This window comes from Syzygium oleosum, unplaced genomic scaffold (assembly GCF_021117445.2).
Source record: "Syzygium oleosum isolate NSW1041296 unplaced genomic scaffold, Sole_v2.1 Sole_v2.35, whole genome shotgun sequence".
NCBI classification, from domain to species: Eukaryota; Viridiplantae; Streptophyta; class Magnoliopsida; order Myrtales; family Myrtaceae; genus Syzygium; species Syzygium oleosum.
The window spans coordinates 1,136,850-1,208,938 of record NW_026607519.1 but is presented as its reverse complement, the minus strand read 5'-3'; the positions used below and the strand labels follow the sequence as shown (position 1 = coordinate 1,208,938).

The window sequence follows — 72,089 nt, the reverse complement described above, 5'->3', positions numbered from 1 at the left end:
TAAAATTTGATTGAATCGACTTGTGAATTGGCTAGAGTGAGCTCGCCATACACACTGCAACATGTGATTGGATCTGCACCAAGTAAATGTTTCATTTTACATGTTTTTAAGAGCCTATCCAAAACGATCTTCCTTATCTGTATACAAAATTCCGTTTCTTCTGTCAGCACACCATAAAATCATACCGTACACCAGAAACAGTTCCGACGTCTTCAAAATAGCCAGACCAACTTGATTGCTCTACAAATTGATATTGCTCGTACCTAGCTCTACAATCTTGGAGTTGGACTTGGCCTTCAACTCTCAAGGGACAGCCTTAATATACTTGTGACGTGGCGGCAATCCCGCACTGAGCGCATTCCGTCATATTGATGGCTTCATCGCAAGCCCCTGTGACCATAGTAAACTGGATTCTGGACTCCAAGTGATAATCGTAACCCCCGTGTGCTGTCCCTTGCCATAAGTTGTTGAGGATGTATTTCAAATTCGTGTCAAACGGATCTGGACTTCAGTAGGTGCCATCACTGCAGATTTTGCACACCAACTTCATATTTGAATCACCTCTTGCTAGATTGAGAATGCAAAAGTTTCCAACTAGGATGATTGCAAATCCAGGAAAAGCATCCATACTATCCTCTTTATACTCACCAGAATTCTTCCATTTGTTGTTTAGAAACTTTCTTTGAGTTCAGGTTGATGTATAGAGATTAGAGAGTGAGATGTTGTTCTTGTAGATGTCTCTTCAACTTTCACAGCCGGATTAAACTATTCTTTTATGTGGAATAATTTCTCTAGCGAAGTCGAAGTTATTTGCTATTTGTTTGTGTTCTTTTCTACTGATTATCACAAGTTATGTAGTGGATGACGCAAGCACTCTCCAATCAATTGTCCACATCCTATATCTTGAGCTCATTCTTGTGTCCTATTAAGGGAAAAGCACAAAAAAAAGTCATAAACCTATTATATTTATGCTAATTCAGTCCTAAACTTTTCAATTGTACAAATTTAGTCCTACATTTTTTGACAATTTGCCAATATGGTTCATCTGACAAATTTTGGTCAGAAATTACTAACATGGTCACTAGTCGTCCTATGTGGCACTGCTGACGCTAACATTAACAATTTTTGCAATTTTAATATTTTTTTTCTTTGTTGCGGCCGAGCACCCTCGCCAGATCTGGATGAGGCCGACCTCTCCTGTGGCCCGCGAGAGTGGCCCTTGCCCAAGCAAGGCCGTCCCTCGCCTTTGGCTGGTGAGGGCAGCCCTCGCCAGATCAAGCAAGGGCGACCCTCTCCCGGCCCTTGCTGGCCATCGCCCGTGGTCGGTTTCTGGCCATTGCTTGAGACTGACCACTGGCATAAAGGAAAGCAAAAAACAAAAAAGGAAAAAATTCAGAAAAATTTTAAAAAATTGTCTACGTCAACTTCGGCCATGCCATAGAGGGCAGTCGGCACTGATTGGATCGCTATATCAGTGATTTTCAGTCAAAATTGACTGGATGGACTACATTGGTAAATCATCAAAATGTTTACGACTCAATTGGTATAATTGAAAATTTTAAGACTGTATTGACATAAGTGCAATAAGTTTAAAACTTTTTTGGTGCTTTCTTGTCCTTATCAATCTCTTGCCGTTTTAGTAAATTTGTCTATCTGCCGTCTCTCCAAAGTGTATCGATCTTCATGCTTACAAAAATGTAAAGGAGAGTGTCCTCTTGCTTATTTATAAAACTTTGGAAGATTAAGCAAACAATTTTATTTGTCCATGATACGACACTCATGAGATATGTAATTAAAAATAAACATGAAAATCGAGATGTATAAAACTATTTATGATTTTCTCTTTCATTACAAGACACCCTATATAAGGTCTGGGGCATACCATACTATGAATGCACTTGCGATTTAATGTTTGATGTTGGATGTGTTAGTAATTGTGTTATTGTTTGTTTGCTAAAAAATTATGGAAAAAAATGCATGGGATAGTTAAAGGGCACCCTCAAACCTGCGTAACTCAAATTTTAGAATTTGATTACACTTTTAAATGGATAGGTTTAACGATGCCACGTAAGCAAAAGTGACACATCGACAATTTTTTGAAACTATTATTAAAATGGCTAAATTTTACTTTTTAAAAAAAGGGTTACAAAGGTTTAGAACTTAAATGTATTTTTCCCCGTACGTACGTGCATGCACGATTTGTCGCGAATCTAAAAAACAACATTTGAAAGTAATGAGTACGTACCAAAATTACTTCATTTAAAATTTTGGAAGAAGAAACCAATATTATAGGATTGCATATGAATAAAAAAATTGTAAAGGATGAGAACTAGCTAAGAGAAGTGCATTCCAACATTTGCAATTGCAACAAAAGCATAAGCAATTAATCAATTCAAATTGTATAAGTTGGAAGGACGATATGTATATTAGGTTTCGTTTGTTTCACAGAAAATGAATGATTTAGAAAATATTTTCCTAAAAATGATCCTTTATATCGCAAATCAAAATGAATGAACGAAAAATATTTTCATCTTCCGCGAAAATGTTTAGATTTAAAATTGTCGTCGATAATGAAAATATTTTTCATTGACTTACTTAATTCAAACGATTATTTTAATTTTTTTTTAAATTATACATCTTCCGTCAAATAAACGGAGCTCTAATATTAGATACTTTGTTTGAATTTTAAATTATTGTTACTTCCTGTTTGTGCTCATTTATACTTATGTCATTGATATTGTGCAGTTTGTTAGTAGAACATTACAATCATCAACTATGGTCAAGAGTGGAATAAAGACAGATACTAGTGCTCTTGCCAATAAAGCCCCAAAAATAAAAAAAATAAAAAAAAAAGTGCTCTTGCCTGTACTTCCCAATGTTCGCATGGTCGGCTTTTATGTGAGTCGATTGCTTTGTAGACGTTGGGATATTACGCACTAGAAATCTCAAAACTTTTCGAGTGAGTGTAATTGAGTCTTAAAATTTATAAAAAATATAATTAAATTCTAAAATTTGTCAAATTTATGCAATCGAGTCCTTCTGTCAGCTTCGTCCAACTTGGCTAACCAAAAATGCTGATGTGTTTTTTTTTAAATATTTTTTTTCTTTTTTATGTGGCGATAACGTGGATAAAATACGAAACATAAGACTAAAACAATATCGTTTTGGTCCAAATATGATTTCAATACAATTTTTATTTAAATTAAATAAAAAATAAGCTATTTTTTTTTAAAAGGAAGAACCAAAGCCCTTGTCGCTTGCCCCACCATCGCTGGTGGCGGCGGCGGCAAGGGTGATTCTTCCTTTTTCTTAGTTTATTTTTTTAAATTTAATTTAAATAAAATTTATATTAAAAATCATATTTGGGCCAAAACGACGTTATTTTAGCTATGTCAACGTCACATAGAAGAGATAATATATTAAAAAGAAACACGTCAGCATTTTCCATTAGCCAAGTTGGACGGAGTTAACACAAGGACTCGTTGCACAAATTTGATAAATTTTAAGACTTGACTGTACTTTTTCCAAGTTTGAGTACTCAATTGCACTTTCGTGATAAGTTTTAGGACTTTTAGTGAACATATCCCTAGTTATTATATCACAATAGCAACTTTGGACACTTCACAAAAAAAGGACTAAGCCATATAATTAAGCACTTTAATATGTGAACCCAAATTGGTGGTGTGGGGATGATTTATTCAGCGGACACTAACGAAACTGAGTTAATGTTCAAAAGTTTTTCTTTTGAATAGTATGGACTTGCGAGATGATTTTTGGGCTGATACATCGCGGACATCATGGAAATTTTACCGAGTATTTAAAAGTCTTGATATAATATATTATAGATTTATCTTCGTGTTTTTTATTTGTTCAAAGGGCGAGGCTATTTCCACCTTCAATATGATGGTAAGCACGCCGATTATATTGTATCGATCAAATTATCCTAAGTCATGCTTTTAAATCGGTGTGCGTGACCATCAATATCATATAGAAAAATACATAGTGGGCCTCATCTTTCTTTAAAGTGCCAACACCTCGTTGGTTAATCAAAAGTTAGTTGATTCTTAATCAATAAGGATCCCAAATAAATAATTGCACTGACTTTATAATGACATGGAATTGACTTTACCTTTTTGATTGAGAACTTACACTGAATTGGCCTCACACCAAATAGAAAGCGGAAATTTATTGTAAACCTTGCATATTAGAAACGTTTTTGTAAAGTATTTTTTTTTGGGTGACATTTTTCGAAAGTATTTTTCTTCTCTAACTTAATTGCAAAATCATATTTCCCTAAAATATCCACGAATAAAGAAAAATGATGTAGACCGACTTTCGAGATTCTCAGCGCGATGGCTATCGACATTCAAACACAATAATTAGCCAAAAAAAATTACAAATTCCGATTTATTATGGCAAACCTCATCTTCTAAATTTTATTTTTAACTGGATTCAAAATCTATTTTTGTGGATGAGCTTTCAAAAAGAAAAAAAAAATTCCCTTTTTTTTTATTTTTTACCTTTTCCTTTTTGGACTTCATATAAAACGGAGAGCTACGGCGGTCTTTTTCCTCACGGGGGGGTGGGGAGGAAGAGGACCTGGTTTCCGTTGCGTGACAACCATGGAAACACCCCACGACAAAGCTATAAAGTCACGCCAGCTCTCCGCCCTGATGGCCGAATCCCCCGACCCGCCGCCGCCGCGATCCCGACGGCCGCAGTCGCCGGAGCTTACGGGGCAGCCGCGGAAGCCGGCCGACGACGCTGAGGAGATGGTGTTGGCGAGGCGGCCCCTCAGAGATTCGCCCCCCGCTCCGTCTTGGTTCACGCCGAAACGGTACGCGATTCGGCTCCCTTTTCTCTCGTGGTCGGATTGTGGGTCGCGTGCTCTTCGCGACACGGATTGATGCGTGAGGAGCAGAGTTGTTCTGCTGTAGATGTAGTCTTGCCTCTCGGGACATTGAAGCTCTGTTCGCGTCGTGTTTCTCTCGCTATTTTTTTGTGAATTGTGGTGTGGCGCTGTGCGCGATGCAGTGATGAGGGATGTTATGTGCTGGCTAATAGCTGCTAGGCAATTGCAGCATTGTGGACTGTGGAGTTCAGTTGGTTTTGAGTGGTAAATTTGATGATTGGGAATTTAACTGTTTATGATCGTCTATCCCCAAATAACATGTTGGGGTTTCGGCCAATTGACTAGTGATTACTCATGTATGAGATGCCCGTTTGTTTGTAGTTTCTGTGAGGTTTCGTCCATTGGGATTAGCTTTGTTAGTTATTGTTTTGGCCGCTGAAGTTCTTCTCTGGCTTTGGCATTAAGTGCGAGTTAGAGTTAGACTCACTCTGACTATGGCAATTCAATGACTTGTCATGTATTCTTTTGTCATTGGAGAGTGATCTTGTTACGTGCACCTGCGACTGACGGCGCCCTGTCGTACAATGTATTTTGTATGAAGGAGATTACGTCCAAAGTAGAATGTGGGTCGGGTGACTGTTTGTTCAAATTTACCGGGAAGTCAATGAAGTCATAAGTGTTTCCTCATGAGTATGAATGAGGCTGGGCATGACCTTCAAGCATGTTATCTGAAATTTTCAGAATGTGTCGTCTAATCTTAAGCAGAGATGACTTGTGCTATATAGTCGTGTAATTGTAGTTACTCTCACACGATGCTTATCTAGATAATAGAAGTTACTGGATTGTATAGGAATTGAAGAGAATATATTTGAAGAAAGGGGTAGACTAAATATTGGAGTTGTTTAGGGCAATAACCAGAAGGTTTACTTTTCTGTATGCAGGTTGCTTATCATCTTTTGTGTGATTAACATGTTAAATTACGTGGATCGAGGAGTGATAGCCAGTAATGGTGTGAATGGTAGTCGGAGGACTTGCACAAAGGATGGAAAATGCACTTCAGGCAGAGGAATCCAGTAAGTTAAAGAATCTTGTTTTGTCTTATCATGCAGTCAAGTCTATTGTTTCAGTATCATGGGACCTTTATATTGGACATTTTAAAACATGGTTCTGGTTGTTGTCGCCGATCTAAAGCAGATTGAATGTGAAATTGAAGTTAATCTTTTTTCTGAACAAGAACCAGAATTTGTATTCCTGTACTGCCATTCTCATCTTTTTCCCTTTTTGCTGAAAATATCATGATGATTGACATGTCTAGTGTTATATTGGAGGCTTATGATTTTCTTCTTATTGGGGTTCCTTTTTATGTTTTCAGACTATACAGTTTTGAAGGTCCAACAAAATTCTATTAATACAAGTTTGTTGTTTAATGTTAACGAAATGAAAATCTCCGTTGCATTGCACCGGTCTCGGTTTCTGCCAACTTCCTAAGTTGAAGCCGAAATTCCATCCTATTCTTCTTTAATATTTTCTGGGCTTCTTTTGCCATCATTATTGTAATCATAGCTAGTTTTTCAAGCATGCAGGAATTTATAGTATAGTGTTAATGTCTTATGACCTTATCATAGCACTTTGGTTGCAGGGGGGACTTTGACTTGAATAATTTTCAGGATGGTATCTTGTCATCTGCATTTATGGTTGGACTTCTCGTTGCTTCCCCTATATTTGCTTCATTAGCAAAGAGGTAAAGCCTACCTCCTGTACAGTTTGTATACCCTATGGGCTTTTTCCAATGTTAATAATTCTGTATGAAGGACTTGTGATTCATGCAATGGGGAGAGAAAGGGTTGTGGGATTTCAGGGTTTTAGTCACTTCTAGTTTGAACAGAGCAAGGTTATTAGTCCTGAACATTTTTAGTTCAGGTCATGATGGAAACCTTAGTCTTTTGATTGGTGTCATTCTTTGTTGTGTGGGCTTGGAAGATAACGTTAGTTACAGATCTCATGCTGTTACAAGATAATCTTGAATATTTTTCCACATTAAGTACTTAAGGTGGCTTGGCTTAGATTGTCATAATATCCTGAAGAGGTTTCAAATCAATGTAGCTGCTGTGAATTTAACATTGACATAACCATTGTGAGTATATGATATAGCTTATCGCTTTCATTCTGAGTGAATTGTATCTGCTTCTCGTCAGCATGATATGTTTTACAACCTTAGTTGGTGTTAATTATTTAGTATGATAGCTATATACTCTTGCATTTAAGCAATTTTATCATATGTTTTGGTTAATTTCTCCTACTCTACACTAAAATATGTTCTGGCTTCTTTTTTCTAGTTCTAAGTAGGTACTGATGTACATTACTTTAAAAATTTGCTCATAATTTCATTGTCACATACTTAGACAGCAGGTATACAATGAACAATTTGGAGGGGCCAAGTGTAAGATTTAGCTAATAGAGGATGACTCTATTCTACATTTACATTTATCAAGTTTTTCAAATATTAGGAACCTGTAAAATAAGATATGTTAAATGTAAATGAATATGGAGTTTATATGCTCAATATACTCACTTGTGTCATATATTACCAACAAATATTAAATGATAATCAGCCCGATGCTATCTTATGACCCCAAAGAAAGCCCAGAACGATAAGGCTAGTAGTCCATAATTTCATTATTTTTGGTAAGATACAACCACAAATGAAAAACTAAAATAGCATTTGAGAGTTGAGAAACCAATTTGACTTGTAAAAATGCTGTAGTATGCCTTCGCTGAGCTCACTCGCTCACTCTTAGTGGCTCATTTTTAGCCTTTATGAATCTTCCAATCTTTGACTTAAACAAGAGGGATTCACCTCCAATTTCTCTAATTGCCCTCCTTGTTTCTATTGTTGATGTGTTTATCTGTTGTAATTTAAGCTAATGTGCAATTTGGTTGTTGACTATGTTGATATGAAAGTTTTGTCGGTGAAACAAAGATGATTAAAAAAACAGTAGAAACTTTGTGACAATGAATCTGTTGAAATTTGGAATTTTGTGTTCAGAAGATTGGTTCTAGCGTAAGTATCCCGTGACTATGTTCCTATGCACCTCTGATACTCAGTGCATAATTGTTCTCTTTCAGTTCTCACAATCTCCGATCACTTTTTACATGGTAACCTTCAGTATTCGCTCTTGTAGGAATTGTTTAAAATCTCACTTTCTCTCTTATTGATGGAAAATATACAGTCATCATCATTAGAAGTTATCTGTTGTCTGTATATGCCTGTTGTTAATTGCTTCAGTGTCAAACATTCTCCATTTATAATAAAAAAGAATTGGCTGCATCGTTCTTGATTGCTGCAGTTACAGGTTAAAATGTGCACAGCTTATCTTTCTCTTCATTTTGTTATATAGATTCTTACATAATTTTTTTGCTTTGCAGTATCAATCCGTTTAGGCTCATCGGGGTTGGACTATCTGTTTGGACACTGGCTGCAGCTGGGTGTGCTAGTTCATTTAGCTTCTGGTTTATTGCGATATGCCGGATGTGAGTATGGCAACTTTGTGGCTATTACGTACTAAATTGTAATTTTTGGTACCTTTAACTTTTAAATTGTGATAAGGGCTTACAATTTCGGGTATACTTCTTAAAGGCTGGTTGGAGTTGGGGAGGCTTCTTTCATAAGTCTTGCAGCGCCTTTTATAGATGACAATGCTCCCGTTGCTCAGGTGTGCGACACCTATTGCTGTTAGAATAAGCACAATTCTCGTGGATAAGTAATTGTTAGATTAGCTGTAAATTATTTTCTTATTCCTGGGAACAATATTAGCTAAGATTTTGTTATTTCTGGCAGAAAACAGCATGGCTTGCAATGTTTTACATGTGTATACCGACTGGAGTAGCTTTGGGCTACGTCTACGGAGGATTCGTAAGTTGTTTCTTCCCTCACATTCCCTCATTTTTTTTGCTGATTATGTCTGGGCTACGAGTACAACTAGCTTTCAATCTGCACTCTTTGAACATGCCAAGTCTAAGAAGATCAATATAGAGGCAGTAGTATCATTGTCAACTGCCTCATGGAAATTTGTTCTCTTTGGTCATGACTGCCTGTGGAATTTGCTAGCTATATTCATTTGCTGTTTGCTGAAGTTGTTTGATAAATTGACCTCTTCTTTCCCTTTTGTTTAGGTCGGAGATCATTTCAATTGGCGGTATGCATTTTGGGGCGAGGCTGTGTTGATGTTTCCATTTGCTGTTTTGGGATTTGTAATGAAGCCTCTGCAGCTAAGAGGTGCATTTCCATTTACAGTGCGGCAAGATTCTATCTGGTTTTTGCCTATAAAGAAGAAGAAGCTATCTGTTTTCTAGACCTACAAATTAGCTTGTCACCGCAGGTTTTGCTCCTGTTGAGTCAAAAAAGTCAATGGCATCCATTGAAACAGTTGCGATTGCGAGTGAAGGTAATTATTCTTCTAATATTGTATGCTAGAATTTCTGGATAACTTTCCACTTTCTTTTGTCTCATCTTGAAAAAATTATTTATTTGTATTTTCGTGTGCACTCTGGCAAAACCTTTCTGTAAGACCTTTTTCTTATCATAGTCCATAAGAAGCAACCAAAGCCATTGATGCAACGGTACAATCCTTGCTCACAAGCTTCCTAGGAATGGAAGAGAAAAAGGGTGTTCAATTCGCATTTTATTAGGGTCACCAAAATGTTGCAGTTGAACTTTTCGTACTACTTACAAAACTGCACATTTTTTTTTTGGCTTTTGCTTGGATTGGAGTTCTTTTGGCAAGTGGATGTAAAAGAGCACAAAAAACCCTTTACCAAAAAAAAAAAAAGAGCACAAAAAAGAAAGTAGGCCAACTCAGTGACCCCATCCATTGAATCTTTGTGATTGGTTAACAATACTTGAATAGTCTGGAAGCTTTTCTGGTAGGATATGCAAACAAAGGATAAATTCATCATTCTGGTGGATTGATGTCTTATTGTGATCACCTTGCTCTATTTCATGATGCAACTATTGTTCCTAGAGTTTACTTGACCTGTCTAACCATCAATATTAGCATGGTTGACATTTTTAAATCTGCAATTGACGACTGGATAATCTTTGATTTTTCTCCTTTTTCGGAGGGCTATAATTGGAAAAATTCATTGGTTTAGTTAATAAATATAAGGGTGTCATAACCTCTCATCTCATCCGAGTCTGCAGCATGATTTGTTGGAATCTGCTGAAAGAAAGGAATCCTAATTACTACTTCTAACGTAGGGAACCACTTCCTTGGCAGGAGTTTGTGTAATATCTACTTCTTTTAGTTTTTAAATGTTTCCTATTTTCTCAAGCAGATGCATCAAGTATTATTAATCCCTCTAAACTGGTTGGAGATGAAGATACTGGCAGTGAACCTTATCCTGAGCCAGCCAAGTAAGTGGTTCTCAGATGGAGAGATAAAGTATTAAATTAGCTACATACTTGTGAATGTATGTGTATAAAATATGTTAATCATCAATGAAATGGCATCTCTAGCAGCAAATATTTTGAAGCATAAGGCCGGAAAACTGAAAGCATTTCGTATAAGCTGATCAGTTGGGTATATAATATGCTCAAGAAAAAGGAGTTAACAGTGGATAGGGCAGACCATTATGAACTCATGTTTACTTCATGAACTGGAAAAGTTGTGAATTGAGAAAGGAACCAGGATAAATATAATTGAAGCTTTGACTATAGAATTATAGCAATTCAGGGTTCTCAATAATCAAAGATGGAAATTGTAAATAAGTAGATGTACGATAAGTTGGGACTCTCGAGCTAGGATCATTGATGGTGTCAATAATGTTATGCTTTTACAGTAACTTGATTGAGGAGACGGATAGAAAGCCTCTATTATATGTGATGGTAAATATGATTGTACCGTTGTTAGAAAAATGCATTCAGCTGATAGTCTAGAGGTTAGCACCTGAAAGAGCCAGTGTTATAAAACGTCTTTGCCATTATTAATTAGTAAAAAAGCTGGGCAGCTGTAACGATGTTCCTTTTTCTTTGAGGCTTGCTACAATTATTTACACAAGACAATGCCTGGCAGAAAAAGTGAATCCAAAGTCCAAAATGTACTTAGATAAATTATTCTTCCAGAAGGACAAAAGTTTTAACAGAATGGAACCTTTGAATTGCACCTAATGCAGTCTCCTCTTACTGTTTTGGGTAAAATCTTTGCTTTCTAAGACATGCAAAAACTGGATCCAAATGGAGCATAATTGGCCATGCTATTAGCGGAGGCATTGAAATGACAAGGGCCCATGAGAGAACTGTTACTGAAATATTTTTAGAACGGTGACCAAGGTTGAAACAGCAAAAGTGTCTAATCTTGGGCAATTCCAGTACTTAAAATTCAAAAGCCTGTGACTTGATTCACTTATTCAAGTTTTTGCGACTAGAGCCTCATATCTTTTGGTATGTTCTATTCACTGGCAGAAGATTGATGCATATGTGCATGAATGTGTGGAGACAAATAGAAAGAGAGAGAAGGGAAGAGGGTGGAGGAGGGGAAGGAATTATATTTATATCTCACTGCCTTCTTTTTATTGGCTGATTTATTTCTTTGCAGGGGCTGTTTGTCCACAGTCTGGAATGAAGTAGCAAGATTTTCAAAAGATATGAAAGCACTTCTGGTTGATCAAGTTTTTGTTGTGAATGTTTTGGGTAATTAATTTTTCCTAGTTTTCTTTGCTCATAGGCTGCTAGGTGTGAAGTTGTAACAATTATGAATCTGATATCACAGATTTTACCAACATTTTATCTGTTTATTCATTTCTGACATTAGTAGAATCAGATATTACTGTGCTAGTTTTGTGTTTACAATTTGCTACTGTTCTTACACAGCAAATCTTTTAACATCTATAACTTGTTAATTGATAGGTTATATTGCCTACAACTTCGTCATTGGAGCATACTCATATTGGGGACCGAAGGCTGGTTATAACATCTATCATATGGTATCACTATTTGCTGAATTTAGCTTATCATGGCTACTTTCATTTAGCGTCATTGTAGTGTTTTCTTTAATTTAGTGCAAGTTCTCTTAAAAAGGTATAAGGAGTTTTTTGCCATGTATTAAGTATTGATTTCTGGTTAACAGAGTAGTGCAGATATGATGTTTGGTGGAATTACCATCATCTGTGGGATTTTTGGAACATTAGCTGGCGGATTTATCCTTGATCGCATGAACGCGACCATCCATAATGCTTTTAAGGTAAGTTCTGGCATTATTTATGATCCAATTAACCATCCATTTATGTTTTAGGTTTATTCTATTTGGGTCCCTGAGCCTGTTTCTACTTGAACAAAGATAAATAGATGTTTGGAAACTGTAATATGTGATCTGCAGTACTGTTCTTTAAGATAATCTTCAAAACTCTCTCGCACAGTCTCATCTTCCAGGAAATAAAGATTTTTTTTTATTGGACCCTTTTTTTTGTCCCTGGTCCATATCTTTCTATGTCCACACAGTGGCAACTCATCTTACCTCTTAAGTACTAATTATGTCATACATTTGGAGAAATTTTCTATCCTGTCAGCGAATCTGGAGCAAATGTTTTGTTTCTGTGTGTTGTCATTCAAGCTCGATATGCGGGGTCGTTACGACCCTTTTGATTGGAAAAAACCTATTTGATCAGCTAAAAATCATGTTTTGTTCTGCCATTTAGTTTGCATTGACTGTTTTGTTTTTCCCTCTGACCCTGGTAACTTCTCTGTTATTTTGATACAGCTTCTTTGTGGAGCAACCTTTCTAGGTGCTGTTTTCTGCTTCACTGCCTTCTGTCTGAGGAGCTTGTATGGTTTCATAGCTCTTTTTGCACTAGGAGAGCTACTTGTTTTTGCTACACAGGTAATCTTTCAAGTGAAATATTCCAAATTTGGTTCTCCGAAGACAGACACTCCATCTTCACTTAGTTGGGTAGTCTGACACTTTGATGTAGGTTAATGCAGAGTACTAGTAGTGGAAAGTTTTGCCTCATATTTTCACTTCTAGTTGAGAACATGACACTAAGTTAATCAATTAAGTTACCAGAAGCAGAAAATTCTTAGTAAGTTGTCTCTGTTCACGATTATCTAGATTGTGAAGATTCTATTGCTTGTGAACTGAGCCTAGAGAATCAAGTGCACCATTTAAAGTAGTTTGCAATGAGTGCCAATTACCATTAGTTGTAGTCTTCGAACTATGCTATTAAACAGTGCAATTTCTTACTAAACTCTGTCTATGCAGCTTTGTTGGTAATTGAAAATTTATGTGAGTTGCATTTCCTATGGTTCATGTGATTTCTGCCATTATTTTTAAAACTGTACTGGTTAGAAACCAGAAGCTGGCTGTTCGCTATTCAACCAGTTCCATGGTCAAATTGTCTGAACAGTTTGGTTTAGTTACATTTAGTAAAACAAGTGATAGAAATAGAATAACGGAACCTTTGACACATGTTTTGGTTAGATTGTGTCTGCCCGCTTTTAGTTCATAAAGGTCATGGACATTGGATTCTAGACTGTCACATGGAGGAATATTTTTTCCCTGAAGAGGTTAAGACCTTTTTTAAATAAATTATGTGTCACAATACTGACAAATTAAGTTGCCTGCCTAGCTGGATAAGAACTGGGCACTCGTCAATGTTAGGGCACAGGCTCCAAACCCCACCTCACCACATGTTTAATGACTTAAATTTGTGAATATGGGAGGAGTAGTGGTTTCCATAGCACTCTGACAGCGTCTATTTTCTTTGATTGATGATATTGTCATATAATATTTCATTCTATTGTAAGCTTTGCTGAGCGTATCTATTATATTAATTCCATTACTCCTTTCTTTTGTCATGTAGATGTTATCAACCGCTTAGACATTGTATCAGGCCTTTTCTTTCAAGGGGACACATCTTGCATGTGCAAATGACATATCAGTGATTATTCTTTTTGTGACTTTTGTTGACAGCTTGGGGACCTATCATTCTATTATTCAATTTCATGCATGCCATGCATTTTAGCGTTCAAATTCTTTTGCTTAAATGACTGGCATTTTTCTTGAATGATATATCTTGACTTATTATAATATTCTTCCTCGATTCTTCTTTCACAGGCTCCGGTTAATTATGTCTGTCTCCATTGTGTCACGCCAAGTCTAAGACCATTATCAATGGCTATTTCAACTGTCGCTATTCACATCTTTGGTGATGTGCCATCGTCACCACTTGTTGGGGTTTTCCAGGTGTGCTTTCAAACTACGTTTTTTTTTTTGGCTAATTTCAGACTTCTATGATTATTCATCAAGCTAGTATACCAACTAGAAAGTGGTTTTCACAAACTTGATTTTGAGAGTGAGATTAGCCTGCTGAGCATGATGCTCGAATCATCATACCCTGGTCTTTCTTTTTAGTTTATGTTTTTTGTTACTGCTCCTGTGTTATTCTTCAAAGAAGCAAATTGTTTGACCTGCAAGAAAGGTCCGTTGGTTGCTCACAGTTTGTTCAAGTGCGGACAATTACAAATCACTAATCCTGCTTTTTATGCTTTCTTTCCTTTTGAGAATTCTCTTTTCTGACTATTTTGGCATTTTTAGTTATTTTTCCTGCACTATAATTATATTCATGTCATTGGATTAGTCAAAATTTCAATTGCTTGTGTCCAAAAAACGTAAGTGGAAAATAGCAGTTCTTGTGTAATTTTTTTGTCATTATCATACATCCACTTTTTGATGGTATTGTGTTCATCCTCTTGATTCACAGGATCATGTCAATAATTGGAGGGAGACAGCACTAGTTCTGACATCGATTTTGTTTCTTGCTGCTGGAATTTGGTTTATAGGTGGGTAATCTGGATCCTCGTTTCAGTAAACCTGTGTAAATAATGCCAAAAGGAGCCTGATCCTGTTGTGATGCAAACATAATTTCGTTTGTTTCTTTTTCTCACGGATGTTTGCTTTGAGGTGGATTGGGTTATTGACATAAGTCATTTCATGCTCGTTGTCAGGGATCTTTCTTAAAAGTGTGGATCGGTTTAACGAGGATAGTGTAACTCAAGCACCCACAACTGAGAAAGCCAACTTGAAACCATTGCTTGACGGGAACAGAAATGCTGTTCCAGAGAGCGTAAATGAAGTATGACGCATCGACCAAAACACTCTGGCATGTGCTCGTGTCTTTTCCCTTGTAAGACTTCGTACTCTTCTTTTGCATGTGAAAACTTATAATACTCCTCGGCAGAATTATCTCCTGATTATTGTTAGTTTGCTGGAGATTCCCATTGCTTTTAGCTGCCTGCTAATTTCCTTTTCTTTATGGAACAGCGTGACCTACGTGCAGCAAGGCATGCTAGGATCTCGTATTCATTGGGAGACTCTGTGATTAGATTGTACATATAAGGGCTTTGGGGGGCGGTTCATGCTAGAGCTTGATGCACAACACACGGTCGTCGACATTGAAGATGATGTAGATAAAAGATTTGTCTGCAATGGTGAAGCCATGCTAAGGTCTAAATTTTATGGATTTGAGTCTTTTGATTTGTTTTGCAAGTTCTTGGACAGGTTTTGTTCATTAAATAAAACGACAGAAGAAATCTCAAGCTTTTTTGGAGTACATATTTTCTGATATGTTGCTTTCCTTTCCAAGGGATTTGTAAATAATCTAATGCTTCAGCTTGTAATATTCTTTGAAATTCGTTTGGGCCGTGCATTGTGTCCTATCTGCAAATCTAATCTGTTGCTCATGCGATGAAGCATGTGAACCACTCATACGTACATTTATAAGTCCCACCCTACACATATAAATGCTTGCTATCTGAAACTGTACCACGTTTATGAACTGGATTTCATTCGATTCGTGGTTGTCCCCATGCAACCTGCGAACGGGTGTCCAGGTCTTTGGAAGGTCTTCCGATGTTGTAGGGGAAAATTACCCAAAAAGTCCTAAACCTTTTACATTTGTGCCAATTCAGTCATAAATATTTTTTTTTGCCAATTCAGTCCTAAACATTTTTTTTTTGCCAATTCAGTCCTAAATCTTATGTAATTGTGTTAATTTAGTCCATCTGGCCACTTTTAGCTAGCCGGCGTTGATGTGGACATCGGCCGGCTGACGTGGCAATATTTTAATAATTTTTTTATTTTTCTTTTTTTAAATTTTATTTTTTCTTTTTTTTTTCTCCTATTTTCTTCCCCGGTCGCCTGTCCGGCGACCAGCGAGTTCCACCTCGTCGGCCATGGGCGAGGCTCGCCCTTGCCGTCGTCGGGCGAGGTCGAGCCTCGCCATGGCCGAGCGACCTCGCCATGACCAGGTGAGGCCTCACCTAGATCTGGCGAGGTTGACCTTGCCATGGCGTAGGCCGCCCAGATCTAGCGAGACCTCGCCGTCGCTAAGCGAGGTCGAGCCTCGCTATGGCTGGGCGAGCTCGACCTTGCCCTGGCCATGGCTAGGTTGACCTCGCCTGGCGATGGCGAGGCTTGCACTCGCTAGTGCTGGCGAGGGCTAGCCTCGCCCATGGCCGGCTAGGTGGAACTTGTTGGCCTCATCCTTTCGCCAGTCACCGATCGCCGGACCGGTGACCGAGGAAGAAGATAGGGGGAAAAAAGAGAAAGAGAAAAAAAAGTCAAAAAAATAAATTTTTTTTTGAAAAAATATTAAAAAATTATTAAAATATTGCCACGTCAGCCGGTTGACGCCAGAGGGCATTCACGTCAGCGTCGGCCGACCAAAAGTGGCCGGATGGACTGAATTGACATAATTGCAAAAGGTTTAGGACTTTTTTGGTAATTTTCTCGATGTTGTAGTTGATTCAATTCTAGGAGTAGCTAATGACGGTGGCTCCATAAGGTCGAACGATATTTGGTGCATAAGATCTCCATTTAAGAACAATCTCGGGTGTATCAGATCTCCATTTAATGCTTCCAAGGTTACTCTAATTAGGAGACGATAAGATTCGAACATGAAATTCGCAATCACATCTCAATCCCTTATTGACTGAGTTGCCCAATTCACGACTTGACTCGAGATCTAAGGCCTTAGACCCAAGTCCAAAGCTCCTAGACTTGAGAAGTGGCCGATCTCAAGATTGTTTATTAGTGTCAAAAAAAGATATATGGAGTATAAAAATGGAGAATCAGTTCTCTTTACAAAGAAAAATAAATCTTGAAGATTGTGTAATGCTTACTCTTTCAAATCTGTATTTTTACACAGAAGTGATATTTTTTGTCTCTCCTTTCATCTTCAGATTTCAATCTAATGATCTAAGACGCAGGTCCCATTTGGTTCAGCTTTCTCAAGAGGCTTTGAGCCCCTTAGGAAAAATGTGAGGTGTTTGGCAAGCATTTTTGGTACCCCATTGGCCAAATGCTAGCATTAGGAATGCTATTGTAGGGGTTTAATGACTTTTTTTTTTCCAATATTGTCCTCACTGATAATTATGTGTTCCACTTTTGCCCTAAAGCTCGTTGGTTCATCGTTAAGGTCCTCGTCCAAGTCTACGTTGCCCATCATCGAGGTTGAGGGTCGCGAGTGCCGTCGAGCCACTGTCTTCACCGGAGCCGCTGTCTTTGCTGGAGCTACTGTGGGCCGAGGTCAAGATCGAGGGTCGAGCAAGCCAGATTTGGCCGACGCGAGGGCGACCCAGATCTGGCCGACCATGGTCGTGTGACCTCGCGTCGCACATCCTCGGCGTCATGCATCCTCGGCGTCACGCATCGTCAGCGACCACCGCCTGGGTTGCAAACAGTTAAAGAGCCCGGATGCTCCGTGAGATGGTCGCCGGTGAAGCTTCGACGTTGCAAATCCCTAAAACAGAAAACCCTAAAATCGACTTGCAAATCGCCGATGAAGTCTCTTCACCTTGTCGAGGTCGCGTGCGACCCCAGGGGTCGCCTCGTTTGGGTTTGCGAGACATCGGTCGACGGTCGCCTCTAGTCGCCGTCGATGCTCGCTTGTGGTCGACGTCCACGAAGTTCGCTCAATCCCTGCCTCTGCCAATGCTCGCCCATATCTGTTTTTCTTTTTCTTTTTTCTTTTTCTTTTCACTTCAAAGTTGCTTTGCAAAATATACACCAAAATGAGTTATCCAAACACTATTGCTTTCACTAAGTGCCTCTTCATTCAAAGATACTTGGGGAAATGCAAAGCCATTTCCTCAAAGTTGAACCAAATAGGGCCGCAGTGCTGTGCGTGAAGGAACTTTGTGCAAAGTTTCCTCCCATGATATTGCTATATCAAAACTGTTGGTCATGATAAAACGACACCCAAGATCACCATAGCTAAAATCTAGATTACATTCATAGAGTGAAAGAGATTTGCGCACCTGATTTGGATTACATCATTCTTGATGCGGAATAGTGACGATCCTCTGCGCAAGTCTTCTTCTCTATTGCCCTTTGTATCACTGGCTCAATGAGATTGCCTTTCACAGATAGCGATTGCTCCTTATGTGAGATATGTGTGCGTTAGGGTTAGAGGAGAGATTTGAGCTATATTTATAGAGTTTTAAGCCAGATCCTCTCATCACGAGCCATGCCTTACTCGGCCCACACTAGCCAGTCCCATATTAGACTAATTAAGAAACTTTATAGCTGACCTTATCAGATTAACCCCGTAAAACGGTAAATTACAATATCAATTAATGTAACCCACATTAGAAAAACTCTTACATTCTCCCACTTGAGCTATATTAATTGAAACTGTACTGCATGTGCGCACCTTTATCTTGATCTAGTGATAATTCTTAATGATTAATCCAATCCGATAAAGTCTCAAACACCAAATCATGGCGGTAACTACATGTATACACACAGAGCCTTCTATGGTCACAAATGTTTTCAACTCTACTGATATGGATTCAACATGGTAGTGTGGCAATTGGATAACACCTTAAAAAGAGTAATACCCTATGTGTCATCCTCTTTATCAGTTCATATTCTCTCTCCTTAAGTGTCACAAAACCAGATGTGACACTAGAAAATATCCTTATGGTTAAGATGAAAGTCTTATCCTTATAGTTAACGTTATTTTATGTGTAACAAGACATATCCTTAAGGCTAATGATTGGATGCCCCTAGCATTTATTCAAGATTTATACAATACCTTGAAATTTTCACCGGATATATGTATTCAACATAATAACAATGCATTCATAAATACCTTATTGAATGTAAATAAGTTGATACATATCAAAATATCACTAAATGTAACAAAAAAATACAGATGTAAACTTCACTAGAGCAAAAATAAAATAACTCCCACTAAACAACAGTATTCCATGATACTTCTAAGCCCATGTTAATTATATGTCGCTCAAACACACAAGGGCGAAAGCCTTTAGTTAGTGGATCTGTAACCATATCATCTGTGAGAATATGCTTTATTGTAATGTCATCATTTTGAATTGTTTCCTTTATGGTCAAAAACTTGACCGCCATATGCTTAGACCCCTTGAGACCTCTGTTGTTGTTGATAACAACACTGCAGAGTTATTATCATAATACAACTATAAGGGTCTATCACAAAATCAAATACGATCAACACCTTAATAAGGTTCCGAAGCCAAATTGTATGAGTAGCTATAGAAAAGCGTGCTATAAACTCCGCTTGTATGGTAGAGGATGGCATAGTTTTCTGTTTCTTGCTTTTCCATGATACTGCATCTCCTGCTAACATAAAGATATGTACTGTTGTCGACTTCAATTCATCTTGACAACCAGTAAAATCTGCATCCGAATACCCTACTAGCTGCATGTCTTGAACCTTCTTGGTAGCAATCCAGTGATCGTGTTCTGAGTTTGACTGATTTATACCTATAGGTCCTGTTGTAAAAGTAATATCTGGTCTGGTGCAAACTTGAGCATACATAATACTACCAAGTACACTAGCATAAGGTAAATCCTTCATTGGGCTTTCTCAATATTTGAATCTGGACATTGTAATAAACTCAGTTTATCACTCTTATTGACAGAAACAATTCCTGGCTTGCAATCTTGCATACCGAATCTTTCTAAAGTACGATTAACATATGCCCTTTGAGATAAACCCAATCAACAGCAAGAACGATGCTTATGGATCTCAATGCCAAGTACAAAAGACGCCTCGCCAAGATCCTTAATGTCAAAAGTATTTGACAATATTCTCTTTGTCTCATGTAATAATCCAAGATCACTATTCGCAAGCAAGATATCGTCTACATAGAGTATGAGAAAAAAATTTCCTCCACTGACCTTGCAGTATATACACTAATCTAGTTTTTTTTTTTTTTGGTAACCGAGGTGTCCAGGCCAGCTTGCGCGCACCTCGACTATTCCTCGAGGGAGACTAGCACAGTAACCCACCGCCATGGCTCCCCACTTAAATCACAAGTGCTCAGCTGGGGAATCGAACCTGGGACCAGTGCGCCTAACCACACAATCCCAAGTACGCCCTAACCAACTGAGCTACCCATGGGTGGGTTACACTAATCTAGTTTGTTCTCAACAAAATCAAAAGAAGTGACAATACTATGAAACTTGAAGTACCATTGTCTAGAAGCTTGCTTGAGGCCCTAAATTGACTTTTTCAGTCTACACATAAGCTTTCCTAAATCATCTGCCGTAAAACTTTTGGGTTGGTCCATATAAACCTTCTCATCAAGATCTTCATTCAGAAAAGTAGTTTTAACATCTATTTGGTGTAGCTCCATATCGAAATGAGCTACTGAAGTCATAATTACCCTGAAAGAATCTTTAGAAGAGACTGGAGAAAAGGTTGCTTTATAGTCTATTTCTTCTCTCTAAGTGAAACCCTTAGCTACCGGTCTAGCTTTGAACTTCTCGATTTCTCCTTTGGAGTCCTTTTTAGTTTTGTACACCCATTTGCAACTGATGGATTTATGACCTTGAGGCAATTCAACGAGCTCCCAGAACCATTATGTTTCATAGACCGCATCTTTTTTTTCATTGCATCTAACCACATATCTGACTGAGCACAAGAAACAACATTTGCATTAGTCACTGGGTCAATTACACAATCGATATCGTAGTCATGCTCTCTCAGATAAACTATATATTCTAGTGGTATAGCTGATCGTCTCTGCCTAATGGATCTCATAAATGGAGCTTGAGCTTCTTCGACCTCATCCTGCACCTGAGGGGCTTGAGGAAATTCATCAGGAACTACATCAACAATAAGATCCTGGACCATAACAGGTTCAGTCTTTGGTGTAGGATGATCTGCATTTGTCTGTATAGGTAGAGAAAAAGACACATTATTCCCTACCATGCTATTATCCTCAATCGTTTGTGAGCAACTACCCTCTTCAACCACATCAAACTCCAAAAACTTCACTGTCTGTGGGGTTATAAAACCGATAGCCCTTCGAATGATTTGGATAAAATACAAAGTAACACCGGGTGGTTCTGGAATCCAACTTACTTAACGTTGGATTATATAATTTCACTTCTGCAGAATATCTCCAAACTTTAAAATGATTTAAGCTAGGCTTTAGTCCAGTTCATAACTCAAAAGGAGTCAATGGAACAGCTTTAGTATGAACACGATTTAATATGTAGAGAGTTGTTTGTAAAGCTTCACTCCACAGAAAATCAGGTAAGTTGGTCCTACTAATCATACTTCTCATCATATCCATAAAAGTGCGATTGCGCCTTTCGGCTACTCCATTTTGTTCAGGACTCCTAGGCATAGTAAATTGAGCTACTATTCTAGAATTCTCCAAGTATTTCGCAAACGATCCTTTAAGCTGTCCAACATCACCATGCCTATCATAATACTCACCACCACAATCAGATCTGACAACCTTTTATGACTTTTCCCAACTGTTTCTCGACTTCGATCCAAAAAATCTTAAACTTGTTAAGAGACTCAAACTTTTCCTTAATCAAGTACAGATAACCATATTGGGAGTAGTCAATAAAAGTGATGAAATAAAAATTTCTACACAAGGTTCCCGTATATGGTTCATTAATATTAGTATGAATGACCTCAAATAGGTTAGAACTGTTGGCTGGAGTTTTTTTATTTATCTTAGTCATCTTACCTCTGCAACAGTCCATGCAAGTCTCTAGGTCACTTTTAAGAGCACGTAAAATGTCGGCCTTTATTAGCCGTTCCATTCTTTCTTTAGAAATGTGATCAAGACGTTTATGCCACAACGCATAAGACTGTTCCTTAGGCAGAGGTCTTTTGGAAATAACTTTTTCAGCCGTATAAGTGACGTGCATATCATTAGAAATAAACAATCTGTACAATCCATTGGACATATTGTAGCATCCAACCTTATTTGAATTAAAAAACATAGCAATAACATTACTCTTTATTTCAAAAGAGTATTCACATATGTCTAAACATGATACGGAAATTAAGTTCCGTCTAAAGGGAGGTACGTAAAATGTGTTCCTTAACATCAAACTAAAACTAGAATCTAGAATTAAAATGACATCTCCCACGAACTCGACGTCAACTTTATTGTTGTTTCCTACGATGAGTTTTGATTCATCCTGATTTGGCTTCCTTCTAATTATGAACCCTGTATGGTAAACACAACATAATTAGTTGCTTTGCTATCTAGCCACCAAGAATTGGACGGGGCTTCTGATAGGTTGGATTCACAAACAAATGCCAAAGAATCATTACCTGCATGCTTACGCTTGGATAACCAAGTCTTATATTTGTTGCAGTCTTTCTTTATGTGTCCATTCTTCCCACAGAAGTAACAACCATCATCATCCTTCTTCAAGAATGTTTTTTTAGGACCTAGACTGTTGGAATGACTGGCGGCTGTTCCTTTAGGAATATGAGCTTTGAACCTCTTATGCTTCTTATTGTTGGAACTGGAAACATACAGAGCAATGCACCCTTTCTCTTTCTTTAGTTGCTCTTCTTCTGCCATCACCCTTACTATCAGGTCATTAATCAACCATGTCTCATCTTGGGAATTGTAATTAGTCTTGATAATCGCAAAATTAGGTGGAAGAGTATTTAAAGCTTGATGCACAATGCAAGCATCATGAATAGTAACATTAAGAGCCCGAAGCTTTGTCTGGGGATTCACTATCCTTAGAACATAATCCCTAACTCCAATAGAACCATCATGTTTCAGCCCGAAGCTGTGTGTTCCAATTTCAGCATTAGATGAGACTCGGTTTCTAGTCTCCAAAGCCTCCATCATTTATTTAGTAGTGCAGTCAGCTGGCAAATCACTTTTCAAGTGTTCCTGAACTGACTGCTTCATTAACAGTAAGCAAATTCTATCGCTCTTTTCCTATGTAGCAAATTGTACTTTTTGGGCTTTCGTACTGGTGTCAGTTAGATTCACTGGCTTATTCTCAGTAAGAGTAATATGTTAATTTGCCAACTCATCCCAAACGTAAAATCCTCTTTCCATTTCTTAAAGTTTGAACCCGTAAGAACCTCAATCGCAATGAAGTTTCCGTTTAAAGAGAATATGATTGATTTGAAACAAAAAATGTTTCTAATTAGTATCATGTGAGAACTGTGTAACTTGAAAACCTTATAAGTACACATCCTGAAAGTTACATACATCATCATATAACACCTTAGGGCAGAATACATGACATACAGTTATATACTTTCCACATTATAACTGTAACAGCCCGAATTTCGACGTAATTCCGGGATCAATAAAATTGACAATATTTCGCATTTCATTTTAGTAAGTCTCGCCCAGAGCTGATCACTCTCGGGATACTAACCAATGGGGTATGGCTAACTAGGAAACAGTACGTGGACCAGGGACTCGACAGGAACGGGACACCGATCTCGAGATACGATGAGTGAATATTTTGGGCCAACGTGGGCCGATCTTAGGAAAGGTGATGGATTTGGTTTGGCCAAGGCCAGCGATGTACAATCGAATCGCAGGTGATTCTGCAAGACCGAAAGTGCACGTGGCCAACCAGTCCTGAACCTGAACCGAACGATCGTGATCCTTGGAACTAATGATAATTTCTCATTCTCTCAATGATCGGGACCGTCGTAATTCGAATAACCCTAGGTCGATACGCGTATGTCCTAAACAGCCGCCCGTTAGTGAGAGACCCTGAAATTGGAAATTGAGCGAGTTTTGATCACGAAATTGGGCCTGGATTTCGATGTTGATTTTCGAAGGCTTAAGAGACTATTTTTGGGAATCTGACGTCATATTACGCTGGCCACACACGTTTGGAGTTAGTACGAGCAAAAAGTGGAATTTCGGTCCGGAGGTGAAAAATTACCGTTTTGCCCCTGTGGGCACCGAGGCTGGATTCGGAGGCCGTTTGAGGTTATTTTTCGCGGCCAAGGTCATTTTGGGGTGGCCATGCACATTTAGAGTGGTTTTGGCCAAAAATTGGAATTTCGACAAAAATTGGAAAAATAATATTATTTTATTCCCGAAACTTCGCATCGATTTTCGAGGGCTTAGAAAGTGAATTTCGCGAATCCGACGCCATATTATGTTGGCCACGCACATATGGAACACGTATGTGCGAAAATTGGAATTTCGCCCGGGACCGGAAAAATGACGGCTTTGCCCCCGGGCCGCTTTCGGGTCCGAATTTTTGGGAAATTTTTGGGATAAGTAACTGTGGTTATCAGCTGCATTATTGGCACCAAAGACCCAATTGCCCCTCAATTATTTAAGCCTATCTCTTTAGAACCGTTAGATTAGGGCGTTTTGGTCATTTTTCACGGATCGGCGACACGTGGCACTTTGGGCTGCTTTATTTGACCAAGTTGGACTGTTTTCTCTCTCCTCAGCCCTCCCTCTCGGCAGATCAGCCCAGCCACAGCAGCTTCTCCCTCTCTTTCTCTCATTTTTCTCTCTTGATTTTGGCTCGCGGAGCTTGCCGCCGGCCACCGGAGTGCCGCCGCCGACCGCCGTGTCCCGCCGTCGACCACATAGTCCCCAGCTTCAGCCTCGCCCTGTCCAGCCCTTTTCTCTCTCCCTTTCTCTCTCTTTCTCCCTCTTTTTCTCTTTCTCCCTCTTTTTCTCTTTCCCGTCCGGCAAAAGGTCATGGAGCTTCGCGGAGCTCGGATCGTTGTTCGTCACCACCCGGCCGTCCGGCCTCGCCGTGCGTCGCCATCCAGCCCTGTCCGTACGGTGTCCCGCAGGTACTGTTCATCGCGTCCGTACGGATTACTGTTCATATCGACCGTACGCCGTCGCGGCCGTCACCGGCACTTCGCCGGCCACCGTTTTCCGCCCCCATCCGTACAAGTCCTTACCGCGAACAGTCGCGTGAACGTGCCACTGTGAACAAGTGCCGAGTGAACAGTGCAGGCGTGAATGTATGCGCCCCGGGAATTCCGCCGCCGGTTTTCTTGTTCATCGTGATCGGCCGCCGTTCCCCGTCGCCGTGGTCCGAAATTAATTGAGTAAAATTCCTAAACCCGATTAGGATTTGTTAGTGCGTTTTTCCGGACGGGTTAGGTATTATCGGTACAATTTAGACTGGCTTAGATGGTATCAGTGTGTATTTCAGACTGGGTTGAGGACGGATTGGTAGAAATTATCATTTGGAAATTTAGTGGACTAATGAGAATTATTTGGGGAGATTAATTGGATTAAATGACCAATTTAGGAGCCCATTGGAAAATTACCGGGTATGTCCGGGTTGACTGATTGTACGTCAATTGTGCTTAATTGTGATTGATTTTGTACTGCTATGTCGTATGTGGTATGGCTGATTTTATGGAGTGCGATTGGCCGTTGTTTGGTTTACAATGATTTACTGATTTGTGAATCACACGTTAGGCCACACGGTATTAATTGGGCCAATTAAGCACGTGTTGTGACATTGGGTGTCTGAATTATAGTGGTGCTCGTGGTGCATTGCATTGCATAACATGGACACGCATTGCGTATGCCAAGAGTGAGGCATGTGATGAAATTGTGCGAGAATGCGTGTCCTGCCATGAGCATGTGATCACCTAAAATACCACGGCGTTATACGCGGGTTCGGATAATAATGAGTTGTGTGATCACCTAAGGACCTTTGGGTCATGACCTTCGGGTCGATACCGTCCTCATGCACTTTGAAGCGGGACGATGCCCGGTACGTCCGGAAGGCGACCATCCTCATGCACTTTGAAGCGTGGCTGCGTTCGCAAGGAGAAACAGTGTTGCGCCTCATGCACTTTGAAGCGAGCTAGAGACACCGGGCCGAGATCGGTTTGCGCCTCATGCACTTTGAAGCGAGGCTAGACGCACCGGGCCGTGAATGTTGTTGACTCGAGTCGTAATAAATAATAAATTGGGCGATTGCCAGTGTGTCAGTGTGGGCCAGTGGGCCGGGAAATACACGTGACATGTCGACGACATTTGTATGCATGAACATGCATGGACCGGCATGCGAGTGTGTGAGCCTCGGTGCATGAGCATGTGATTGGCGTACGTGTGATAATATGTGCCACATACGTGCCGTGATTATTATATATTGAACTGCCTAACCCTGCAGGGGTCGGAGGATTATTTGATTGTTGTTGCACTATGGTTTCACATATTTATTTTCCGGTCGGAGATTGCATGCTAGCCTAGCCTAGGTTTAGGGGTTGAACTCACGAGATTCGTCTCACGGTTGTGTAAACCGAAACATTTCGACCCCCCCGTAGGATGCCGAGGAGAGCGCCTCTTTTGGTATACCGCAATTCATCCAAGCGGTCATCTAGTGTGCACCCTTGTGGGACGGACTGCAGCCATGGTCGAGGAAGCCGAGGAGCCGAAGTGTTTTTCATTGATCCCTTTTGACCGGGTGGCCGATTGTGTGTTTCCTCTCGCTGTTGTCTAAATGATTTGTGTAAAAAGTTTCCTATGGTAATACTAGTATACATATTTTCAGAGGTGCTGTTTACTTAATGTACTACCTTGGTCTCATGTGTTTTATTGTCAGGGTGTATATATATATTTATATACGTGCTTCTGCATGTGTTTGATCTCTGATTGGGCGTTGGGTCGGCGATGCTTCCTGGGAGCGTCGCACTGCAATCGACTAAGGTAGGGATGTTAGCGCTTCGTAGGGTACGGGGCGTGACAATAACGACCAAGAGAATTTATTCCAAACTTCGTAAATTCACCATCTTTGGGTGTATGAACCACTAGGTTCAGTTACTCCTCAAGCATATACTGTACATGTGTCCCTTCATAAACTAATACACGATCACCTCCTTTGGGATTATGACCACGCATTAGAATATGATATATCCCACCACAATATGGGGATAAGGACACTAGGAGTGCCATAACTTTTTTTTTCGCTCACTTTAGTGCCACATTGGAGCAAAATAGATCATTCGAGTGTCACTTCCAGCGAAAATAGATCACTTGAGTGCCATTTTCGGCAAATGAGCTGACGTGGATTTTTTAATTAATTTTTTATTTGATGTGGATTTTTTTTCGGGAAAATTTCAAATCAGTACCCAAAGTGGGTTCATTTTCTCAAAAAAGGGTTCAAAGTGGACATAGTGTCAAATAAGGGTCTGAAATGCCCAATCAGTCTCAAATAGGGGCCCGGAGTGCCCAATTAATCTCAAATAAGGGCCTGGGTTCGCCGGCCGGTCAAATGCTCACCGGCCGGTGATCACGTCACTGTTCCGATCGCCGGAATAAAGGCAATTTCGTATTTTACTTTTTTAATTTTTTTTGTTTCTTTTTTCCTTTTACTGTTTTTTTCTTTCCCTTTTCTTTTTTTTTTCCTCTTTTTCCTTTGTCGGCCATAGCCAGGGCCGGCGGAGGTTACTGACCTCAGGCGGAGGCCGCCCTCACTAGCGTCGGGTGAGGACGGCCCTCGCTTGACGCCGGCGAGGGCAGCCTTGGGTTTCCCTTGCCCGCCCAGCCCAAGCGAGGGCGACCCTCGCCTGACGCCAGCGAGGGAAACCCAGGGCTGCCCTTGCCTAGGGTTTCCCTCGCTGGGGGCGGGTGAGGGTCGTCCTTGCCCGCACGACCCTCGCTCGCCCCCGGCGAGGGCGGCCCTTGCCCGACGCCAGCGAGGGCAGCCCCTGCCTAAGGCCGGCAACCTCCACCGGCCCCAGCTATGGCCGAAGGAGGAAAAAGAGGAAAAAAAAAGAAAAGGGAAAGAAAAAAACAGTAAAAGGAAAAAAGAAACAAAAAAATTTAAAAAGTAAAAGACGAAATTGCCCTTATTCCGGCGATCAGAACAGTGACGTGCTCGCCGGCCGGTGAACCCATGCCCTTATTTGAGACTAATTGGACACTTCGGGCCTCTATTTAAGACTGATTGGGCACTTCATACTCTTATTTGATACTATGTCTATTTTGAAACATTTTTTTAAGAAAATGACCCTATTTTGGGCACTGATTTGGAATTTTTCCTTTTTTAATTTAATTTAATTTAAATTTATCGATTTTTAAATTTTTTCTTTTTCTTTATCTTTTTATTTTTTATTTTTCTTTCTTATTATTATTTTTTTTTTCAAGGTTGGCGAGGGTCGCCGGTGGCCGCCTCACCTGCGGTCGCGAAGGCTCTTGCCAGATCCGGCGAGGCTGCCTAGCCCGTGGCCGCGAATGCCCTTGGGGAGGCCATCGCGGCCTCATTGGCCGCGGGCACGGCGGCGAAGGCTCTCACTAGATCCGGCGAGGTCACGAAAGCCCTTGGCGAGGCCATCGCGGCCTCGTCGGCGCGAGTGAGGTGGCGAAGGCTCTCGCCAGATCTAGCGAGGTTACCTTGCCCGTAGCGGTGAAGGCTTTCGCCAGATCTGGCGAGGCTGCCTCGCCCAGAGCCTTCGCGGCCAAGGGCAAGGGGGCCCTCACCCAATCTAGGCGAGGCCTTCACAGCCGGCGAGGGTTACCGGTGACCCTTGCCGGCATTGAAATTTTTTTTTGCAAAAATAAAAAAATAAAAATAATTAATAAAAAAATTCAAAAATTCAAAAAAAAATATTAAAATATTTTTCACGTCAACTTCGGCGAAGTCACGTCAGATGTTCTGGCTGCCAAATGGCATTTGGCACTCAAGTGATCGTTTTTTCAAATTTTTGGCACTTAAGTGAGCGCCGTACGAAAATTAAGGCACTTCTAGTGTCCTTATCTCCACAATAACCGATATTTCTCAAACCCAATCAAGTTTGCCACTTTGGCGGTCACAACCCATTTGAATTCTTGAAACTCTCTCATACTAGGGATATAAACTTTACGTCTCACATTTACCATATACATGCAATTTTAGATTTGAAGACAGAGGCAATTTGTCGCTAAAATCACATGTCATGCCAATTACATTGTTCCATTCATTGATAGTCAATGAATTTTACACTACACATACTTTACGTGATAACATTCGTGTAAATCAACACATGTATTTCCAGAACCATACAGAAATACACGAAAATACTCAAAATTACCCTAATAATACGTGTATATAGGGTTCCATATGTATTTTCACATCCATAAAAGCACTAAACACATGAAATAAATATACCACAGTGTAGAGCATCTCAATACGAGAACATAGATACCAAGAACACTCCAATCGGAGCTTGCACGCGCCCTCAAGTGCCTCCTCATTGTGCGGCGCGTGAGGCACACGCGCCCATGTTCTTTTGGCCTGTTCGCCGGTCCGACTGTTGACGGTTCGACCGGTTGCCAATTCGACCGGTTTACGGTCCGACTAGTTGACCGGTCCGATCAACGGATGAACCTGTTTGGGAGGGCCAACGGGTTGGATCTTCGGGTCGAGTCGCCTAGTCAACCGGGTCGATTCAACGGGTCGAGTCATGTACCTATTCGCTGATGTCATGATGACGTCAGTCCTAACGCGCGTTGCACGCGTTGGACGATGCCCCGTTGTGGCCCGCGTGGGGGCGCGTACGGCATTCCTCGATGACGTGCCGCCTATCAAATTGCTCGTCTTGTCAAGCACATTCTGAATATACAATCAAAAACAATTTTGACGAACAAAAATCACGAAAAAAGGGCAAAATCCGTACGTTCTACATCTAGTCTATGGAAGATTTGCTACCATATGTTGGTCGCGATAAAACGACACCCAATATCACCATAGCTAGAATTTATAACACATTCATAGAGTGAGAGATTTGTGCACCTGATTTGGAATCCATCGTTTTTGATGCGGAATAGCGATGATCCTCTGCGCAAGTCTTCTCCTCTATCACCCTCTGTATCACTGGCTCAATGAGACTGGCTCTCACAAATAACGATCGCTCCTTATGTGAGATATGGGTGCGTTAGAGTTAGAGGAGGGATATGAGCTCTATTTATAGAGTTTTAAGCCAGACTCTCTCATCATGGGCCGGGTTTTATTTGGTCCACACTAACCAGCCCTGTATTAGACTAATTAAAAAACTTTATATTTGACCTTATTAAACCAACCCCGTAAAATGATAAATTACAATATCGATTAATGTAACCCACATTAGAAAAAGTCTTACAAAAACTTTCCTCCACGATGATGACGATCCATCGACATGAGATGTATAGAAAAATCTTTCTATCTTAATTAGTTTATTTGTTAAACTGGAATCATTTATTCATTATTGATGTAAATAGTTATATCATCCATCATCGGTCGAATCTCAAGGTATTTTTCAAACCAATCATAGTTTTTATAGAGGGAGGTACACTAATAGTGCTGCCCCTTTGAGAACAGTAATTGAAACTTTCATATCCTACTATCCAAACAATAACCCAAACTATTGCTTTGGTTGCCAAAACGGGCAGTCAATTTTTAACTCTATCCTAAAGTCGGCCCCTGACAACATGGACATGGACACTAGTCCTCGACGTAGTTTTGGTCTCGAGGACCTCGGACTCGGGTTCGAGGACCAAAGTCCGAGCCCCAGATTTCGAACACCAAACTAAAACGTGGTTTTTCTTTTAGGAGAAAACCCTCAAAAATCTTAAATTATGTTAACCGTGGCACATTTACTCAATTTTTTTTTGTGATATCAAAACCCCGGACTACTCCCACTGTTATACAATTATCCCAAACTTTTTCTTATAACATCAAAAACCTAAAACTAGTACTCGTGTAATACATTTACCATCCGTCAAGACTCCGTTAAATGATATTCCAATCAAAATGGCATCATTTTTTTTACTTGAGTCATGTGGGCGCTACGTCAGTATTGTTTGCCTTCCGTTGTCCATATAAGCACATTTTTAACAGTGCTCATTGATGGAATGTGTCGTAGGTACAATTTTGGGAGTTTCGGTGAAAATTTTTTTATGGTAAATGTGTCACAATAAGGTTGATTAACTATTAAAAAATTTCAGAAAAAGGTTTGCTTAGCTTTCTTTATTTAGCCACCAAGAATTAGTGCAGTTGGTTGGGGCGCCACGAAATTTGCAACTTAGGAACTAGATGTCACTTGTCTCAAAGTCACCCACATAAACCGAAGACTTAAATTTAACTGGTTTATAGGGCTTGCAAAGTGCTTCATGGTAGAAAAATTATGATGTGCAGGGTGAAAATTGAACGATTTGTTTATTTCTTTGTAGTTGAATTCTAATATGAAAGTACAATTCTTGAAACTTTATGGACTTGGTCTTATTCCTGGAACTTCCTGAAGGACACCATAAAATTCTATTACAAATCTAAGTCCTAAATTCATTCAATTAAATTTCTAGGGACTACTCAAAAAATAGCATGGAACGCAATGGACTAAAGAGCATATTTACCCCTACGACATATCTTTCTATGCTTATTAATTTTATTAGCAAAAGGTGTGAATCAATCAATGGGTTTCCTTCCTCTATTTCAATAGACGAGGTCTTCGTTGGGCCTTTCACCCGATCCATTGGGCCTTTTGGGCCCTGATTCTATACTATTTATGGACACGTCTAATTATGAAGGTAAAAAAGGTCGAGGGTAAAACATCACTTCGCGGAACTATATTGAGAATATATCGCGAGTTTTGGTTTGTATAATTGTCTATCACGTGATGTGACAGATTTTTATTATAGTGGTGAATATGATCAACTTATATGAATTTTCATTTATAGCCATATCCTGTAATAGATTGATTCTATAAAGTAGTCTGGTAAACCTGGCAATTATCATTACTTATATTTTGTATCGCTAGTTGTTCGCTAAAAAATCCTCAACAACGATCGTCAACTGAAAAGTGCTGATTAAATGAACCTGATCAATGATCTTCGAGGTTACACTGCAGCCCTTATATTTGATTGATAGACGATTACAACCCAGAAAGGAACAAGAACTCGGTTCACGAGTTCATCACAAAGTGAGATCACAGTTCGGTCATCTAACACCAGACCTCAAACTACAAGAAGAAGGGTAATTGTGCAAAGAAAAACATGTAAAGAAATCGTACAATTTGACATCAAAGTTGGCTTTCTTAGGGTGCCAAACACTTAGTCACAAGCATAAGAACGTCTATTTCAAGATCTTAAGGGGGATAACAACTTCACTGCATATGCTCACAGACAAGTTTTAATTAGCTTGTCTGTAGAATCAAGACAGCCCACATGACAAAATCTATTCTTTTCTCGTTCTTAATATGATAGAATCTCGAGTTAGGTAATACGGGACAAAGAAGTACTTGCCTCGATGCCCTCCAAAATTTTCAAATGGAATCGCCAGGTTGGCCCAATTTTTATTATTTTTTTCGATAGAAAGTAGGAAACCAAAAAATTATTGAAAGGGGTTTTGGCATGTACCATCATTAGTGCTTCATTCGGGGGCATCAGGAAGATAATTAACACCATTATCTTATAATAAACAGAAGATACGAATCTCAACGACAATCTTTCAATGTCATGTGCTCTTTGTATCCCATTTATCATTCCCATGACTTGGTCAGATGCAACTTCTCGAGAATTTCTTTTGTTTGTTTTCTTTCCCCTTTGAAAAACATGGCCTGCACATGGGATTTATCTATCCAAAAGATCAAGAGGTACAAAAGATTCTGCTTTATACATATAATTTTTACGGTTAATACAATTAAAAATCTCAAACCAGTATCTTGCTAACACGTTTATCCTAAATTATTTTTTGTCTCATAAAAAATCTCAATTCGATACCTCCACGACAAATTACCCCGAACCAAATCTACCTTTCGTTAAAATGCATACGGTTTTCCACTTTAAAATTGTCATTCTCTACGTTAGATCCGTCTTACAATCGTCTACCATGTGCGCTGACATGTACTCATTGGAGGGAGATGTAAGGGAGGGTACTGGCTTGGGTTTTTCTATGAGACGAAAATTAGTTTGGAGTAAATATGTAATGAGATACTAGTTATTTTGTGAGACGAAAATTAATTTTTCATAAACTCATTTGAAATTTTTAATTCTATTAACCTTTCTGTTTATATCATGATTTGGCACTCCATGGTCATAATGTGTTAGTTGGCACATTAGAACGTGGGTCTCCTTTCATGATGAAGGGGTTCATCCCGCCATGTTGACACCACAAGCTCTTCTAGAAAGTTGAAATTCAGCATCTCTCTTACTCTAAACGCAAAAGCTCATATAGATCGACAACTTTAGATCTATATTCTAGATCTAAACAAGCAATTCCAAGTTCGTCAAAGTTTTACATCATCGATTCAAATACGTGGGATAAGAATAGCATAAGTGTGATAACTTTTGTATGGTACACATTTTAGTGCGATAACTTTTTTTTCGCTTACTTAAATGTCATATTGGAGAAAAACCGATGATTTGAGTGTTATTTCTAGCAAGTCATCCCACATGGACTTTTTACTTAATTTTCCATTTCAACGTGAATTTTTTTTTTGAATTTCTTTTCTTTTCGTTTTTATCTTTGCTTTGTTTTCTTTGTATCGGCAAGGATCACTAGTGATACTTGCCGGTCGCGGAGGCCCCACTCAGATTGGGCAAGGGCCACCTCGCCCTCGACCAATGGGACTGTTAAGGCCCTAGGCGAGGCCATCGCCTGCCACGAGCAAGGGCCTTCCCGCCGTCGCTTGTGGTTGGTGAGACCGTGATAGCCTTGCCCAAGACCTTCGCGGCCTCGCTAGCCATGAGCGAGGCCTTTGCGGCCGGTTGGTGACCCTCAGTGGCACAGAAAAAAAAGTAAAAGAAAAATTTAAAAATTTTAAAAAAATTGTCCATGTCAACGCCGGTGATGCTACGTAAGATGGCTGACATCCACGTCGGATTTTCTGGCGAAGCAAATCGCCGATGATACTTAAGTAATCTATTTTTTAAATTTGTGACACTTAAATAAGCGAACAAAAAGTTATGGCCCTCGTGTGAGCGCTATACGAAAGTTATGTCAATTCTGTTGTTCTTATCCCCAAATCTATTATATATAGTGATTGGGTGATGCGGCTAAGACAATTCTCAATGATTTTAGATATTTTCCCCCAAAAGCATACTTATCTTTTTTTATATAAGGTTAATACCACGAAACTCCAAACTAGTACACGTGACAAATTTACCCAAATTAATTTTTTAACCACTAAAAACCCTAAACTGGTACATCTGTAATAATGTTGGCCTCCATTAGTTTCTGTTAAATTTTATCGTCGAATTATTGAGTTGGATGACACGTGGTAGTTGACAGGTGTACCAATTTGGAGTTTACCCTCTGTTTGTTACATGTTTACCAATTTATAATTTTTCATGGTATTAATCCAATTTAACGGAGGGTAAATTTGCTACAAGTGTACCAGTTTGGGAGTTTTTAGTGATCAAAAAATTAGCTTGAGGTAAATTTGTCACAAATGTACTAGTTTGGGGTTTTTCATGGTATTATCCCTTTTATTTATATTTATGTATTATATACTATTTTACTTTTCAACTAACCTCATACTACTACTTGAATTAACTTACAACCAAGATCGGGTATTGCGGCTGAAAATATTGTTTAGCCGTAAATGGGGGAAAAATACTCAATGATATAATCTTATTATACGGATGTCAATTCAGTCCCAAACTTTTCAATTTCGACTATTCAATCCTAAACTTTTGCGCAAAATTTCAATATAGTCATTTCGATCAATTTTTGCTAGGAATCGCTGATATGACGATCCAGTTATTACCGGTTGTCCTACATGGCATACCACCATGCTAGTGATTTCGGTCAAAATTGGCCGGAAAGATTATATTGGAATATCGTAAAAAAGGTTATGACTAAATTGACAAAATTGGAAAGTTTAGAATTGAATTGACATTCGTACAAATTGAATAGATGACTTCCCTGAGATGGGAGGACGGGTTTTTGAATTTTTTTTCCGGAGTACAGTGTCCTTTTAGCTCACTTAAGGCTTAAAGTTGCGACAAACAAGATCGAGTGCTCTATGAATGCGGAGATTTGTTGACAAAATGACAGAAGGAACCACATGGGAAGAGGGATGGGAGCATATGAATTGCAAATAAAATACTGATCAAGTATAAAGTTCTGGTTCAAGGAAAGATCATCCTCATCTCCCATTTGTCTGGAAGTCTTCTTTAGTGCCGCTCAATGATTCGAATCTGTAGAAAACAAAGTTAAGAAACATGTTGAGCCAATGCCCAATTCTGTTTAGTATAAAGATCATCCTCATCTCCCATTTGTCTGGAAGTTTAAAGTTGTGGCTCAAAGATTCGAATCTGTAGAAAACGGCCGGGAAGATTTCGTGTAAACACTCACCAATTACCATCTCATTATGGAGATATTTTTTTTTCTTGTTAACGAGTACCCACGATATACTTGTTAATATTAAGAATGTTTTTAATTGTCTCATGTTGAACTTTCCTTAATTGCTTGTTTTACAAGTATCCACGAGATACTCGTTAATCAAATTTTTCTCTAAATGAAACATGTCGAAAATTCTGTCGTATGACTAATTTATACGGGTATTAACTAGGTAATTAAGTGTAAATCAATGTCGTTTTTCAATAGTTTATAAACATTCTTTCAAGAAAGGGATTGAAGACTCTAACTCATGGATAATCGAACGCAAGACCAACCTAGCTAGTATCAATTTTTTTTTTTGGTCAAATAGCTATAGTATCAATTAATTTGTTAGAGAATATGCTCTCTATTTTTTTTTTGTAAGAGTTCTCCACATATAAACATATGGCTAGTGAAATATTTTTTCCACTGACAATTAAACTTCATATAGACTCATTAAAAATATCGTTAAAAAAACGTCATTGGTCAATAATATTGATAATGTACGAGCTATAATGACCAGGCTCCAGCTAATACAAGGAGATGATCCACATTTCTTTATGAATTCAAACCCTAGGCCACAACGCCAGAGTAGAGCCTTGAAATCCGCTTCTGTCAAATTAAGTAGACTACATTGTTTTAATTGGACGAGATTATTCTGACCATAAATTACTAAACTACGTTGTCAGGATCGAGAGGAAAGAGCCTTTCCGTGCAAATGGTAGCCTAGGTTTTTTATAAAATCTGCAGGAGGCATGAGTACACGTGACAAGTTCGTGTAAAATATGCTTTCCAGATAAAGGTTACTAAACTCCATCAGCTTTCGGTCCGATTCTCATCATTTCATTCCCAGTAGAAATGAATTATAATAATCATTATTATCGTAGGGTATATCTAGAGCTTTTAGGAACTAAATTTGGACCAGCGTGTTCGCCTGGTATGAACCGAGAATCGGACCTTAGGCCAGTCAATTTTTACAGCAAATGACATCTCAGTCGAAAACCTGTAAAACCGAACCACCGGCCATTTTGCATGTGATTAAAGTAATAAATAAGAGGATGATCTTAAGATATGATGTTCATCAGAAGCTAGGTAATAAGACTACTGAATCGAGGACCAACCCTGTCTACTCAATCTATCAAGTACAATAAGCTATTATCAAAATATTCATTCAAAAGGAAATAAGGGAGTTCATAACATTTGGCACTTCAAAATTAATGCAAAAGGACAACGAAATAGTCCTCTTGAAACTCTCGTAGTTTTGACTTGTTCCACCGTTTGAAGAACCTTTTAATAGCGCCGTTTATCTCACTGTATATAAAGAGATATGATAGACTCACGATACCTAGTAAATGACTCTCTATCAACAAAATAGCTAGTAGAAATCCTTCTCGACTCCTGTTTATGCCCTCAATGTGCACCCCATCGAACTGTGGTCATATCATTTTATGACACAATGCCAAAAGGAGACTGTTATTGTGTGCCATGGACACTGTAATCAAGCTACATTTGATGTGATTTGAACATGTGTACCGAAACATAAGTATGTTTTCAATGTCTCACGTCATGTGAATTACTACACTTCACAAGGAAAATATGAATATTCTTATTTAGTAATGAATAGCCCATCCGTTTGCCTCTATTATGGGATTCGCTTTTGCTTTCTTTTCCTTTGACTACTAAGATGTTTCGGTTTGCCATTGCTCTAGAGAAATTGCTCTTCTGCGCAGGATCGAACAGTGAAAACACCAAATGTGAGTTTCAAAGTTTATGAAGATTTTCGGCAAAATGACACTATAAGTGCCATAACTTGTGTACGGCGCTCACTTTGGTGCCATAACTTTTTTTCGGATCACTTTGGTACCAAGTCGGAGGAAAAACGATCACTTAAGTGTCATAACTTTTTTTGGATCACTTTAGTGCTAAATTTTTAAAAACGATCACTTAAGTTCTAAAATTTTTGAAAAACAAACATTTAAGTGCTAAAATTTTTGAAAAACGATCACTTAAGTGCCAATCTCCGGCGAGACTCCGGCGAGCCACGTCGCCTCAGAAATTAATAAAAAAATGCCACGTCGATTTCCGACGAAAAATTGTGTACGGCTCCGGAGTTGGCACTTAAGTGATCGTTTTCAAAAATTTTAGCACTTAAGTGATCGTTTTCAAAAATTTTAGCACTAAAGTGATCCAAAAAAAGTTATGGCACTAAAGTGAGCGCCGTACACAAGTTATGGCACTTGTAGTGTTCTTTTGCCGAATATTTTCTCTACAGAACGTAAGCAAACCAATGTTCAACTGGTTTCAGCTTTTGGTGATCTATTCTGATATATGTCTGGAACATATATATATATATATATATATATATATATATATATATATATATATATATATATATATATATATATATATAAGAAGAAATGGAAATGGAACTGGAAAGGAAAGAGAATGGAACAGAATGGGGCGCTATCTTCATCCATGTTTGATAGTGTCCAAGAATATGAGAGTCGAATTGAAATCAAAGAAGGTAAACATATAAGGGAGAAAGAATCCTGGCATAGGGTAAGTAAATTATAGTCCTAGTAACTTGATTAATGTGTGTAGGGCGTTTCTTCCTCTTAGGAAGAGTCCTTTCTACCCATGTCGGTGGTAGCTCTTTTAATGGCGTCAAACCCAGGAATACGCCCATAAACCCTGGCAGCTGATCTTTTCCCTCTCTTTTTTTTTTGGTTTTTTAACCTCTGTAGCTTTTGACTGGTGCTGCTTTCTCAGTATTGGGCTAATATGGACGAAGGGGGTCCTTCAGATGCTCGAGCGGCCCATCTCTGCAGAAAATTAGGAAAGTTATAGTCAGATGATAGAAACGTAGTTATTGGTGGAGTTGTATCAAGAGAGGAGTTGATTGAATGTCAACTGGACACTCTTTATGTAGCTGCTGACAGACCCAAACATTAATGTCCTAGCTTTTCAAAAATTCAGTGAGAAAGGCATGGAAGACCGAGAATGTGAATATCTCTCTCGAGTACTTGATGGTGGACCTTCCTCATTTGCAAATCATCTTTTACTTCTAAAAGGGGAGGGCGCCAATGAAGGCTAATGGCCCTGAAAGAGGTTATTTGAGAGTTGCAGGACTTCGTTGATTGGGGAAGAACCTAGTGACCCCCCATCTAGTGACTGCGAGGGTTCGCCCGCGTCGGAGATTTAACCTCGCTGGTGGAGGCCAACGACCGCCTCCACGCATACACTGTTGCGAAATTCAAATCGGCATCAGTATAAATATTACAAACAATATAGAGCTGTAAAGAAACGAAATTGTAATAACAAAGTTGGAATCGATACAAATGAATACCGAGGCCTGTGTTTGACACAGTGTCCTTAAAACAGATTCGTTCCCTCCAGTACGCGATCGAGGTTTCGTGAACGTCTATCTCCCAGGATACAATGGTTGACAGCGAAGAAGAGAGCACGGCACTTCCAAGCTTCCGGCGAACTTGAACAAACTCGAAATGAACACTATCGAAAAACAGTGCAAATGCAGAGAGAGTGTAAAACCAGAGGAAGAATGATTTCGATAAAAAGGAACAGAGGGGAGAGCAATTCGGGAATAATAACGGCCGATTAAATCTGTCGTTACAAAATCAATACGAATAACGGACGATTAAATCTGCCGTCATAAGATCAATACGAATAACGAACGATTAATTTTGCCGTTATAAGATCAATACGTATGGGAATAACGGCTGATTAAATCTGTCGCACGTTATGAAATTCGTAACTGTTTGAGTTGAGTTGAAAGGAAAAATAAAATCAGAAGGCAAAATTGGGCTCGTCGCGAGGCCCACTTTTCGGTCCTGCAATCGTGTACGCGGGATGTGCGCTCGCGCCCAAGTTTCAACTTGTCGGGGGTCGGATTGCACCCCCCCTGCGCCTGCGCGCGAGGCAGAGAGTTTGTGCTATGATAGTTACCACTTCAAATAAGTGTAACTGTATATAAAGCACTCCATAGCCTTCTTTCTTTTCCGATGTGGGACTAGTGTTTTTCCACATCCCACTTCCAACTCAAGGGTGTTTTTTGAGCATCAATTTCTCATTCATTCACCCATCAATTTATCCCATATTTCCAACAATCCCCCACATGAATGAAAATTGTTTTAGTTTTGACTCTGTGATAATGTTCAACAATTGAAACCTGCATAGGATAGGTAGGTATTACCCTTTGAACCTTCCCTTGTGAAAGTATATTTACTTTATTAGTTGTCCAGTAGACATGATGTCCTTGAACTGTCCAGCTTTCTTATGTAAATGAACCATACACTTCACACAAGAATCATCTAAACGTTTGTTCAGTTCTCATAGTTATATTCGTTTTGGCCATGAACATCAACCTGGTTCTGCAAGAGTTTCTAAAGAATTTAGCCCTAATAATTCTCCTTTGAAGCGGCCCCACTTCTCTCTTACATAGATGATTACTTAATTTTGAGTAATTTGTTTACTCCACTTAAGAATCATTAAAGCAAAAATGCTATCCTTTCCTTTACAATATCACTGTTATTTTATATATGAATGGTTTTAGGAATAACCCCCACAGTGACATCACTAAGTTTATATAATTAGGTTGTCCCTTTGAACCTAGATCTTGGGATCTCCAGTCAACTAGGTTGGATTTCCTTTATATCAACTTATTCTTTCATGGGCTTCAGTCCCATTCCTCTTGTCGATTTCTCAACTAACTCTCTGTTTAACCATTTGGTTAGCGGATCCGCAATATTATCCCTTGACTTTACGTAGTCAATTGAGATAATTCCTGTTGAGAGTAGTTGTCTAATGGTATTATGTCTACGACGTATGTGTCTAGACTTTCCATTATACATATTACTCTGTGCTCTTCCAATCGCAGATTGACTATCACAATGTATACTTATTGGTGGCACAGGTTTCTGCTATTTTGGAATATCCTCTAAGAAATGGCGTAGCCATTCAGCCTCTTCACCACTTTTATCTAATGCTATAAATTCAGATTCCATTGTGGATCTGGCTATAACAGTTTGTTTACAGGATTTTCAAGATACGGCTGCTCCTGCTAGTGTGAATACATATCCACTAGTAAATTTTGAGTCTTTTATATCAGATATCCAGTTCGCATCACTATATCCTTCCAGAACAGCTGGGTATCTGGTATAATGCAGGCCATAATTCCGAGTATATCGTAAGTACCTGAATACTCTCACTATTGGTTTCCAATGGTCAGCACTCGGATTGCTTGTGTATCTACTTAATTTACCAACCGTATAGGCAATGTCTGGTCTAGTACAACTCATTAAGTACATTAGACTTCCAACAACTCTAGAGTACTCTACTTGAGAAATACCCTCTCCTCTATTCTTGGAAAGATGAAGACTATTGTCTAATGGTGTTCTAGCAATACCAGAATCATTCATGTTGAATTTTTCAAGAATCTTGTCCACATAGTGCGACTGGTTTAAAATAAGACCTTCTAATGTTCTTGTGATTTTAATTCCTAAAATCATATCAGTAGGTCCCATATCTTTCATGTCAAATCTTGAATTCAACATATACTTGGTAGATTTGATCATTTTATCATCACTACCAACAATTAATATGTCATCTACGTAAAGACATAAAATGACATAGCCATTTGTTGTCTCTTTAATGTAGACACATTTATCACATTCATTGATCTTAAAACCATTGGTAATCATTGCATTATCAAACTTTTCATGCCACTGTTTTGGTGCTTGTTTTAGGCCATACAATGATTTCACCAATTTACAGACTTTTCTTTCTTGTCCTGGAACTATAAAACCCTCAGGTTGTTCCATGTAGATTTCTTCATCCAAATCACCATTTAGGAAAGCTGTTTTTACATCCATTTGATGTACTTCCAGATTTCGCAATGCTGCAATTGCAATTATCATCCTAATGGAGGTTATTCTCGTCACAGGAGAATAAGTATCAAAGTAATCTAAGCCTTCTCGTTGTTTGTATCCTTTGATCACAAGTCTGGCTTTGTACTTATCAATGGAGCCATCTGCTTTCATTTTCCTTTTAAAAATCCATTTGGACTTTAAAGGCTTACAACCAGGAGGAAGATTCACTAGCTCCCAAGTATGATTCTGCAAAATAGAATCAACTTCACTTTTTATTGCTTCTTTCCAAAGAGGTCCCTCAGAAGAATTTACAGCTTCTGCATAATTTAATGGTTCCTTTTCTAACAAATAAGTTAGAAAATCATTTCCAAAAGATTTTTCCACTCTTGCTCTTTTGCTACGTCTCGGTTCTAGTTCATGATCTGAGTCATGAATTTCATGAGCCGAATCGTGACTTTCTTCATTCATAGTTTCATTCTTTCGTTTAGATGAACTTGATCCATCATTGGATTTACAAGGAAATACATTTTCAAAGAATGATGCATTCCTAGATTCCATGATCGTATTCTTGTGTATATCTGGAATTTTAGATTCATGCACAAGAAATCGATATGCATTACTGTTATGTGCATAGCCTATAAAGATACAGTCCACTGTTTTAGGACCTATCTTTGTCTTCTTTGGTGTTGGAACCGCCACTTTTGCAAGACACCCCCACACTCGCAAGTGTTTGTAGGATGGTCTCCTACCTTTCCATAACTCATAAGGGGTTTTATCCTCTTTCTTTCGAGGTACCTTATTTAAAAGGTAATTGCTTGATAATATAGCTTCTCCCCACATATTTTGAGGCAAACCTGAATTTAGTAATATCGCGTTCATCATTTCTTTCAATGTGCGATTTTTACGTTCAGCAATACCATTTGATTGAGGAGAGTAAGGCGCAGTTATTTCATGTATAATTCCGTGTTGTGCACAAAATTCACCAATTGGTACTTCATACTCGCCACCTCTATCACTTCTCAATCTTTTAATTTTCTTATTGAGTTGATTTTCAACTTCATTCTTATAGAGAACAAATTTCTCTAAGGCTTCGTCTTTGCTTTTAAGCAAATACACATAGCAGTATTTGGTGTTATCATCGATAAAATTAATAAAATATTTATTACCACATCTCGTTTGAATGAATTTCAAATCGCAAACATCACTATGAATTAATTCAAGGGGTTCAATGTTTCTTTCAATTGTTTGAAATGATGATCTCGTTAATTTTGCCTCAACACAAATTTCACATTTATGTTTTGAATCAATTTGAAATGAAGGTATATGTTCCAAGTTAATTAATCTACGCAATGTATCATAATCAACGTGTCCTAGTCTACCATGCCATAAATTGGAAGACTCAAGCAAATAAACGGAAGACTTATTATCTTTATTGATAATTGTCATTACATTGAGCTTAAAAAGCCCATCAGTTACATATCCCTTCCCCACATACATTCCGGATTTAGACAAAATAACTTTATCTGACTCAAACACCATACGAAATCCATGCTTGTTCAACAGAGACCCAGAAACCAGGTTCTTTCGAATTTCTGGCACATACAGGACATTGTTTAGAGTCAACTCTTTTCCAGAGGTCATCTTCAGCAACACTTTCCCTTGGCCTTCGACAACAGAAGAGGCAGAGTTTCCCATAAAAACCTTTTCTCCATTAATTGGTTCAAGATTTTTGAATAGATCCTTGTTAGAGCATATGTGCCTAGTGGCACCAGTGTCAATCCACCATTCTTTCAGATTGGACCCAACTAAGTTTACTTCAGAAACCATTGCAGAAAGGTTTATGTTTGACACGTCTTGAGCGATGCCATTCACCATATTTGTCTCATAATTCTTCTTCTTCGGAAGTCTGCATTCCATAGATCTATGCCCCATTTTACCACAATTGAAGCATTTTCCTTGGAACTTGTTCTTGGAAACTCCTCCTTTTGGCCCCAGCTTTGGCTTGGCAATCTTCTTGTTCTTGTGGCCTTGTCTAAGCTCCACAACATTTGCCTTAGCTGTATTAGGATTGAACCCTTTGCGTTCAGATCCTCTATTGTCTTCTTCGATTCGAAGTCTAACAATCAGCTCTTCCAGGTTCATTTCCTTTCGCTTGTGCTTGAGATAGTTTTTGAAATCCTTCCACCCAGGAGGTAGCTTTTCAATAATAGCGGCCACTTGGAAGGTTTCACTCAAGATCATTCCTTCAGCCTGAATTTCATGCAAGATCACTTGAATTTCTTGCACTTGACTGATCACAGTCTTAAAGTCCACCATCTTATAATCAAGGAATCGACCGACAACAAATTTCTTTGCTCTGGCATCCTCTGTTTTATATTGCCGGTCCAAGGCTTCCCATAACTCCTTTGCCGTCTTTTTTGCACAATAGACATTGTACAATGAGTCATGTAAACCATTCATGACATAGTTTCTGCATAGGAAGTCAGAGTGCTTCCAAGCTTCAACAGCGTTGAAGGCTTGCTTATCCGTTTCTCCATCGGATATCTTAGGAGCTTCCTCAGTCAAGAATCTCGCAAGATTCAAAGTTGTTAAATAAAACAACATCTTCTGTTGCCACCTTTTAAAGTTCGATCCGTCGAACTTTTCAGGTTTCTCACCGTGGTGGACAGAAACCGCAGGATGGACAGAGGATGAGCCAGGCAGTTGGACAGTTGAGGCATAGGCAGAGTTTTTGGCGATGTTGTCAGCAGCCACATCGACACCATCGTTTCCAGCAGCCACATCCACGACTTCTTTACCCGTAGCCATTTGAATTTCTAAAAGCGCGATTCTGTTTTAAGATTGTTGCGAAATTCAAATCGGCATCAGTATAAATATTACAAACAATATAGAGCTGTAAAGAAACGAAATTGTAATAACAAAGTTGGAATCGATACAAATGAATACTGAGGCCTGTGTTTGACACAGTGTCCTTAAAACAGATCCGTTCCCTCCAGTACGCGACCGAGGTTTCGTGAACGTCTGTCTCCCAGGATACAACGGTTGACAGCGAAGAAGAGAGCACGGCACTTCCAAGCTTCCGGCGAACTTGAACAAACTCGAAATGAACACTACCGAAAAACAATGCAAATGCAGAGAGAGTGTAAAACCAGAGGAAGAATGATTTCGATAAAAGGAACAGAGGGGAGAGCAATTCGGGAATAATAATGGCCGATTAAATCTGTCGTTACAAAATCAATATGAATAACGGACGATTAAATCTGTCGCACGTTATGAAATTCGTAACTGTTTGAGTTGAAAAGGAAAAATAAATCAGAAGGCAAAATTGGGCTCGTCGCGAGGCCCACTTTTCGGTCCTGCAATCGTGTACGCGCCCAAGTTTCAGCTTGTCGGGCGTCGGATTTGCACCCCCCCTGCGCCTGCGCGCGAGGCAGAGAGTTTGTGCTATGATAGTTACCACTTCAAATAAGTGTAACTGTATATAAAGCACTCCATAGCCTTCTTTCTTTTCCGATGTGGGACTAGTGTTTTTCCACATCCCACTTCCAACTCAAGGGTGTTTTTTGAGCATCAATTTCTCATTCATTCACCCATCAATTTATCCCATATTTCCAACATGCACAACCTCCACCTAAATGAACGGTAAATAGTGGAAGGACTTAACTGTACAAATCAAACAAGTTCAATAATTCACTTGGTCGGATACCTTTTGTTTTTCCCTCACCAAACACTTCCAAAGTAATTGCTCGAAATCACCCAGAAGAAAAGCTCCTTAGATCCACCCTATGGTCTCCTGGCCAGGAGCTTTCTCCTTTGTTTTGGTGTTTTTTTTTTATTTTCGTATAATTTGGCGATAATACTTTATTGCGGAAGGCTTGCCCATCCCGAAAATAATGGCCCCCTTCGTATAAAATATAATGTTAACAGCTAAACTACTCCAACCATCTCAAAAGAAATAGAGACTCAATCAGGAACCAATCCCATAATTAGGCACATGCAGGCTTCTGATTGGCACTCTACAATAGAAAAATGTTGCAATATCTTCATATTCGTCCCCATATCTTCTGAAGACCCATTTTTTAAGAATCCGTCTGGTCTAATCTCTAAGCAACTCCACCTCAACACTCAACAGCCAGAGAGAGATAAACTTTCTAAACAATTCACACGTGGGACTAAATGAAAATGATGGATGAATAGCTAGTTAGAACAGCTATATAAATGGAGGATCAAAAGCATTACCTTGTAGTTGTCTCGCGGGCTACAAGGAAAGGAACAGATAGAGCATTTTTCAGATAAAGCCAATAAGGTTAGTTTCTTCACTTGAATCTATCTCCTTCCGTTACAAGATCATAAGTACATGTCGCATCTCATCTCATCTCTTGCACGCTAATCTGTGAACAACATCAGTGTTCCTCTGAGCGACGGCACAGTTTCTGCTGCTTCTTTTTTTTCATTAGTTGCATTTGTGTCGAGGAGCAAAACCACACGTAGTTATTTACTATCTGGATTTGAATTTTGTCTAACTCCTGCAAGATCTAATGCAGAACTTAGAAGGGTTATCATCTGCGTCATTTTTATTTTCATAAATGGAAATACTTTCCACAAAATGGTCAACCAAAACGGTAACATAAAAAATTTCTTAACTTTGAGCCATAAAAACTATGTATACAGCGACTAATTTAAGATCTGTTTCAATAGTGTCGTAATGGACTTTTTTGTTTCTGCCATGTGGTATCATGAATGTTACAGAGAATGGATGACTTCAACAACTTCATCCACCAATACAACACCAACTCTCCTGATAATGGAGGGCTCATGACTGAAGAAATTGCAACTGCACTGGGACAGACTAATAACAAAAACAGTAACTTGCAGAACTGCTTGTATCCGAACCTCCATGCTTCATACCCTCCTTTCACTTCCCAGAACTCCATTACATCCACCACCACCACATGCAGTGACTCGTCCAGCGAGAGATCTTGGACCGGTCACGAGAGGCCCTCCAAGCTCTTGAAGGCAAGCACCTGCGGTTCTTCCTCCTCCTCACACCTCGTTTCGTTCTGTACATCAGCTTCAATGGCCTCGAACCTCCAACAGCAAGTTTATGGGAATTCGCAAAACCCTTCTGCGACGCCGAAGAAAGAGGCAGTTTCTCAAGAGTACAATATGACTTTCGGGTCTTTGAACTCTGGTGTTGTTTATCCCAATAACCAAAACTCCGGCCCAAAAGCCGGTCTGGGGATTAAGAGAGCTTATCCTGTTTCAAGGACTCCATCAAGTGCTCAAGACCATATTTTAGCCGAAAGAAAGAGGAGAGAGAAGCTTAGCCAGAGGTTTATTGCTCTATCTGCCATTGTTCCAGGCCTAAAAAAGGTACTAATCGAGATTTTTTTTAGTTAAATCATATTCGATTCCATTATACGCCACAAAATGGATACTTGTGATAAGCAAAAGGGTAATCATGATTGCTTAATCGATCGCATTTGGATCGAATATTTTAATTGATTTCCTCTTTTCTATAGATGGACAAGGCCTCTGTTCTTGGAGATGCTATTAAGTACTTGAAACAGCTTCAAGAACGTGTGAAGTCGCTAGAGGAGGAGTCGAAGAAGAAAACAATGGAATCGGCGGTCTTCGTGAAGAAGTATCAGCTCAGCACCGACGATGACTGTTCGTCTTGCGATGAGTCCTCCGAGGATCACTCTGCGAACCAAGCATTGCCCGAGATCGAAGGTCGGGTTGCGGACAAGGACGTGCTCATCCGCATTCATTGCGAGAATCAGAAGGCTATCGCGGCAAGAATCTTTGGGGAAGTGGAAAAGCTTCACCTATCCATTGTTCAAAGCAATGTGGTGCGATTTGGCAGCTCCACTCTTGACATCACCATTGTTGCTCAGGTACATATTAATCTCAGCATCTTCCTCTAAGTTGATTAATAATTACTCCACGCAAAAATCAATGCAAAAGGGTCCTTTTTTTTGGGGTGGAAGCGCTTTGCCACTTTTATACCTTAGTGAAAAATACCACGTTTGATTGCAAATCTGGGTTTCTTTGCTTTAAAAAATGCTAAACTTTCGTGTTTCATGTTGTCCAATCAAAATATAAGGAAGATCTAGATTTAAAGAAAGGATTAATACCATGAAAAACCCTAAACTGGTACATCTGTCATAATTTTACTCCAAACTATTTTTTTGACCACAAAAGACCCCAAACTGGTACACTTGTAATAAATTTATCCCAAACTAATATTTTGATCACTAAAAATTCTAAACTGGTACATTTGTGACAAATTTATCCTCTGTTAGTTTCCGTTAAATTGAATTAATACCACAAAAAATTACAAAATGGTACACCTGTGACAAATAGAGGGTAAAACATAAAACTAGTACATCAGTTAACTGTCGCGTGTCATTTAACAAAGTAATTTGACAGTAAAATTTAATGGAAACAAGTTGAAGGTAAATTTGTCACAAGTGTACCAGTTTTGGGTTTTTAGTGATCAAAAAATAAGTCCGAGGTAAAATTGTCACAAATATACCAGTTTGGGATTTTTCATGGTATTAACTCTTAAAGGAAAGGGCTTCATGTTCTTTCGTTTATTACTACTATTTCAAGTTCTCAATCATGACCGGAACAGAAAAGGTATGAACAGCATTAAAAGGCTTGGTGATTGATAATTATACAAAAAGGTAGCATATTTCAGAAAAATTAGTATAAGAAAAGTGAGGGTTCATATAAAAAATCAAAGAAATTCTCTATACATACAAAAACTGAGGACAAAATTCTGAAATTCAAATGCAGCTCGATCTATTAATGATCTAAGAAAACTATTTCCTCTTTTTGTTTAAGCTTTTGTTGTCTTGTCTAATTATTTATTTATTTATATGCCAGATGGATGATGGGTTTAGCTTGACAGTCAAGGAGATAGTGAAGAATCTGCGGTCTTCATTGTTGAAGTTCTGGCTCACGTGAAGCTGTTGAAGTTCCTTGCTGTTTCATGTTGCTTCCTCCTCTGTAAAACCCAATTTACCAAAGCTCCAGTTCGTAAAGGTTGTGATTTCGTGCAGGGTTTTTTCTCGTATTCACTCTTGTTTTTGCGCGGTTCAAAGATGCTTGTACGCCACGTTGAGGGAGTGAACCCATGCATGATGCGAAAAAAGATGTTTCCATTCAACTTTTTCTTCTTTTTTCTCATTCCCCTTATGTTTTAGGAGGATTTATGGAATACTCCATGTAATAGTCTTTCAATAAGAATGAAAAGCTGTTTTTATTATATCCTTGTTCCTTGTGGGCTCGTTGCTCATCTAATTCAAAATTTTGTACATCTTTGGAGTTTGAGTCTCATCAAGTTCACCATAGAACCAATGTAATTAAATTGTCGTAAATTGCAAACACTTTATTAAAAGGGAGAGATTTGTCGCCGTGAGTGCATTCCTTTAATTCCAAATGGATATGCAAGAGGTTGAATCAGGTAACATTATCTAAACAATTACATTCTATACAGTTTAGGACGAGAAAAGAACGAGCTTACAATCGTTTACAATTCCACACCCCCACATCTATCTATGATATATATAGTTAAAATCGGAGTTAAGAGAATGTTCTCTCGTGTGTATGTCACGTGACAATTCATTTTGCCTATATGATTGTCACATGGCATAATGCACGGCATTGTTTTGCCACTAGCCTACATTCGACCCATAAATTTTTTGTTCGTTAGTTTTTGTTATCTACTAATTTCTGTTTTTCTTATTGAATTTAAATTTGAGGAAATTGAGAATATGGAAGTTAAGAGTTTTTAGCAACACAAAAAAAGTTTGGATAATTGTGTCACAGTAGGCATATTTTGAGGTTTTTTTTTGTGGTATCAACCTTTAATTTAATGTGTTAAAATATGAATGATGACAAAGTTCATGAGTTTTAATTGTTGTAATAACACTTTTGTCCCTTGTTAATAATAAAATTCAAATATTTGAGTATATATTTGGAAAAATAAATAAAGAGAAAATATCTTTGGTTATGTGGTTAAATGATATAATGTATTTTGAAAATATACATTGTGAATTTAAGGAAATCAATTTATATAATTTGCAGCATATCTTATTTTACTACATGAAGACATTTTACTTATTTTAATATATTTGAATCAAATAAATTGTAGAAAATATTAGAATATATATTTATCGACATGAAATTGAAAAAATGAATAAAATTTATAAAATAATAGCTAATTTATAACACAATTGATTAAATTTACATCTTATAATTATGAGGAAATTAATCGAAATAAACAACTCATGTTACTTTAATATCACCAATATTTTTGTCCCAAACTCACAATAAAATATTTTTGACGTAAAGCAAGATCAATTTGCAACTTATTTATGATATAGAGTTTTTTTTATTTCATTTAGTTTCATTTTCTACTTTTTGTATAGACTCGTTTCAGATATAGCTTCCATTATTGTACGTTAGAAATCATTTTTTTCTATTAATCTTCTGTGTGCTTAGGAAGCATAACATTATAACTACTTTTTCGTCATGTATTAATCTTACGCCTTCGTAAAGCATGTTATGCTTCTTGAAAACTATACGTATAATTATCAAATAAAACCTCATCTCCTCTTACGTCACATCTCATATACTAGATTACTAACTATTCAAATATATGTAGATACCATCGCCAAATATATATATATACACACACACACACACATAGACACCGCATCCTCGTTTCTCTTCCACAATCTCCCACTTAGAGTTAAAAATGTTGTTTTAGTAGTCTTCTTTCATTTATCGTTCTAACGTAGGTACTCTATCCAATTTGTAATGTTTTGTTTGGAATGAAAAGTTTATTTCTAGAAAAAAATTTTATATGCAAATAGACATACTGGGCAGGCTAAGCGACTAGTTTTGCTGTTTGATGCTACTCATAAAATCTCATTCTATGGGAAATTTAAAGTTCTTACACTAAGGAATGTCCGGGCGACTTGGGAGTCGAACTATGTAAATTGATTTTGAGCGACGTCTCTCTCACATTTGAAGGCCCATTTGTATTCGCGACAAGGACAACCTGGTTTGAGGTCCTTCAAACTATACAGAAATATCCAGCTTGGAATGAACTTATAAAAATGACCCAAATGATTAATCAAATGGATTCTGGCTTGAACCAGCTTGATAACTATACTATTAATTAAAGAACGACAGAAGATATGGATCTTAACAACAATCTCAAGTGATCCCCATTGGGATCCTGTCTGTCTTTTCCCTGACACGGTCAATACCTACTACTACTCAAACTCTTTGGGCTTTTTGCCCCAGTTTTCATTGTCTGTATTGAGGGGAGATGAGTGGGAGGAGGTGTTTTCTGTTTGTATCCAGCAATTCAACGCAGGGACCGCACGTGGTTAAGCCTTAAAGTTCATAGTTATCATTCTAAACCAGATTCTGGTATACATGTTACAGAGGACATTGAACGGGAGTTCACACGCGAGTTCTTGCTTCGAGGGAGGATTTAGGGTTTCCACGAGAGGGCGTGAGAGGATTGACATCTAGAAGGCTCGATTGCCAAGTGACATGATGAAAAATATCGTAAGCTAAGCTTTTTTGGGGGGAGAAGAGACCCATTCGCCATTGGAGAGAGCACTATTACCGTTCTTCAATGATGAGTTTGCGCGTAGCTATGTTATATAGAGAAATACTTATGTGATTGCCCTTAATCTGTTATGCTAGCAAAGCCTTGTTATATATATAGAGAAGTATTGAATGGCTACTGAATAAGGTCATGCCGTGAGGTAATTTGTGTGGTGAATCGATGGGTGTTTAGTGAAGACATGGATTTAAGATAGATGGCCCATGTCATAATGACATGAGTCAACACCAAGCACGTCAAAAAAAAAAATGGGAAAATGAGAAGCGATTCTTAAACTTTGGTTCAATGTGCAATTTTGTCCAAAAAATTTTAATTTGTTCAATGTGGTCCCTGAATTTTGGTCCAATGTGCAATGTCGTCTATGAACTTTTAATTTGTTCAATGCAGTTCATGAACTTTGGTCCACCGTTCAATGTGATCTCTAAACTTTTAAATATTTTCATATAGTTTAAAGACTACATTCAACATCTATCAATAGTTCATGGACTACATCGAACAAATTAAAAGTCTAAGAATGACTTTGCATATTGGGTTAAAGTTTATGGACTATATTAGATAAATTAAAAATTTATGGATGGCATTTCACGTTGAACTAAAGTTCATGAATCATTTGTACTATTAACCCTTTTCAAAAAGTTTAGAAGTAGACCGTTAAGTATTTTCTAATGAGCCCATCTTCCAGCCCACCATGCAAAAAGTCTCTAGAACGTGTTCCAAAATGGCAAACACAACTCAAGATCTTGTAACTGATCCAGTTAGCTTGCATGGGCCCAACATACTTTTTTAATAATTGAACCTCAAGACTAGGGCCCTCTTTAAGAAGAACTAAATAACAATTTATTTTCTTACCATAGATATAAACATAAATGCGAAGTGCAAATAATACATGCAGATTTCAAGCCGAGAAGAGCATGAGTCTCACTCTAGAAGAATGGAAAGAGCAAGAAGAATTAAATCATGAATTTCTTTCCATCCATTAAATAGGAAAGCTTGACCAGACTAAGGTTTTCTGTACAATCTCAACCAATATTTTACAAAGAGACATGTTTTATCAAATTAGATGAAGCAAAGTTTGGAAACGTTACTAGTTGCCACTCAACACTTCAATTTTGGCATAAATCCTCCTGATGTTTCCAAATCAATTTCAATGCACCCCTAATGGAGGCTCTCGCCAAATTCTCATCAGAAAGTCAATCACGTGCTCCTACGTAACTAGGTAACAAATCTCATCAGAATGTCAATCACATTGCAAAAAAAATTTAAACACCAGAGGGTAATTTGCATCTATGTAACAAATCTACAGGGTCTAGAAAGAACATTTTTGCCCTCTAGTTCTTGCAGGCGACACATCACGTGACAACACTTGATCGTTTTCAGGTGACAATGTGCTTGCAATCAAAGCTGGGGGCAGTAGACTCGATTTGAAAACAGCAGGGAAATCGTGCCAAAATTGAGATATTGTGAGGTAAGTTGCAACGACCCCAAAAATCTTGGGGGCAACTGGAAATGAGTGACCAGTTTGGCTGAAGCTGATACACAATAACTTAGATATATCAACGTAGCGAAGCTCTCCAAAACCCAAATGGATTATTTTCCTAGCTTTAAGAACTCCAACCTAGTACATACAATCTATGGTTGAAACCTTGAATCTTGTTTCGTTTGATAGTCCTGGAAAGATTGACATAATCGAGGCGAGGGCATCTGTTAACTGGCTTCTTCTCTTGTGTGAGTTACTTGTAGTTCTTTTGGAAAGAATTGGCTAAGAAGTACATTCAATCTCCAAGCGGAAAGGTCAGACAACCGATATGAACAAGTCACGTAGCCGAATCTTGATGCTGTCATGCAATCAAAGATGTATGTATAAAAGATATTTCTTCCGTCAGCGAGCCTAATAAAATGCATATAATGCTCATAAACAGATGCAAATAACAGATGGAATCACACTCTACTATTACCTGACATGAAACTCAAACTTGTAATTTACCTTGCTAAACAAACTGATTTGCTTAAGGGTTTTTGCTGACAAAAGCTTGTAAACCATCGATAAGTCGGACCACTTTACCTCAGACATATAGTTAAAAGCATTTCAGTTTCGGCGTGATTCTGCAGGCCTATTTCTCTCACCTTCTTGCATTTTAAAAGACCTCCTTGAGAATACATATCCGAAATTCTTACCTCAGATGCAAATTCTCGAACTGCCACCATTCTCTTTTCAAAAGCTGGATTCACTTCAGCTGAAGGAATGGCTGGTCTAATGCCTACTCATCAATCTCTTTTTTCTGCTCTTCCATTGGGAGCTCTCAAAAAATGAGTATAAAGTTCAAAAGTGATTCACAATCAGATTTTGGGGTTGTATGAGATCAGATATTTGGTAACCTAACTTCTACTATATGAAAAGTTAAGCTTTCAGATTGAAATTTGACTTGCTCCGAACTTATAGCGAGATTATTGGAGTGCATTTGAGCACATTCCGGGTGTCATCATCACTCCTTTCTTCGTGGCCATGTTTGTTTTCAGCTTAATTTATTTTTCATGATCAAACATACTGGCTACCGCCTGCAAGAGGAAATGCAGATTTCAGTATCTTGATGAGAATGAGAGTTTTGCGTGCGAAGCCAATTACAAAACTTGTTTACACCAAAAAATGACCAACTTTTGGTTATTATCAACAAGTGATAAAATTAGTCAATGAGAGTAGAGTTTGGCCATTAATGAAGAGAATTCTTGGTGACTTGAAGAGTGTCTACAACTTGCCAGTGAAGTTATTACCCCGTTCATTATCACCTAGAGAAGTCTTGCTTCATAATGTGAGACATCGTTGATGGAGATGGACTTGAGACGGAGGCACATGATGAGAATTTTGTAGATTAGATTGATTTTAAGGGGCAGCATGCTTAGAGAGATTTTGTCCATTCGAATCGGCTCGGTGTCCTCCAAAATGAATGAGTAAGCTTTAGAGGGGTTGGCAGGAATTATTTTCAAATCAAATAAGAGAATGCTGAATGAGATTAGCGAGTGCTTCAACACTAACGGTATAGTTATGTCTTTCAAAAGTGAAAATGAAACTATCACGATTTGGTAAGCAAAGGTTTGAGTAGAAACTGGCCATGACATATGGATAAACTTCTTCTTGCATAGAACAAAAGAAATTCAGGGAAAGCTGATCAAACAAGTCTTTGATGAAAATCCCATGCCTTTCGAAGTAAGAGAAATCGACAAAGCGATTTTTTGGACTGGTTATTAACCGCAAAAGATTGTCATAATCTTTAAACAACCTAATCGTCCCTCTCTAGGTTACATTGTTAGCCTCAACAAAATTATCAATTATATTTTGTTTAACCACTCTCATTTGAATTACTTATCAGTTCAATTATTCTATATATTTTTCTAATGTGGCCAACTTCTATTTATCTTGATTAGCACTCCCTTATATTTACTAACTCCTTGTAGAGATTACTAACCTAAATTAGAGTGATTCGCCAACATTTCTCCCATTAAATTTCTCCCTACTATTAAGGTTATTCGTTTTTCATTTAAGTCACTTATGTTTATTTGACTTTTTTTTGAAGATTTGCCAACTATTTATCGTTTACAATCTTTTTTACACTTCTTAGCAATGCCTTGAATTTACCAATTTTTTTAAAGAAATTACCTGGCTTAATTAGAGTGGTTTACCAACTTTTCTCTAGTAAAATGCTAACTAATTTTGGTTTATCAACTCTCATTTGATTTACTTAGCAAGTTTATTTTTTTAATTATCTACTTTTCTAATGTTTTACCCATCATAATTACCTTTCTTAACTACCCTTAAACTTACCAACTTTTATTTAAGTATTAATTTTGCTCAATGATGTTTTCAACTAGTTTTAGATTATCAACGCTCATTTGAGTTAACGTGTCAATGGTTTTTTTTTATTTACCAAATTTTCTATTAGGTCGCTTAATTAGGAGAAAAGTTAACAAGTCACTTACATAGAGGTTAGTAATTGCATATAATAGTTGGTAAATTTAGGGCGTTTGTAAAAATGGTACCAACTAATTTTGATTGCAATTAAATGATTGTGGGCGATTTTGTCTTTTTGGTGAAGATTGGCTGGAATTAGTTATATAAAGATTGGAAATAGCGCGCCCAGAAAATTTGATAAATTGAAGAAAAAACATATACATGTTGTTATGCAACTCAAACTAGAGTTAGTCACCTAAAATTAGTTGTTATCTTAATTGGAGACAAATGGGTAAGTCACACAAAGAAAGATTGATAATTTCATATAATAGTAATTTAACTTAAGCCATTAGAAAGATTGTTTAATAATAGTTCGTAAACTTTAATAGTTCTTTTTGTCAAAGATAAGAAAATTTTGTAATTTAAAAGAAAGCGAAAATTTATAACTAACTCAAATAAGAGTTTGCAACGCAAAACTAGTTGGTAATTTAATTAAATAAAAGTTAGTAATCACTCGAGCTAATGTTGGTAATTTGTAAAAAAAAAGTTTGTAAATTCTAAAAGATAGCAAGCAAGGCAAGACAATAACTCACTAGAAAAGTTGGTGAATTTAAGAAAAATAAATAAACACTAGTAAGCAACTCAAACGAGAGTTGGTGACCGTAAGCTAATTGCTAACTTAATCGGATAAAAGTTTTGGTAAGTCATGCAAATAAAGGTTGGTAATTTCATATAATTGCTAGTAAAGTTAAGCCATTAGTAAGAATTGTAAATAAAATTGATTAACGATAAGAGTTATTTTTTTTTTGTTAGAGATAAGAGAAGTCGGTAGTTTGAAACAAACCAGATAAATATTGATAATGAACTCAAACAACACTTGGTAACGCAAACCATTTGGAAAATTAATCAAAGAAAGTTGGTAATCACTCTATTGAAGGTTGATAATTTTTTAAAGGAGTCGGTAAATTCTAAAAGTTAGCATGCAAGGCAGAGACAACTCAATAGAAAAGTGGGTGAATAAAAAAGTAAACGTTAGTGAGCAATTCAGATGCGAGTTGCCAGCCCGAAACGAATTAGTGACTCAATTGGAGAGAAGTTAGTAAATCACTCGGTTGATAATTTTATAGAGTAGTGGGTAAACTTAAACAGTAGGCAAAAAGGTAAATTGAAACTTGTGAAAGATAAGAGTTTTATTTTCTTGTCGGAGTCAAGAGAAGTAGATAATTTAAAAAATCCAAATAAATGTCGGTAATTAACTCAAATAAGAGTTAATAACATCAAATTAGTTGGTAATTTAATTGAAGAAATGTTGGTAATCACTCTAACTAATGTCGGTAATAAGAAGAGTTGTAAATTTAACATATTAACAAACAATGCAAATAAACGTTAGTAAGTCGATAGAAAAGTTGGTAATTAATTAGAAGAGGAATAAACATTGGTAAGCAATTCAAATAAATGTTTGTAAACTAATAATTAGTAACATAATGGGAGAAAAACTGATAAGCCACACAAATAATGATTGACAAACTCGTGTAAGAGTTGATTAATTTATGGCTTTTATAAGAAAACAAATAAATATTGGTAAATAATAATAGATGTTGATAAATTAAAAATAAACGTTAGCAAGTAACTTAAATGAGAGTCGGTAATAAAATTTAAAAAATTTTGTAAGTCACATTAATAAATTCATATTACAGTTGACAAAGCTAAGGCAACGGTAAGAAAAGTTGGTAAGTTGCGCAATGGAAAAGGAGTTGGTAATTTTATGAAGATCGGTTAGTTACCAATGTGTTACCGGAAAATCAAGCAACAAAACCAATTGTTTTAGAAATTTACTAGCTTAAAAAGATAATCCGTTTTTTTTTTGTAGAAATGGGATGGTAGAATTGTCATGATGGCATAAAAGTTATCTAGATTTCTGCCTGAAAAGTTTTACATTGTCCAAAAAAATGGTATAAGGACACTAGAAGTGCCTAAAGTTTCATACGGCTTACTTTGGTGCCAAAGTTTTTTTCCTGATCACTTAAATGCCACTTAAAAAAAATCACTTAAAGGCCAACTCTGATTTGAGTTTCCGAAAATCAAAAGTAGCCATATTTTATTAATGTTTGCGATTGACGCGGACCGCTAGTGTGCCTAGTCAGCATATATACCCCTAAACGTTGTCGTTTACATGTTTTACCCCAAATTCGACACCGTAAATCAACTATTCACTCAATTTCCCAAATATCAACCCTAAATCAAAACCCTAATTCCTTTTGGCAAAGAGGAACATGACGAAAAGGGAGGCCGAGAGTGGCAACATTGTTTAATTAGCTCAAGCATGCTGGGATTTCGCCGGCCACCTCGAGCTCATTGCAGCCAAAGCAGAGCACAAGGGAGCATACACATGGATCTATGAAGGAATTCTCTCTCGAGGATTTTAGAAGTTTGATCATCGGCGATCCTTCTCCATCACTCTCCGGAGGTTGTCGCCACCATCGATTGACGCCATTTGTTGCTTCCAAGTCTCGCTAGCCATGCCTCTCTTCTCCCCTGTTTCTTTGATCGGAGTGTTTGAAGTGCCTCACGCTCACTCAATCCTTTTCTACCGGCGCCAATCACCAGCACTTGATGTTTTGCTTCAAACCACAACATCTTTCCAACCTAAGGTACTCAAGAACAAGCCTACCCTTCAAACCATGACATCTTTGCTTCAAAATTGTCGAACAAGACTTGAATGACAAAGAAAGAGAGAACGAGAGAGAAAGAGAGATTAAATTACTTTAGTGCGGCATTGTTTTGTGATTAAAGGCCACCTCATTGTCCTCATGGACTTTCTTTTATGAAAAAGCCACCTAGACATTAACATATAATAATAAAAGTCACGTAATATTTTTGGATAAAATTTGTTGCCGTAGGCACTTAAGTGATCATTGTTTTTTCGATTTTGTACTTAAGTGAGCCGGCGAAAATTTTTGGTACTAAAGTAAGCGTTGTACAAAACTTTTGACGCTTCTAGTGTTATTATGCCCCAAGAAAATTATCTATGTGGTAAAGTGTAACTAAATCGGAAAGCAGCCATGAAAAGCCCTCCGCAAAACCAGCAAATCATGCTTTGAAGAAAAGGATAGGAGCAAGACTTGCCACCCACGACAAGCAAAAGATCCAAATTCAGTAGTGTACCTGGAAATACTTTATTATGGATGTTGCATAGTAGATTATCCTCAAAAAGAAGATTGTATTAACCCAATCAAGGCAATCGAAACTCAAGAACATATACTTATTCTTCAAGAATCTCTAGCTCATGATCAAATGTCAGCTATTTTATACGAACCTCAGTTCGCCACAAGACAAAATAACACAATTTAAAGTTTCATAATTATATTGCATGTTCATAGACGGAATATGTTAGAAACTATTCATTACTTCATCTTACAGTCACTCGCGCCATCGTTTCTTTTTTATTCACACTACGGCATAGATGAATAGATTCAGTATTGCATCAATCCAGAGTCAATGGCAGCATCTCATCATGAATCCCATTTGTATACTGTGAAATAGTATGAATTTGAATTTGATTACATACTGATCGGTGTGGAGATTCATATTATATTTATAGTATGTACATGAGTGGGAGAATCACAATTGAAAAGATTTTACAAAAGGTAAGAATCTACAATATTAGCACAGATTGTAAAAGATTTACTCTATCAACGAGATTGGCACAAATTACAGAAGATTAACGTTATCAGCGGGATTGGCACATATTATGGAAGATTGCTCTATCATGAGAGATTTGCTCTGTCACATCCCCTCAAGCGAAACAGTGGCGGAGTCACTGTGAGCTTATCGCGTAAAATAAGAAATCGGGATATGGATGGAGGTTTTGTCATGACATTAGCTGGTTGCACCTGAGTAGGAATGAAGCGAACTTCCAACTGCTTATTGCCGATTAAATCACGAACAAAATGATAGTCAATTTCCACATGCTTGGATCGTGCATGGAAGATGGGATTTGCAGCTAGATAAATTGCCCCTATATTATCACAAAGAACAAAGGGTAACCAATGGAGAGTGTATCGAAGATCTCGGAGGAGTTGTAATAGCCATAGTAATTCAGAGGTTGCATTAGCCACCCCTTTGTATTCTGATTCAATGCTGGACCGAGAAACAGTTGGTTGCTTTTTAGAACTCCAGGAAACCAAGTTGGGACCAAAATAAATGCAATAGCCACTAGTAGACTTTTGGTCGTCAGGGCAGCCGGCCCAGTCAGCATCTATAAACGCAGTGAAGATCAGTTGGCGCATAGGCCGCAAGGTAATCCCATGATGAATAGTAGCTTTGAATACTTCGAAATCCGTTTGACAGCTGACCAATGATCGATAGTTGGACAATGCATAAATTGGCACACTTTATTGATAGCAAATGATAGATCTGGCCTGGCAAGGGTGAGGTATTGCAGTGCCCCAACTGTGCTCCGATATGTGGAGGCATCGGTCAATGGTTCACCACTTTGCTTCGACAACTTAGAAGATGAGGGAGCCATAGGCAACGAGCAAGGTTTTGCATTGGCCATGCCCGTGCGAGTGAAAAGAGTAGTGGCATACTTGGATTGAGTGAGGGACAGCCCAGTAAAGGATCTATGGGCTTCAATGTCAAGAAAGTACGATAGATTTCCCAAATCGGTGATTGCAAACTCAGCGCCAAGTTGAGTGATTAATTCAATGATGGAGGAGATAGAGCTCCCAGTAATGATAATATCGTCAACTTAGATGTCACGCCCGCACCCCATCGGGAGTGCTAACATCCTTCCTCGGTCATTAAATTGCGACGTTCCAGGACGCTTCGCCAACCCATTCTTTTTATCTTTCAATTAAACGCATGCGGATGCGTACTCATCTCTAGACAACAACAACAGGAAGAGACAGGAAAACATACAACAAATATATATACACACACACATTCTAGCAGTATATCGGGAATTAATATATTACAAGTCCGTCACGCAAACCTTCCCGATTACAACCACAAAAGGTAGGGGTTACCCTAGCTCCTCTATCCACGAGAACAACCTCAAAAGGTGTTCCCCCTTAAAACAACCGGTTCCCATGGAATGCAACGCGTACTCATACCTAAGCACCTGAAAAATAGTTAAAAACAACGAGTGAGATAAATCTCAATAAGTTAATGACCTAAGCCTTGGTTAGGAAGTCAACTCGCATTGGGCGCACCTAAACACGCAACCACACATCGACGATAGATCAACAGCAAAGCAACCCCTGCTTTGCCGTAACTATACACACGAGCAGGCTACTCAACCCAGCATGAACAAACGTGCCATTAAACAATCGCAGGCATTATTACCCTGCCTTGGCACACACGCCCTGCACGTTATAAACCATCATGTGCAATCATAATGTAACAAGTATATAATACAATCAGAACACGCAGTAGCATTGCCATGCACAAGGCATCCACACGAGTCCCGATTATAAGGTGAAACTGTTTTGGCCCATCCCATACCGTGCCTCACAATTTCATCTCATAATCAGGCGCAATGCATCCATACTCTTTCACGCATGTGCCGATTACTACAACCTTACAGGGCCATGGCACAACCCACATTACTCGCATCAGGTTGGCGGTCTTCCGGTATGACCAGGCATCGTCCTGCCTCATCGGGCACGGCATCATCTGGAACCCACACCTAGACGGTATTCAATTAAGAGCATCGGCCCGGCCTCAATCGCGACTCGGCATCCGAACCCCCGCTGGGCATCCGAACTTAATTGAGCAACGTCCCCAGAACCCCTCTGGGTGACGGGTTCCTTTATGTGATCACATGAGCACAACAACCATACAGCTCGTTTATATCTCAACATTTAGGCAAATGCAAACGTGATTCGTGCTCACACAATAAATTACTGCAATTTCCACACATAAAAATGCAGTAATAAATTCACACATGATCACATACAAACAATCAACCCATCAAACTTTGCACGATTTCCTTTTTAAACATTCTTGCCCCGTTTAACTCATAAAACCGAACATATAGATCCTACACCTCGGGAATTTCCACTTATATGTACATAAAACCTTTCTTTAAAAATAAAGTCCAAGGTTTATAAAATGGGCAATCACATTTCATGGCATAACAAACTCTAAAGCACATGAAATATACACAGAATTATTACATAATTCAAGTACATACCACATATAACAACCATTTATCGCCCTATTGCGATAATTTATCAAATAAAATCGATAACTTAAAAATCAAAAACTTATCGCTCCCTCGAGATAACTTATCATCCATTTCCTCGATAGATTATCACCCCTTCGGTGATAGCTTATCACCAAACCCACGATAGCTTATCACCCTTTCAGTGATAATTTATCACCAAACCCACGATAGCTTATCACCATTTTGGTAATAGCTTATCAACAAATACCAGATAACTTATCGTCCCTTTGACGATAGGCTATCACATTTTCTCGATAACCTATCAAGTCCACTTATCATCTATCGTGATAGCTTATCACTTCCGCCTATTACTTATCGCGATAGCTTATCAACTAATCCCTCATTAATTAACACTAACTATAATTAACTTAGTATAATCTACCCCTAAGCAAGTTTAACATACTAATCAAGGGATTAGAGCGTTAACTCACTTAGAAACGATTCCGACGACATGAGCGCGACGGCGGCGGCGAGGTCTACCCGTGGCTCAATTTGGAACGACACGGGGTGGCAGCACGGCAATGGGTCTCGCTAGGGCGGCTGCTGGACAGCAGCTTCAGCGGGCTGGACAGGGGGCGGTGGATGACGCACGGTGGTGGCTCGGCAAGGGTAGCTCACGATGCGGCTTGGGGACGGTAAGGGCTGTGAATGGCGACCAAAAGGAATGGAAAAACAAGAGGAAAGAGAGAGAGAGAGAGAGAGAGAGAGAGAGAGAAGGGGGCAGCAGCAAGGGGGACCGAAGGGGGTGAAAGAGAGAGAGAAAAAAAGAGAGTGAGAAAATCAAAAGTGAGAGAATGAGGAAGAGAGAGAAATTTTATTGCAAGACATACCCAAAGATGGATGGCCAAGATCAATGGCTAGAAATTGATCTTGCAAGACAAGCCAATGATGGCTTCTAGAAGGGGCAATTTGGTAATTTCAGCCCTTGACACTATTCACGGCACTAGTCATGATACTATTCGTGAGCACTATTCCCATGGGCTTGGGCTTGGGCTTGAACGAGCCCAATTTGAAGAGAAATGGGCTTCAAAAGGTTAATGGGCTTTCCTTAGGCCCATTGGGCTTTCGCCTTGGGCGTGAGGCCCATCTCGACCTACTTGTGGGCTTCTATTCTCGGCCCAATAATTCTTTTATCCAAAGTTCGTGGGCCAAAACTATACCTGGGGGTCTATCTCGACTAAACCGGAAAGGAAAGTCTTTGAACTATCCTTAATTGAAAATCTATAACCGGACCAAGGCTCGTGGCTAAACTTCAATAGGAAGTGCTCCTAATACGGCCTATTTGAGTTAGGCGGCCTCTTGGGTGCCGCTAGCGTGACTTATGGTTGATTCGTCAATCAATCCATATTCGAGTCTCGTCAATCCGTGGATCATTCTCAGTTGTCATGTAATCGTGCGGAATTGACTTATTTACCCGGGGCACGTGATCTTGTGAAATTAGCTTAGGATAGTTTGGGTTTAGTATAATGATCGTGCGGAATCTCCCGCAATCCGACTATACATACTTCCGTCGAATCGATTCCTAACATTTCACTGATTGACCCATGACGTCATAAGGTCGTCCCGCATCGATCCTTAAGGTCGAGCTATTTTCCATGGTTGATCACTCTAGTTGAGCACATTTCCCGATCCTCAATTGCCCTTCCTAATCGAATAGTTAACCCATGCACTATTTGTGAATCAACCCATGGTCTAACTCTGTTATTAGTATGCATTGATAGTTTAAGCCACTTCTCTTGCTGAAATAGGGTCCGAATCAAGGATGTCACAATAGATGAGAACAAGTAGAATGTGGTTAGATCTATGTTGAATGAATAATGAAGAGTCAGCAGTGGAGGCCACAAATCCAATAGATAATATGTATGAGCTCGGCCGAGAAAATCAGGCCCTTGGAGCTTGTTTTAGCCCATATAGAGCTTTCCAAAGACGACATACATGGCCAGGATAACGTGAATCAACAAATCCTTAGGGCTGCTTCATGTAGACTTCTTCTTTAATGGTGCCATGGAGAAATGTATTCTTGATGTCCAATTGGTGTAGATACCAGTTATATGTAATAGCTAAGGAGAGAACAACTCGAATCGTTGTCGGTTTGATGGACTGAAAGTTTCATCATAATCTAAGCCAGCCTATTGAGTAAAGCCCTTCGCAATGAGTTGTGCTCTGTATCTATCAATGGAGCCATCAACCTTGGTTTTTAGGCTATAAATCCACTTGCAGTTGACAACATTCATGGAAGGGTGATGAGGAACCAGTTCCCAAGTGCCATTTTGAATGAGAGCATTAACTTCACTAACCATAGCTTGTTGGCAGTTAGGGTATTTGTTTGAAACGGAAACACAAGTTGGTTCACTTGGTGTCAAGCTTGAGTGAAAACAAGAACACGGTGGGTGCTTAGTGGAGAGAAAAGACTTTGGTTTATGGGTGTTATTTTTTAGACGAGTGACCATTGGATGGGTAGAAGTTGGCGGTTGAGGATGAGAAGATGGTAAGGGTGGAGCTTCAAGAGAAGATGATTCACATGGAATTGTGGAAGTGGATGATTGTTGAAGTTGTGATGATGAATTGCCCATGATATTAGACGAAGTTAATGGAATTGATGTAGTAGTAGACACCCCCTGAAGTTGTGGGGGCTTAATAGAGGAATAACCAATGCAAACAGGGGCACTTGGCAATGGTGAGGACATTTGACCAGAGTCTGATTTAGCAAATGGGAACAAGCGCTCCTAGAAAACCACATGGCGAGAGATATATATTCGGCCAGTGCTACAATGCAAACAACGATAGCCACGGTGATGAGGAGAATAGCCAATGAAGATACATTGAATTGTTCTATCATCAAGTTTATGTCAAGTATAAGGGCGTAGCTAAAAGTAGCAGGCACGTCCAAAAACACACAACTGTAGATAATCGGGTTTCTGGCCAAACAATTTTTCATAAGAAGACAATCCACCCAACACCGTTGTAGGCATGTGGTTAATTAGAAAGACCGCAGTGAGGAAAGCATCAGTCCAATATAGATGAGGAACAGAAGCTCGGGTAAACAATGTGATGCCAGTTTCTACAATGTGATGGTGTTTGCGCTCAGCCCGACCATTTTGTTTTGGCGTGTGCGAGCATGAGAGACGGTGTAGGATGCCATGAAGACGAAGATAAGGATCAAATTTCTTAAACTCACCACCTCCATCGGTTTGAAGGGTCTTGATTTTACAGTTGAAATTTTTTTCCACTTGGGATTTAAAATGCACAGAAGTAGAGAGAGCATCAGATTTCACAGTAAGTTGAAAAAGCCATGTGTATCCACTGTAAGCATCGGTAAAAATGATGTAATAACGAAAACCGTTCATTGATGTAACAAAAGATTATCCCTATAGATCAGAATAAAGTATTTCCAAAGGAGCATTACAAGTGTTTAATAATCTAGTAAAGGGAAGATGATGTGACTTGCCCAAGTGACATGATTCACAAAATCTAGATGAGGAAGAAGCATATATCGGCAAGCCATGCTTTGAAATAATTGAAGAAGCAATGCGAGCAGTCGGATGACCCAAGCGCTCATGCCAAATAAAAGCATAAACTTGTTATCTGATGAAGCAGGATGGAGTTGGCAGTGATTTATTGGATTGCAGAGGATCCTTATTAGTGGTAAGTGCATTATTAAGACAATAGAGTACATTCTTATTTTGGCCTTTGAGCAGGAGGTTCCCCGAGGATCAATCCTTGACACTACAGAAAGTAGGATGAAATTCAAATACCACATCGTTGGCCTTGGTAAATTGAGAAATAGATAATAGATTCTTCTTCACAGATGGAACATGATAAACAGTTCGTAGATTAAAAGAACGGGTTGGAGAATGTAAGATGGAAGAACCAATATGTGATATTTGCAAACCTGACCCATTTGCCGTGTGGAATTGATCGGTGTCAGAATAGTCGTTCCGAATGTTCAAATTTGCCATATCAGTCGTAAGATGATGAGTACCACCAGAGTCTGGGTACCAATATGGATCAAACGACTCACCAGTTGAAGAGGCATACATCGTAGATGAAGAGCCAGTGGCTTTATAGCCAGGATTAAATCGCTGGTAGCATTGGAGAGCCGAGTAACCTATACGACTACATACCTGACAGATAATTCAAGAATAAGAGTAAGCTCCAAAATTGTGACCACGGCCTCGGTCGCGTCCTCATCCTCGGCCACGTCCTCGACCATTGTAGGGAGTATTTAGGGTATCGGATGTTTTTACTACAGCATTCACATTTGGAGAAAACTCTATTAGACATTCAATGGTGCGGCTTTGAATAATAACTTCCTGATTATAAAGAAGGCCAAGGAAGTCATCAAGAGATAGTGGATTAGGACGATATGTAACTGAGGTAACGAATGCATCATACTCCGAACCCAGGCCACCGAGGATGCTGAGAACTAATTGGGAATCAAAGATGGGATGAGCAGCCACAGAAAGATGATATGCAATGTTCTTGACTTTTTGAACAAAGGCTTCCATGGAAAGAGAACCCTTCTTTAAAGATCGAAGCTGATACTCTAATTGCATTATGCGAGCTTGAGATTGAGGAGCATAAAGTTTCTCAAGCGAAGTCCAGACATCTTGAGATGTCTCAAGACCGACAATGTGTGAGAAAACCGATTCAGTAAGAGTGGAGAGGATGCAGCATAGGATAAGCTGATCTTGATAATGCCATGCAGTATGATCCGAGTTGTCGATCACAGTACTATCAGCAGTAGTGATAGTGGGTGCCAGATAAGGATACGAGCCATCCACAAACTGAAGATACCCATGAAGACGAAATAAAGGAAGAAATTGTGCTCGCCACATAAGGTAGTTGTTGCGATCTAGCTTGATTTGGAGAACATGAGATATATTGCCGAAAGCAAAGGGTGGTTGGGAGGGGGCCAACAAGGATGTAGAGTCAGCAGCGATGATGGTAGTAATGGTGTCGGAGGATGTGGAAGAAGAAGACATTGTAATGAAAAAAAAAAAATTAGAAGCTCCGATACCATGAAAGAGTATGAATTTGAATTTGATCGCACATTGATCGGTGTGGAGATTTGTATTATATTTATAGTATGTACATGAGCGGAAGAATCACAATTGAAAATTTTTTATAAAAGGTAAGAAGCTACAATATTAGCACAGATTGTAAAAAATTTGCTCTATCAACGGGATTGGCACAGATTGCAGAAATTTGACGTTATCAATGAGATTGGCACAGATTGCGGAAGATTGCTCTATCATGGAAGATTTGCTCTATCATACTGGGCTTTCTTCAAATGGAAGGAACACAAGCCTTGCCATTTTGCTTCCCGGTGCATATTCAAATAAAAAACTTAAGTGTGCTCAAACATAAGGTACAAGGGAAAACAAGTTCAAGGCAAGTCACGAGATTAGAAAGTGGCTGTGTCCTAAACATTTTCGACAGAACATCGTAAGGTTACCAACCAGACTTCCCAACATGCAACCAAGAAGCCTCACCTAGTTTGTCTACTAGTCCATATGTAGCTCGGTCTTATGGTGTATCAAACCATACAGATAACCACAGCAGAATACGGGAAAGCAGATCGGGTTATCTGATACGAGATTGACATGTGCAGAAATGGATCTATACATGAAAAGAAAAAACCGAAAAACATGCGAACATGTGAATGAACTTGAGGAAAGGGAAAAAAAAAGAAGAAAAACCAGTAACCAAAGAAGAATCAAGCTCCATATTCGACATTTTACAATGCAGATACGTATACTGCGGAATCATTTTACAGAGCTTCTTTTATGAGCTATAGCTAACTATGACCGGTAGATATACAAATTAATAGTTTATTCAATTTTTTAAAAGTGACGATGGTTTTTCATATGTGGGTGCTCATCTTATGATAATTTTTATAATTTTCCTTTTATTATTCTATTTACAATTAGAGAACGTGTCATGATTTTATCATTGAAATTTGTTGATGCGTCATCCCATATAGGGTTTTTTGAGCTATAAACCCATCGAAAATTGTCAGACAGAGTTACTGCGTAAATTTGCATAATACATGATAATTTTACAAAAGTGGAATAGAACAATTCTCGATCGAGTGAAAGCCATAATGGCTTGTGAATTTTCGATGCTAAAACGACGAAACTTTATCTCATGTTAAATCACGGCTGGCTCACGTGTAAATTATGCTACATTTATAAGGATCCTATGAATGTTTCATGTAGAAATAATGCACGAAAACGACCGACACGAGTGATCCAAATATGATGACAAATATGGTTTCCAAACTACTGGAGTAAGTTGTGATCTAGTCATAAAAAGCGAACTTCCGAATCCCTGTTGTACCTTTGGTCAAGTTGAAAACCCAAGTGTAATGATGCTTTTGTCAAAATTTCCCCGATTACTTTGTAGAAAGTAATAAATATGTAAAACAAGAAATACACATGTCAATCACGTATCTCTTTGGTTTTTCCCTCAACGAAATATTTACTGATATTGTTTCGCAATTTCCTAAGTACAAACTAAAGAATAGCGTGTCATCGCACTACACTCAAAATTTGGGCATGATGCAATGGCAAATCAACATGCACTCATCGATTTCGTGAGGTTGCACAGCGAAATCTTGTTCCACCCGAGAAATAACTGTTCTCTGCGTTTTCCCACTCTTTCTAGCGTCCCCTTTACAATTTCAATCCTCAATTTTAGCCCCTAATCTCTCTCTCATATTTTCTCTACTTTTATGGTTGAATTTCCCTTCAATGCAGCTCCTTTTTCTCTCTCTCTTTACTTCTTTTGACTCACCTACCTCCATAGAATCTCATCAATATGCAAAGCGTCAGAGAGAGTGTTGAGATTATCCCATATCGATAGTAGAAATAGCAAATGGTTAGTTTATAAGTATGAGAGAAACATTTGAGCTATCTTTTGAGATAAGAGAGGTCTAAAACCACACAACACTGGTATCAGAGCCAGGTTGCCAACAAGTCTGGACACACGGGAGAGTTTTGAGTTGTTACGACTTTGACCCAGGCCCGATGTCTGAGGGGAAGATTGATGAAGTTGTCCCACATCAGTTGTAGAAGTGACTAGTGGTCGGTTTATAAGTGCGAGGGAAAGGCTCACTCTTTGAATTAGTTTTTGAGGTGAGAAAGACCTAAGACCACCTAACAGAGGGGTCATGCCAAGGATAGTTTTATTTCATGCATTTGGTCTTGTGTTGAGTCATGACAGGCCTTCTTGAAAATTTCTAATCCCAAGTGAACTTTCTTAAATCCGATTATGTGTTCGGACATGCCAAAATATTTGTGATGCCACCCAGGTCCGCATTTCATGTAAGATGACGACTCTTAACTTAGGCTCAATTTGTTTTGCGGCAAAATGAATGATTTAGAAAATATTTTCCTAAAAATAATCCCTTGTGTTACTTACAAAAATGAATAAACAAAAAATATTTTTATCATCCACGAAAGTATTTAAACATAAATTGTTGCCACTGGTGAAAACTTTCTCCGTTGACTAATTATTTCAAATGATACAAGCGATCATTTTTAGAAAAATATTTTCTCAATCATTCATTTTCCGCTAAACAAACGAAGCCTTAAATATCGAGTACAACATCTCTATATATATCCAAAGAAATGCAGTCATTAATGTGAATTCTGTAATATAAAGTATGATTTTTCAGTGAGGGTATTTGGACGAGTGAGTGATGGAAGACAGCTCCTCCTCTTAACATCGTCGCCATCACTATAAGATGGTAATAAACTGAATAATTACAGCCAAAAATCGAAATAAAAAGGAAAGAAAAAGAAAAGGCAATCCCCAATAATAATTAATTAATCATTAACGAGTCGCCTCTGGCCTTTCACATTGACAATATAGGAGTTGCCAAAACTAGCTAGCAAACTCGTTATAGTAACAAAGAGTGCTCAGCAGAGGGGAAAAGTGCTAAAAAAGTCCTAAACCTTTTGCATTAGTGCCAATTTAGTCCTAAACCTTTTTTTGTGCCAATTCAGTCCTAAACCTTTTGCATTGATGCCAATTTAGTCCTAAACCTTTTTTTGGTGCCAATTAAGTCCTAAAACTTTTAAATTGGTGCCAATTCAGTCCTAAACCTTTTGTTTTTGTGCCAATTTAGTCCTTCCGGTCAATTTTGACCGGAATTTGCCGACGTGGACGCCTGCCGGCCGGCGGCTGGTCACCGGCGCTGATGTGGCGCTGACGTGGACAAATTTAATAATATTTTAATATTTTTTTGAATTTTTATTTTTTTCCTTTTTTTTCTTTTTTTCCACTTTTTTTTTTGGTCCCCCCTCCTTCCTCTGGCCGGTCGCCGGTCCGGCGACCGGCCAGAGGCCAATGGCCGGCGAGCTCGACCTCGCCGGCCACTAGCGAGGCGGCGGCCTCGCCCGGCGAGGGCGAGCCTCGCCTTGGTCGGGCGAGGCTCGAGCCCTCGCCGGAAGCTGCGGCGAGGGTGAGCCTCGCCATGGTCGGGCGAGGCCCGACCTCGCCGGATCTGGCGAGGTCGAGCCTCGCCCGACCAAGGCGAGGCTCGCCCTCGCCAGTGGCCGGCGAGGTCGAGCTCGCCGGCCTCTGGCCTCTGGCCGGTCGCCGGACCGGCGACCGGCCAAAGCAAGGAGGGGGAACCAAACAAAAAAAAGTGGAAAAAAAAGGAAAAAAATAAAAATTCAAAAAAATATTAAAATATTATTAAATTTGTCCACGTCAGCGCCACGTCGGCGCCGGTGACCGGCCGGCAGGCCTCCACGTCAGCAAATTCCGGTCAAAATTGACCGGAAGGACTAAATTGGCACAAAAATAAAAGGTTTAGGACTGAATTGGCATCAATTTAAAAGGTTTAGGACTTAATTGGCACCAAAAAAAGGTTTAGGACTAAATTGGCACCAATGCAAAAGGTTTAGGACTGAATTGGCACTAATAAAAGCTTTAGGACTAAATTGGCACTAATGCAAAAGGTTTAGGACTTTTTTGGCACTTTTCCCCTCAGCAGAGTAATGAAAACTATGACCAATGTAACATTTAGGCTCCGTTTGTTTCACGGAAAAAAAATGACTTGGAAAACATTTTCCTAAGAATAATAGCTTGTCTTGCTATCAAAAATTAATAAACGAAAAATATTTTTATTGTTCACAAAAATATTTAGACGTAAATTATTGCTAATAACGAAAATATTTTTCATTGGCGAATTATTTCAAGCAATATAAGCAATCATTTTTAGAAAAATATTTTTCAAATCATTCATTTTCCACAAAAACAAACGGAGCTTTAATGCATTTAATTGTCTCGAACGATTCGCAGTTCAATCAATTGATCATCAAAACATTACTTAATATGATAAGCAAGACAGAAATTACTTAATTTGTTGGATGAAACTTATTCCTAAACCTACCAATAATATTCGCGAAACTAATACTAGTTATTAATCGATTTTCCATCTCATATAAAGTAACTTTTTGTTTTCACTTTTAACATTAAAATTATGGCGCACTCCATATTCAATACTTCTACTTTTTGTACTTACTTTTCAACTTTATCGAACGAGTTCATAGTCTTACATATAATTAAACCGCACGTCACCTAAAGTAATGCAATGATTAAATGGTTCTGTAGTCAAGAAAAAAGAACACTCTAAATTTTCAAAAGGAAAAAAAAAAAAAAGAATCACTTTACAGAAGTGTGATTGGTCAATTTGCTCCGCTGCGTGAGTAAAAATTCAAGGAGTTTGCTCAATACCAAAAGCCCCAAACCGATAAGTTTGTGCCACATTTACTCCAAATTAACTTTTGTGTTACAAAAACTCTTGAACCGGTATATCCGTACCACATTTTTGCCAAATGAATTTTTATGAACAAAAAATCCCAGATCGATGCATCCATGCCACATTTACTCCAAACCGGTGCACTCGTACCCCGTTTACCCCCCAAAAAATCTTAGATTTACCGTAATTTGGAATAAATGTGGCACATGTATAACAATTTAGGATATATGTGACACAAATGTACCAATTTATAATTATTTTTATTATTCTTTGTGGTAAATATGGCATGGATGTACCAATTCGGAGGTTTTTGTGACACAAAAATTAGTTTAGGATAAATGTGGCATGTATGTACCAGTTTAAGGTTTTTTGTGGCATTAGCTCCGTACATTATGCCGTCTACTCTAATGGGTCGCATGCCCCAATAAAGCGATAGTTGCAAATGTGTTTTAGTATTTGTATATTCAAATTCGCAGCATGCTTTCCGACGGACAATTTCGTACCGATCTCGCAAACATGTCGTTGACGTAATCCGATTCATAATCATGAAGATCTTCCATCAAAAGATGAAGTATCTACTATGGCCACGCCCTGAAAAAGCATTGCATTTGCCCTTAATCCCAATGGTCTGTGGTATCAAAAACAGAACTGCTTGGAAAGTCCCGAGTCCAACAGGGAGATTTATTTACATTATTAAAAAGGTGAGGGATGCAAATAGATAAATAATAAAGATTACCAGCTCGATCCAAGCGAGGATAAGAATGGAATCCCAAAGAGGAAGGGGACAAACGAACACAATCCCATGCACGGAACAGTGCTTTGAATAAACCTGACGTCGGGTTTTGTGGAATACCGGAGAGCATTGGGCTTAGGGATGCGATTTGGTCCTCAAGATTGATCCCTTGATCGAAGAGACTGGTTTTCAAAAAGAGAAAAACAGGGCCTTCAAGACCCTTCAACCGCGCGCATTAGAAACCGTTCTGAATTAGGGTTATCTACACAAGACAAACGCCCGAGCTCAACTGATCCACGGGGGATTTTTAAGGTGTTTCATGGACGTACAGGTGATCGAGTATCAAACGAAATTATTCAATTAATCTAGTAAAATCGAATTTGGACCATTAATAGCAATTGGCCTCACGCGG

General features: G+C 38.7%; 2 protein-coding genes across 3 annotated transcripts; both read left to right on the top strand.

Moving 5' to 3' along the window:
* Positions 1-4,582: 4,582 nt before the first annotated feature.
* On the top strand, positions 4,583-15,544 carry LOC115676906 (probable sphingolipid transporter spinster homolog 2). Of its 2 annotated transcripts, none has more exons than XM_030599942.2 (17): positions 4,583-4,837; positions 5,794-5,925; positions 6,492-6,593; positions 8,279-8,383; positions 8,490-8,565; positions 8,691-8,765; positions 9,026-9,128; positions 9,232-9,297; positions 10,187-10,265; positions 11,446-11,540; positions 11,757-11,833; positions 11,977-12,090; positions 12,607-12,726; positions 13,960-14,088; positions 14,606-14,684; positions 14,850-15,028; positions 15,166-15,544. In XM_030599942.2, the coding sequence occupies exons 1-16, from the start codon at positions 4,623-4,625 to the stop codon at positions 14,981-14,983; spliced, it is 1,701 nt and encodes a 566-aa protein (XP_030455802.2). In that variant the 5' UTR covers positions 4,583-4,622; the 3' UTR covers positions 14,984-15,028; positions 15,166-15,544. The 2 variants fall into 2 exon arrangements, with proteins under 2 accessions (XP_030455802.2, XP_056161195.1); XM_056305220.1 differs by having other exon boundaries at positions 4,697-4,837; positions 6,478-6,593.
* A 30,062-nt stretch (positions 15,545-45,606) lies between these two features.
* Positions 45,607-48,618, top strand: LOC115676957 (transcription factor bHLH18-like). Its single transcript, XM_030600002.2, has 4 exons — positions 45,607-45,651; positions 46,095-46,718; positions 46,868-47,242; positions 48,237-48,618. The coding sequence occupies exons 2-4, from the start codon at positions 46,098-46,100 to the stop codon at positions 48,315-48,317; spliced, it is 1,077 nt and encodes a 358-aa protein (XP_030455862.2). The 5' UTR covers positions 45,607-45,651; positions 46,095-46,097; the 3' UTR covers positions 48,318-48,618.
* The last annotated feature ends 23,471 nt before the right edge of the window (positions 48,619-72,089 follow it).

Coding starts and splice junctions, on each gene's coding strand:
- LOC115676906 (XM_030599942.2), top strand. CDS start 4,623: ATGGAAACACCCCACGACAAAGCTATAAAGTCACGCCAGCTCTCCGCC. Junction 6,594..8,278: donor TTTGCTTCATTAGCAAAGAG/GTAAAGCCTACC, acceptor TTTGCTTTGCAG/TATCAATCCGTTTAGGCTCA. Junction 9,129..9,231: donor GAAGCCTCTGCAGCTAAGAG/GTGCATTTCCAT, acceptor TTGTCACCGCAG/GTTTTGCTCCTGTTGAGTCA.
- LOC115676957 (XM_030600002.2), top strand. CDS start 46,098: ATGGATGACTTCAACAACTTCATCCACCAATACAACACCAACTCTCCT. Junction 46,719..46,867: donor TTGTTCCAGGCCTAAAAAAG/GTACTAATCGAG, acceptor TCTTTTCTATAG/ATGGACAAGGCCTCTGTTCT. Junction 47,243..48,236: donor ACATCACCATTGTTGCTCAG/GTACATATTAAT, acceptor TTTATATGCCAG/ATGGATGATGGGTTTAGCTT.